The sequence below is a fragment of the Carex rostrata genome, chromosome 1 (genome assembly GCF_964058835.1).
Source record: "Carex rostrata chromosome 1, lpCarRost1.2, whole genome shotgun sequence".
In the NCBI taxonomy this organism is placed as follows: Eukaryota; Viridiplantae; Streptophyta; class Magnoliopsida; order Poales; family Cyperaceae; genus Carex; species Carex rostrata.
In genome coordinates, this window is record NC_135918.1 from 5,629,720 (window position 1) to 5,701,605 (window position 71,886).

At 32.9% G+C, this 71,886-nt stretch overlaps 6 protein-coding genes and 2 long non-coding RNA genes across 10 annotated transcripts in view; 3 read left to right on the forward strand and 5 right to left on the reverse strand.

Moving 5' to 3' along the window:
- Positions 1-2,058: 2,058 nt before the first annotated feature.
- Positions 2,059-10,623, forward strand: FXG1 (alpha-fucosidase 1). Its single transcript, XM_078314283.1, has 5 exons — positions 2,059-2,486; positions 8,594-8,803; positions 8,870-9,057; positions 9,421-9,691; positions 10,110-10,623. Exons 1-5 carry the CDS (start codon positions 2,258-2,260, stop codon positions 10,370-10,372), a joined length of 1,161 nt encoding a protein of 386 aa, XP_078170409.1. The 5' UTR covers positions 2,059-2,257; the 3' UTR covers positions 10,373-10,623.
- A 391-nt stretch (positions 10,624-11,014) lies between these two features.
- LOC144554046 (uncharacterized) lies at positions 11,015-15,883 on the reverse strand. The gene is made up of 15 exons (XM_078302262.1): positions 15,662-15,883; positions 14,870-14,973; positions 14,668-14,779; positions 14,416-14,559; positions 14,180-14,284; positions 14,009-14,092; positions 13,713-13,828; positions 13,515-13,616; positions 13,319-13,432; positions 12,602-12,658; positions 12,403-12,469; positions 12,227-12,280; positions 12,053-12,127; positions 11,473-11,508; positions 11,015-11,370 (listed from the first exon to the last, which is right to left on the reverse strand). Exons 2-15 carry the CDS (start codon positions 14,896-14,898, stop codon positions 11,263-11,265), a joined length of 1,203 nt encoding a protein of 400 aa, XP_078158388.1. The 5' UTR covers positions 14,899-14,973; positions 15,662-15,883; the 3' UTR covers positions 11,015-11,262.
- Positions 15,884-27,607: 11,724 nt separating this feature from the next.
- CSK (chloroplast sensor kinase) lies at positions 27,608-33,093 on the reverse strand. Of its 2 annotated transcripts, XM_078302197.1 has the most exons (9): positions 32,602-33,093; positions 31,976-32,146; positions 31,444-31,737; positions 31,174-31,239; positions 31,024-31,092; positions 30,011-30,103; positions 29,102-29,313; positions 28,605-28,878; positions 27,608-28,040 (listed from the first exon to the last, which is right to left on the reverse strand). In XM_078302197.1, the coding sequence occupies exons 1-9, from the start codon at positions 32,944-32,946 to the stop codon at positions 27,789-27,791; spliced, it is 1,776 nt and encodes a 591-aa protein (XP_078158323.1). In that variant the 5' UTR covers positions 32,947-33,093; the 3' UTR covers positions 27,608-27,788. The 2 variants fall into 2 exon arrangements, with proteins under 2 accessions (XP_078158323.1, XP_078158334.1); XM_078302208.1 differs by lacking the exon at positions 31,024-31,092.
- A 1,354-nt stretch (positions 33,094-34,447) lies between these two features.
- Positions 34,448-35,631, reverse strand: LOC144564689 (uncharacterized). Its single transcript, XM_078314290.1, has 4 exons — positions 35,595-35,631; positions 34,937-35,505; positions 34,644-34,864; positions 34,448-34,553 (listed from the first exon to the last, which is right to left on the reverse strand). Exons 1-4 carry the CDS (start codon positions 35,629-35,631, stop codon positions 34,448-34,450), a joined length of 933 nt encoding a protein of 310 aa, XP_078170416.1.
- Positions 35,632-38,324: 2,693 nt separating this feature from the next.
- Positions 38,325-41,839, reverse strand: LOC144554056 (chalcone isomerase-like protein 1). Its single transcript, XM_078302270.1, has 4 exons — positions 41,501-41,839; positions 39,159-39,402; positions 38,933-39,024; positions 38,325-38,690 (listed from the first exon to the last, which is right to left on the reverse strand). The coding sequence occupies exons 1-4, from the start codon at positions 41,784-41,786 to the stop codon at positions 38,557-38,559; spliced, it is 756 nt and encodes a 251-aa protein (XP_078158396.1). The 5' UTR covers positions 41,787-41,839; the 3' UTR covers positions 38,325-38,556.
- A 9,824-nt stretch (positions 41,840-51,663) lies between these two features.
- Positions 51,664-54,059, forward strand: LOC144565307 (uncharacterized). Of its 2 annotated transcripts, XR_013514869.1 has the most exons (5): positions 51,664-51,867; positions 51,964-52,033; positions 52,676-52,774; positions 53,649-53,754; positions 53,893-54,059. It is a non-coding gene; the product is annotated as an uncharacterized LOC144565307 (long non-coding RNA). The 2 variants fall into 2 exon arrangements; XR_013514870.1 differs by lacking the exon at positions 53,649-53,754.
- A 262-nt stretch (positions 54,060-54,321) lies between these two features.
- LOC144546787 (uncharacterized) lies at positions 54,322-54,564 on the forward strand. Its single transcript, XR_013508883.1, has 2 exons — positions 54,322-54,395; positions 54,516-54,564. It is a non-coding gene; the product is annotated as an uncharacterized LOC144546787 (long non-coding RNA).
- Positions 54,565-66,858: 12,294 nt separating this feature from the next.
- The window catches only part of LOC144554024 (nucleolar complex-associated protein 3-like), a 9,091-nt gene continuing 4,063 nt past the window's right edge, over positions 66,859-71,886 (reverse strand). The window contains exons 8-14 of the mRNA XM_078302220.1: positions 71,849-71,886; positions 71,512-71,688; positions 70,818-70,954; positions 69,832-70,164; positions 69,186-69,325; positions 68,177-68,274; positions 66,859-67,609 (exon numbers count right to left, since the gene is read on the reverse strand). The exon at positions 71,849-71,886 is cut by the window's right edge and continues 101 nt beyond it. Of these exons, the coding sequence (XP_078158346.1) occupies positions 67,055-67,609; positions 68,177-68,274; positions 69,186-69,325; positions 69,832-70,164; positions 70,818-70,954; positions 71,512-71,688; positions 71,849-71,886 (1,478 nt within the window). The 3' untranslated portion in view covers positions 66,859-67,054. The remainder of the gene's footprint in view (positions 67,610-68,176; positions 68,275-69,185; positions 69,326-69,831; positions 70,165-70,817; positions 70,955-71,511; positions 71,689-71,848) is intronic.

A 71,886-nucleotide genomic window follows, 5' to 3' on the forward strand; every position in this document is an offset into this window, starting at 1 on the left:
CCTTTTAATTTTCCATCTAAATTATTCGATTAAAATTCAGACCAATATTATTCACGTTTGTAATATGAGGAGGGATTCATTTATACCGTTGTTTGTGACACCCGATTACATTTTATATTTTTTAAGTTTTTAAAATTCAAATAATCGATTCGAATCGTTCAACATGATGAATATATTAATTTGTACTTATATATCAAAATTTATAATTTTTTTGAATTTTTTTACTATTTATTAAGTATTTTACAAAATCGTTGTCTTTATATTATTGAATTTTTGTATCCATCTTAATAAATAGTAAAAAAATTCAAAAAAATGTAAAATTTGATCTGCAAGCACATTTTAATATATCCATTATGTTGAATTGTTTGAATCGACTGTTTGGACTTTAAAAATATAGAATGTAATTCGGTGTCATAAATATATATATATAGAGAGAGAGAGAGAGATGGGCTATGGTGCATTGCAATGCATGGAGGGGTTTGTGCATTGGACCATAAATTTAAAATTCAAAATCCAAATGGCCGATCCAAACCGTTCATCTTGTTCTCCATATTAATATGTGCTTGGAGACCAAATTTTACGTTTTTCTGAATTTTTTTACTATTTATTAAGTATTTTACAAAATTGTTGATCCAACGGTGGCTGCACAAAACAGTAAAACCGTTGGATTAGCGATTTTCAAAGTGGCTTAATAAATAGTAAAAAAATTCAGAAAATTATAAAATTTGGTCTCCAAGCAGATATTAATATGGAGAATAAGATGAACGGTTCGGATCGACCGTTTGGATTTTGAAAACTCGAATATTGAGCCGTAGCATAGATGCCACTATGCTATCCATAGCACCCCAGCCTAACTCATATATATATATATATTTATGTTGTGGCTAATTTGCTGCCGGCGGTGCTGCCGCCCATTTTTATGTTTTGTGATGTCAAAACAACAAATCCAAATCGTTAGATGTTTAATCTATATTATAATCTACTTGGAGACCAAATTTTACATTTTTTGAAATTTTTTTACTATACATTAAGCTGGTTTGAAAACCGCTGATTTCAATTCTGCAGAAATTTACTGAAATCAGCGGTTTTCAAACCAGCTTAATATATAGTAAAAAAATTCCAAAAAATGTAAAATTTGGTCTCCAAGTAGATTATAATATAGATTAGACATCTAACGATTTGGATTTGTTGTTTGGACATCACACGGCTAAATATAACCCCGGCAGCACCTCTGCTGAAATGCTGCCAGCAGCAATTTAGACAGACCCACATATATATATATATATATATATATATATATAGGTTGGCTAAGATCAAAGTGGTAGTTCCTGAGTTTTGGTGCTACCAATTCGTTTTTTAATTTTTAAAGTTCAAAACGTCGATTCGAACCGTTCAAGTTGTTGTCCATATTAAATTGTACTTGGAGACCGAATTTTATTTTTTTTTGAATTTTTTTACTATTTATTAAGCAACTTTGAAAACAACTGATCCAACGATGGTTTCTGATTTTACTGTTTTGTTAAGTCACCGTTGGATCAGCGATTTTCAAAGTGGCTTAATAAATAGTAAAAAAATTCAGAAAAATGTAAAATTTGGTCTCCAAACACAATTTAATATGGATAACAACTTGAACGGTTCGGATCGACATTTTGAACTTTGAAAATTGAAAAACGAATTAGTAACACCAAAGCTCAGGAACTACCACTTTGATCTTAGCCAACCCCCCTCTCTCTCTCTATATATATATATAAGCGGATCCTCCTCTTGTAATATACGAATACGAAACCTCTTTATAATTCGTGCCGATATATATCGAATAGATCGGATTTGATTTTTTTTTTAAAACTGACAGTGGCTATCAGTATATACATCAGTTTTGCAAGCTAAAATAGAAAACAGCAAACAACACAGCAACCAACTCAGGGAAAAAATAAGAAAAATTCAGAACTCTGCAGTTTTGTAGCCATAACAACACAGCAAACAACACAGCATTTTTTTTTTTTTTTTGAACAGATCGGATTTGATTTCAGTTTTTTATTACCTATTAATTCCATGGGCTCATTTTTATAACGCCAAACCACCAACCAAATAAAAACTACATCTTTTCCGACTGGAACTGAAATGACACTCACGTCTCACCCAAAAAGGCACTAAAACCCAAATCCGGGTCTCTAGCTCTATAAAACCCTTAGCCTTCCCACAGCCACAGCCACATTTCCTTTTGTTTTAATTTCTCAAATCAACTCTGTTCTTCGCCATGGATTCCTATCAAGCTTTGCTCATCCTAAATATCTTCCTCCTACTTAAATTTACCCTTGCAACTCCTTCTTGCAACTTCCCTGCTATCTTTAATTTCGGCGATTCCAACTCTGACACCGGCGGCCTCTCCGCTGCTTTCGGTGCCGCGTCACCGCCTAATGGCGAGACCTTTTTCAAGAAGCCGGCTGGGAGATATTGCGATGGCCGCTTAGTCATCGATTTTATAGGTTAGTTTCTCAAACTCATTTGTTTTCTCCATACTCAGATGTTGAAACTTTTTTCATGTAATAAAATTTAACTAGATGCTAAGACGGCTATTAATCCAGTTAATATAGGTAGGATCTAAGTCTAAGTCTCTCTTTTTAACTTTATTTGGGTAATATTTATTGATTACAGCTATTTTATATATGAAATTTTGAATAGTTTTTCCTACTGTTCACCTACATTAGCCAGGTTATTAAATGTCATTGAACAGGTTTCTCATTTGTTTTGTAGGACTATCTGTTGTAGTGTTTATAGGATTGAAAACGGTATGGTCTGTATGGATAATATCTGATCCGTATTTGAAAACTTAGATGTGGATATCTGATCTCTTAATATCCGTGTAAATTAGAATACTGATATGATTTTACGTTTTAATTATCCATATCCGAATAGTAGATATATACCATATATTTTAATATATAATATGAAAAATTTATTTTATTTCACCATTATAATTAAATAAATATCACGAACTTTAATATTTTTTTATATTATTTTCATAAATATCCGATCTGATCTGAATCTATATTCATATCTGTCTGATATCCGCTCTGTTTTCACCCCTAAGTGTTTACTAAATTTAGAAATCTTCTTATTTTGTGCTCATCTTTTTAAGATTGTAAAGGAACTTTTAGGTCCGATGGTTAATTTCTTTTTCTCTGTATCCAATTTAGATTATGAAATATTTTAGTAATGCTGGGAAATCAAAAGAGAAGATTCTCTAAAAAAGCAGATTCTTACAAGACATTGTGAATAACCTCAAATGCAATCATTGCCTTGAATAAAGTCAGTAATTTGTGTATGAAGGCATGAAGCACAATAGAATGTGAAGCTTAAAATAGATTTGATTCCATTGGGTACCTTATGAAAATGTGATCTCACTATCTCAGTACTGATAATATGATCTATGGACCACCATTTGCTTATCCGCTCATTTATTGTTATTGCCCGGATGGTCCTGGGGTACGGATTCCTACAGTAATTCAAACTTTTTTAGTTTGAATTCGTACCATCTGATCAGAATTTAGACTAATCCGGTCTAAATAGAATGCACGAGACTAGACTCCTTTGATATTCGTGTTAAAACATATCGAACAATCAAGATCCAAACTTAAAATTTGAGTTGCTTTAGGCGATCCGAATTCTGATCTTGGCGAGTCTGAATTTTGTGCATATTTAAATTTCAATCAGAATTTGAACCAATTCAGCCCAATACACGGAACTCTTATAATTCTTGTTGATATATAACGAACAAACCAGATTCGAACTCAAATGGTGAGTTAACTTCCGTGGTCTCAACTTTCAAAAATATAGTTTTTTTCTAAGATAAAAATGAAATCAGATCAGTCAATTGCTCAATTTTATATATTTTTTGAACCTGCTCAATTGGTATACACTATCCACTACCAATCTTCTAAAAAAGTTGCTAGTCTTAAAAAAATAGTGAAGTTCTGATATTATAAATTGTTTTATTATAATTCGAAATCTAATAAAACATACTCTTCTTCCGAAAAATACTGATTTAGTATTAAAAAAAAATAAGCAAAAGAATGCTGATTCAAACCTTGTTTTTTTTTTTTTTATTCGAATTAAATAGCAATCCGCAAATATCATCACAATTAATACATGGTTGCAGAAAGGGACCCATATAACACTACGGGTGTGTTTGAATGAAAACTTGAGTTAGTGAGAATAGTGAGCTAACTCATAAAAGATAAACAAATAATAGTCTTTTTTTGCTAACCCAAACACATCTAAACGTAAAATAATAGTTCGGAATAGTAGCTAACCCGAGTTGGCACTATTCTTTACCTCATCCAAACGCACCCTACAAGTGCTGTAGGCTCTAGATTTACTTGATTACATCTGCTGTAAGTTGAAAAAAAAATATTGCTGTTTGTAGCATAACAAGATTAATCAGATTTTTTTGTTTTTAAAAAATATTTAAAAATAATAGAAAAATGAATGGTTTTCCTCAGTATTTTGATTTTATAAAAGAGATTGGATTATTGATTCGATTTCTTTAATTATCAATTTGATTCTTTCTATACAGATCGAATAATATCGAGTCTATATTATTTTATTGAAAATAAAAAATTCTGAGATTAATCCCCCCCTCCCTCACCGTGTTAGTTAAATAAGACTTCAGGGTGAATTGATTAAAATGTTGATATAGGGCAGCGTGTTTAGTGTAACAAATCGTGTTGCGGTTCAGGCAGCCAATAACGATTCGCTAAAGTTGTCGGAAATTGGAATAGCCAACAAGTTGTCGAATTAAACCTTTATAATAAAATGGAAAGTATGAGGATTAAATTGAGCATACTTTGATATACTTCAACTAAAATACAAGAATTTTCAAGAAATTATATAATCAATTAACTATTATTCCCTCTTAGAGCATGTTCAGATTTTACTGTTTACGTGAGAAAAAAAAATCACTTTAGACTGAAATTTTTTTTTTCCACGTGAAAAGTAAAAATCAGTTCAAATTTTTTTCAATCTCATTCCTATATCCATTCCTATACATCCATCGAACAGGACTTACTATTTCCATTACCGGTAATGTTAACTAGTTGTATAATAAAAAATGATCATAAATTTGAATGGTTTATATGAGAATTGTGACTTAGTGCAGGGGATTCAAATCTACTCCCTTTTTTAAGAAAAGAAACACACTCCAATTCTTTCATCCTAACCGTTCAAAATCGATCACAAGACTTTAATTACATCTGATTCGTTTTAATATATTATATTGATATAAAAGAAAAAAAAAAAGTAAATGGTACGGATAAAAGAATATAAGGGTGCTCGTTTTCTTAAGAAAATGAGCAGATTTAATTCCTAGTGCAGTGACACGAACCTTCGTCTCTTTTTTTAAAAGACACATATTAAATTTTTGAAAATAATACCTAAAAGATGCTAGAGTGTATCGAGACTTTTTAATAAATTTTTTTTCTGAATGGTTCATTAAAGTTTAAACAACTATCTAATGACATCCTCCATTAATAACACACAATACAAGAATATCTTGAATAATTAGAAGATGTAACTTCTAATTAGTATTATTTTTCGAATTTTACCTCAAAAATAAAATACGTATCGTTATGAGGACTTATTTTTAAATTGAGACATATAATATTAAAAAAAATGCAACGCCAAAATATACATGGACATTTCAATAAATAGTCACGAAGTAATTAATTGTGTAAATTTAGTTACGAATATTTATTAGTAAAAGTTAAATAATTTTGGAAAGTACGAAGTAATTAATTGCACGAGATAGGGTCTGTTCCAGACACGAAGAAATGGTAACAGAGAATCAGCAGAGAATGGGCGAGAAGAGTGATAGGAAAAGACGGTCTTATTTTTAGAGAGCGCATGTGATGATGCTCAGAGTCAGAGAGTGGGAAACAGAGTAGCTTCGATGGGCTTCGGACCTACTTTGACTTTAACGGGTTCAATCACCGTTGAATTAGCTTTAGGATTCGCGTCAGAACTTTCATATCTGCTTTAATATTCATGCGCACAAATTCTGAAGCAAATTAGATGATATATCTGTTCATCGGAACCAAATTAGGTCCGATGCACCTTTCTCGAGAGAGTGTGCTGGCCTTATGTCACGGGATGGGGCCCGCCTGACAATGTCTCATTTAATGCTGCACCACTACTCCAGAAGGTACAACAAAAGAATTATTACCACAGTAATAATTCAGCCTCAACAGCTGTCTGCAGCTGTCTGCAGCTGTCTGCTGTGTTTGGGGACTACGTCGTAAACGGCAATCGAAATAGAGAAAGGTGAAAGTAAAAAAAATAAAAAAATAATAATACAGAAAGGGATCCACTTACAGTATTTCTATCATATTTGATAGAGAGAGGGGGGCGTCCGACGCCCATCGGATCTGTTTTTAGGATTCGTGCTTGCAATTTTGTCTCTGCTTTAAAATCCGTACACACGAATTCTAAAGCCAATCTGACGGTGAGAGAACCCATCGAACACAAAAAGTGGTCCGATGGCCATCGGACACCCCCCTCTTCCTATTTTATAACAATTTAATTTTTCTAATTTTAAAAGTTCAAACAATCTATTCAATGTGATATCTATATTAAAATGTGTTTGTAGAACAAATTATATATTTTTTTTTTGAATTTTTTACTATTTATTAAATATTTTACAAAATTGTTGTTTTTAGATAATTTTGGACCACTAAAAAACAATAATTTTATAAAATACTTAATAAATAATAGCAAATTAAAAAAAAATGTAAAATTTGATCTCCAAGCATATTTTACATATATCATGTTGAACGGTTTGCATCGGTTATTTGGACTTTGAAAATCGCAAAATCGAGCTGTTGTAAAATATCATAACTTTCAAATGTTGTAAGTGAATCCCTTCTCTTAAATTAATTCAAGTCTGTCATGACCCATCTGATACTAATTACATCTCTAACGATGAGAAAGAATATCTTGCTCGCATGTTATTATGTTATTGGTTACAGAATCATAGGGTTAAATACACAATAAGAACTAAATGATATAAAATTTTCATACTAAAAATGAAGATCAATTTATAGCAGAGACAGAGTTAGACTTTCAAGTTATGGGGGTCAAACATGAATGAAAGTCAATCATATAAAATTTTCATGCTACGTATAGAGGTCAATTTTACAATTCCAACAACATTTTACTCTGAATTACGTAAAAAGCTATGTAAATTACAAAAAAGTTAAAAATGAATGGGGTCAATTGATCCCATTCACTTCACTACCCTATAAAACTTTCATAATTTAACTCGGTCGAAATTCCAAAACATAATCATTCAGTTTGCAAGAGATTATTTAATTACTACTAAAAATTTAATTTTCTTTTAATTATTTTTTATATAGTCTAATTACTCATAAAATGCTAAATGTGTATTTGTAATATAGTGATTAGAATTTCGCTACAAAGACTTAAGTTTAATCCTAATAGCCATACATTATGAATTTTAGAGCTCCAAATAACATGGAACGGATCTACTGTATTGGCAATGGTGCTTAGTTTACCTCTATAATTTTGAAATATTTTAATCATGAATATAAAATTTAATTATTTTTTTTGCAAGTTTTTATATGATTTGACCTTTCATAAAATGCTAATGTTGTGTTGTAGCTTAGTAGACAGAATTAAAGATGCTATCGGAGCAGGTTGGGTCCGGATACATATTACAATTATTTGAGAAATTCTTTATTCGTAAATATAATTATAATTTCTTTAACATCTCACATAATATATTATTATAACATAAATTAAAAATTGCTCTAAAATTATAAGTATATTCTTCTTCTTGTTCATAATAATATAGTTTTTGGAATTAGAAATTTAAGTTTTTTGTTTTTGTTAATAGATTTTTGAATTCAGGTGGAGAGATAATTTTCTAACGTAAAATATTGAAGATGTGTATTGATTTCCAAACCATGTTCTATTCACTATTCAAATTAATCGAATCCAAATAATTAGGTAAAAATAATAGTTCTAGATAGATTTTTTTTTTTTTTTTTTTTTTTTTTGTGATTGGTGAAGACTCTTATAAAATGCTAACAGTGTGCTGTAGCTTAATAGTTAAAATTCTATTTGTAATTGTGAAAAATTGATTTCAAATCCTATTTGAGTTCCAATTTAAGTTCTCTAGTTCGACCCAATAATAGAAGTGCGGCCAATGAGCTATCCATAAAGCAGTTCTATTTATGTCTTTGTCAATTGTCACATATCAGACAATGGACCTATATATTGTAGAGCCAGAAGAATAATAGCTTTGTTTTTCAGTTAAAGCACCATTCTCTGGTTTTGCACGCGCCAAACAAATGTGGGCCCATAGTCATCATCCGGTTAATAAACTTAGAAATGCTGTTTCCTTGATAAAACTTTACTTTTATGAACTTTTCTTTATTCAAAACTCAAGTATGCTAAAGACAACATTTTTTTGTTCTATAGAAATTATTAAATTTAGTGGATGTATGGCGTAATTATTTTGTAATGCTACATGGATGTACACAATCTAAGCAATTACATGTTTATCTTTTCTTTTTAGCTAATAGCTTGGGGCTTCCTTATCTGGATGCATACCTTGATTCGATTGGAACAAACTTTTCACATGGAGCAAATTTTGCAACTGCCGGTTCAACAATTAGACGGGAAAACCGGACTCTGTTCCAAAGTGGGTTTAGCCCCTTTTCCCTGGACGTTCAAACATGGCAATTCAACCAGTTCATAAACAGGTCTCAATTTGCTTATGAAAAAGGCAAGTAATTACTAATTTTGAGTTATAAATCATGTATGCTTATTTTGGTTTCTCAGTAAAATAACTTATTATGTTTTATCACAGGAGGGATATATAGGGAAATTCTACCAACACAAGATATATTCTCAAAGGCTCTCTATACCTTTGACATAGGTCAAAATGACCTCACCTCCGGTTATTTCGCTAACATGACAACGAACGAAGTAAAGGGCTATTTGCCTGATCTCATGCAAAGGTTCACAAATTTAGTAAATGTAAGAAAGCCTAATTAAACCAGCAATCTCAACACATTCAATGCTATATTTAGTACCAAATTGAGGTTTTAGCATTAATCAAGATTAATTGAATTATAGGAACTTGAACATTAATTCTAGCCAATCAGGCAATCAAATTGGAAATCGCTGTTACAATAGGTACTTTTCTGGCCCAGTGCTCATCTACGTTTACGTGTACAACTGTACAAGGCACTGTGGTATTTGGGTATACCAAATATTGTTATGTTTTTCTTTAGTGAAAGATGAGTAATTAGTACTAGCATTGTAAGGCAACTATTTAAATCAACGAGGCAACAGACAATCAGCTTACAACTCGTATGGTGCTCCACTTTTTGTGCCCAGGTTATACATTATCTTGGTGGAAGGTACTTTTGGATCCACAGCACGGGACCGATAGGATGCCTTCCCTATGTCTTGGTGCGGGTCCCAGACATAGCTGCTAAGAAGGATAAAGTCGGTTGTGGGGAGGTTTTCAATGAGGTGGCTCAGCTGTTTAATGCAAAGCTCAAGGAAACAGTTGCGCAGCTCAGAAAGGACTTGCCTTTGGCCACATTCACCTACGTCGATGTATACACTGCAAAGTATGAGATGTTTAAAAATCCCGCTAAACATGGTAAGCATGGAGAACAATTACTACAACAATAATAGTTGCTTTCATTAGGCGAGCATCTGAATATATAAACAAATAAATTGAGGGTTCATGGCTCGTTAATAAATTCATAAAAGCAGTTCTAAAACCTTCACCACTATCATATAATACAAGGAAAAAATGCATGTTATCTTGGATACCAGTGCATCCAGGATACGAAGGGAATATTACCACTAAAAATTAAAATATACATTAATAACTGTGGTGTGACTACATTTCGCATCACGTAATTTCTCAATAAAATGAATTGATCATGTTATCAGCTGGAGAGAACCTAACAAACACTAAAGATCTTTCTGTATGTACAACTGTACAAATAGTAAATGCATTAATTTTCTATTTGAGGAAAAAGAAATGCATATTATGACTGCTTGTTTTGAAGGATTCGAGGAACCACTGATATCTTGCTGTGGTCACGGTGGCAAGTACAACTATGACGTAAATGCTGGATGTGGAGCAACTATAAGAGTTAACAACACAGAAATTCTGATAGGAAAATCATGTCCCGAGCCCTTGAAGAAAGTTTGCTGGGACGGCATTCACTACACTGAAGCTGCAAATAGATTCATTTTTGAACAGATAGCTGACGGAAAGTTCTCAGATCCACCCGTCCCGTTAAAATTGGCGTGTCTACACAAAGTGTAATCAGTACAGGATGTTATGTTTTTAGCAGTGGTTTCTCAGTAAATGATCATCCGGTGCGCAAAACTGAGAACTGATCAATAAAAGTCAATGCACCTTGAGCAAGGTCAACTTCACTAGTGCTTTTAGCAGTGTTTTCTCAGTGAATGATCATCTGGTGCACAAAACTGAGAACTGATCTAAAAATTAAGTTCTCATTGAATGTATGTTCTTTAAACTCGTATTCTCAAAAGTTGAGAATGAATTTTTACAAAGTTTGCTCGCACTAAATGTCCGGTCTCTTGCTTTCTTACCCCTTCCATTTTTCATTTTTTTCACAAGCCTGACATATATCAAACCAAATCCATCTCCATGGCTTCTTACCTTGCTATTAACATTACTCACACTAACCAAAGCATCTTGCTGTAATAAATAATATAATGCCTTTTTTGCATGATAATTCTTCTGTTCAATTTTTATTAATTATTATTTTTTGTCCCAAAATATTTTTATTCGAATAAACAGCAAGTTAAATGTTTTCTTTGCCTTTTCAATGAATAAAAAAAGCTGCTTAGTAAAAGCAAAAATTTCTACTTGAAGCTTGATAGCCACTGTTACAACTCTATTCCTTTACAAGTTAATCAGTAATATAGTGCACTTTGATCATGATTGAAATTTGCTTTTCACAAAAAAAATTCAATCGATAATAGTAACCATATATAGTTATATACAAATAATTTAGGTCAAACATTCCTAACTCACTTCTCCTGTGATTGTTAAATTTCTTCCTATGCTGTGCTAATGTAATGGAATACAGTAAGCACGTAAAACAATAAGATCCCATTCAGAATGCCTATTCCTGTCTGATCTAATAGACTCTAATAGCAACCTACATCAGGAGATTAACCTAAACTCTATACTTTATTTGGCAGTGTAATTCCCTTTTCCTTATAGTATGTCTTCTCTGCTTCACTCATTCTAGTTTGAAAGATTCCCCACTCTCTCCTGCAACGCTCCCGTACCTGACAGGAGTTGAGATCAATACACAAATTCTGGAAAAGTGAAAGAAAAGAAACAGGGTTTTTCAAGGGACAGGGCATTCAAGATCATTATTATTGGCTTACCCCTTGCCAAGGAGGTCTTCCATTCTCTGCTTGACCCTGAAGGATTAACATTAAAGTAAAATGAAATCAGAGAGGATTATTTTAAACACAGGCAGATTAATTCTTCAAAGGATGTATTGCAGATGCAAATGTCAATTGCTTTGTATTTTATTTTCTAAATAACACCCAACAAATTCTGGAAATACTAGCAGATTAATTCTGGAAATGCTAGTGTGATAACTTTGTTGTAAACCAATTTTGTTGAGCACTAAGGGCATTTGTTGATGCTTTAATTGATAATACATTCGTGTCAACTACTGGTGATATTGGCAAAGAACCTCAAAGTTATGGTGTTAAAAGCAAAATTGAGAAATACAATTAAGAAATAATAAAATGTTTGGCAATAATCTTGTAATTAACAAATTGTCCAATTCATGTCAAAAGTTTCAACAATTGTCCTTTTTGTACATACATCTAATTAGATCTATATGCAACATTTTAATTTTTAAATTCATAGTTTATGTGTTGAGATTGCGATTGATTACCCAGTAAGTACATTTTCAATGTATCCCATCACTTGTACACATAATTTTCTGGGTACCTGGTTTCCGAGAGATGGCACAACTTGGTGAACAATCCACTGTGCATCCACGACTCCTATTTTCTCATGAGCAGGCTGTCCATTGGCAAAAAGAAGAAATATGTTATTTTTGACTGAAAGTTATTTTTACCTAACTTTGGTCAAGGATATAAAAAGGTGAACAAACTTCAATACCTCCACACATTTCCTAAGAGCAAAATCAAGGCCCCATCCATGAACCAGGTCATTCTGCAATAAATAAACAAAACAGTTTGCTTTCAATAATTGGGTTCTTTAGTGGGTGCATGTGCTAGTGTGCATAGGCATTGCAACTTAGTGGCATCTTAATAATTGAGAATTAATTAATGTACCTGAATCATATGCCACACACATCTCCATGCATCCCTTGAAAAGACAGTTGCCATAATCTCAACGAAACTGTTAAACCAAACAAAAAGTTGGACAAATAAAGTAAATATCATTCTCCTTGGACTTAAAATAAAAATAAAGAATTTATGACCACAAGATAACACGGAAATTTTTTATAAATCAAGTATAAAGAAGGCATACGCAGCACAAGGTGGGAGATGTGGATCTGAACACCATCCTGGCCTCTCTTCTGTAATTCTGTTGGAAGCAATTGACTCTTATCAGATTGAACAACCAAAGTAATAATAAACTAATACAAACACAATTATACTAAAGAAATAATTGCATGTTTATCCTGAAAAGGTTCTCTTCCTCAATAAATGTATAGTGGTAAACATAATTTGAGTGACCAGGGATGAGGAACAGTTCCAATCTTTTTAAGGGCATTCACGGTAGAGTTCCTGAATAAGTTCTCTTCCTCAAGTAACGAATCCGAACCGTTGAAAACCATCTACCTTATGAGTAATGCGTCTACGTGCGAAAATTTTAATTTGGAATTAATTTTGTATTGAGTCAAGTGGTCAAAAAATATTCAAAAAATGAATGCATTAAAATTAATTTATAAACTTTCTAATTTTGACCACTTGACTTTATACTAAATTAATTCAAAAGTTTATAATTTTCATATGTAGACACATCACTTGTAAGATAGATGAGTTTCAACAGTTCGGATTTGTCATTTGAAGCCAATTTGACAGGTTTTAGAGTTGAGTTCACGAAGAGGCTTGGTGAACTTAAGAACACCCTAGTTCTACTCTTCATGGTAATTCTTTTTTTAAAAATGAACAAATGACATTCTGACATTTTTGCGGGAGAATCATGAACTTTTGCCAAAGAAAAAACAGCATAAGATCTTACTTGTGAACTTCATGATCGCCTCTCCTTTTGGTCATTTGCCACGTTAAGCCTCTGTTTGGTTCTAAGCCTGGCTGGGATATCTGTAGCCCATGTTTCTTGACCAATTTTATGTACCTGTAAATTTACTTGTCAGCTAAAGCATAATATATCCACTTATGCAACTCAAACCCATTTTTTTTTGTTTAAAATAACGTACTCTTCTGCATTAAAATGCTCGACTCCAAGGTCCTCATCCCAAATAAATATGTACTCATAAGAAGCCACAATATCAGGGTGTAGGAATCTCTTTGCATACCACCTTATATCAAAGCAAGAGATTAACTGAGTGACAACAATTTTCCAAAATTTTGATAATAACAAAAGAATTGAAAATTAATTAATTATTTCTCAATACCATTTTGCTTGTTTTCTGACACTGACATGAATTGCACTTTTGGACCACTCAAATTCGTCCCATTCACTAACTCGGCCATCATAGTGAAACAGTAAGATCGTAAAATTTTCAGAAAACTGCAGAAATTCAGAAATATAACATGATAAATATGCTCCAATCTAAGATTAATCGAGCTAGTCTGCACAATCTTTGACTCAAAAATCAAAAATCAAAGGTTATTATAATTGCCAAGGCATGACGTGAAGGCCAACTGTAAATTTTCTCATTCAGTATTTTTTAAAATTATTTTGTTTTACCTTCTTAACAGCTGCATTGATATTTGCTTTCTGATCATATCCAACAGTGAAAGTGACAAGGTACTTTGGTTTAGAAGGTAGATCCTGCAACATTAATTGAACAATAGGTGCAACATTAGCTGCTTTTGTAAGAAATTAAAAAATATATATCTGATGAAAGAAATAGAATACCTCGCTTGGATCTCCCCATAACCGGCGGGGATAAAAATCTGACTCAGCAGCTATAATTCCGGGGGGTAGTCTTTCTGCACCCTTTGGGTTTGTTGGTACATAAATCTACATACAAGCATGCATTTACTGTAAATAATGCACTGGTAATTTGGCTTTATTTGGCCAAAATGGTCCAATACTAAAAAAATTATATTATAAAATTATACAAAAAAAACATTCTTATGATAGGTATGTACCTTCAGATCTTCGGCAGTAAGCACCTTAGAATGATTAACAATTTGATTTTTTTCAGAACCATATGCATGATTGAGCAAAGCCTCAGTCGCTTGGCCAGTGTTTCTGTCTTCAATAAATGAAAAAATTCCCGACGGCAAAAGAACCTGGCGACATTATTATAAAAGAAAAGAATGTATTCAGTAAAATCTTTTTTCATGGATTCTTGTTTGTGCTTATTATTTACAAGAGAATAAAGGCAATAGATTAAGAACCTTTGTTATGCTAACGGTGTGTAAAGAGTTTCCAATGAAGAAACCAGCTACTATTCCAATAACAATTGTTATAATAAGCCTCATGCTCTCATTTGGTTTTCGCATAAATGCACTAAAATTGTAAAACAGGGTCTCACAATAAAGCAAAGGAAAATTCCATATTTTGAAATGATTAGATTAGAAAAAAATATAAATAAATCACCTTGGGCTGTGAGGTCCATATTTCCCCATACTTTTGTATCTCTGAATAGTTTGCTCGTTTAATAACAATCTTCAACTAAGAAAAATTTAAATGAGGTCTTCGACCTGACAAATTAGGAAAACATAAATCAAAAGCAATGAACAAATTAAGTTAAAAACAAGGAAAATTGAATAGAACAAAAGGCTGCACCAGGAGGGTAAACCTCTGCTGATCCTTTTTGTTGTGTCAACTTAACAATAATGACCAGGTAACAGAAGATAAAAACATTGAAGTGGAACCAAAGCAATAATACCCAGACCCAAGTATTGAAGGCATGGTAAAAAAACAAAATATTACTTTTTAGTTTCACCTTTCTATGGTCCCTATTATCCAATCCCTTAAAATCAACTAACAACTCACATGTAATTTTTACAGAAAACTTCATTTATTTATTCATCAGAAAAAAAAAAGGGAAACTCAGGCACAATTTAGTAGATTGCCCTCTCAAAATTACCATAACAAACCTTAAATTCCCTAAATTTACAACCCAACATATAATCTCAATTGTATATTAAAATAAAAATTAAATAAATTGATAACTCAGGATCAATTGAATAAAAAACAATCAATAAATAAATCCCATTATAGGCATGCTCCACTAGCTGACGACTAGAAAAGACACAGACCGGAGTATAAGTTCATTTGAGGGTTTCCAAGTGGTTTTCGCTCAATAAATATCTAAAAAATCAAGTTCAAGCATACAAGAAATCACCAACACCCTATAATTCAGTAGGAAAACTAATATCTAAGTACCTTAACTGTGAATTCGCGAAACAGACCACCACTATTCTCGAATTAGAAACCCTAGAGGCTTCCCGGAGAAATCTCGCAAGAATAGAATAGAGAGGGGGAGGAAGTAACGCCTCTTCGAATCTCTTTCTATTTTTCGCTTTATGTTGCCACTAAAATAGAAAAGAACGAATAATGAATCCTCGTAAATTTCAAAACGGTAAGGCAGAGAATGATAACGGAACGACAAACAGACGCCGCAGAAATAGGAAGAAAGAATCCCCGCGCTGCAGTGAATTCACATCCAGTACGGTACCTTTCCATATAGAATGATATCTCTATCGTCCATTTTAACATTGCACGCATCTCAAAACGCACAACATAATTCAAATAGTCAACAAAATTATTTTGGTTCGGCTGAGAGTTATCTATACGGTAGGATACCGCAGGCGCTGCAGTTATAAATTCCTCCGTAATTAAATACAAGTGGGGTTTCAATTATTTTGTCCGACAACTAAAAAAAATATATATATATTTTGTCTTCGGCTTTAAAAGACTGGATAATCCTGTCTTTTGTTGTCCTGTGCTGGTGTTTCTGTACTGGAGGGATTAATCCTGGAGAGGATTATTAGAGAATTAATGCTTGTTTTTATGTTTGGAGAATTTAATGCGCTTTTAACATAGGAAGAGCTGAAAGGAATTAAGAACGGCCACATGACACCACAAGAGACCGGAGACCGGAGACCCCAATTCAGTTTCTCGCCAGTTTCTACAAAAATGAATCATCTCCAGTGGGAGAAATTTAGGTGTCCCCTTACTTGACTCATTTATTCAATTGTTTTGTTTAAAATAATATTGACTTTAATGAATAAACTAAACCTAGATACGCAAATTGAATATGAAAAATTATTTCATTGTTTAAATAAATTAAATCTTTAATATTCAACTTAGATATGAAATATCAATTCATTGCTTAAGAAACTTTAATAATTTGTCAAATGATGAATATTTAATAATGGATTCATTTTATAACCAAGAATTCAAAATCTAGAAATTTATGCAATCCATATTATGAAACTATATATTAGAACTTCCATACATATGCTATGAGATATATCATAATATTTTTGTAAAGGGCGATAATTTATAATTGTTTTATTTTTTAAAGAACTTTTAAAATAGTAATGACTTCTATCTTCTAATACAAAGAAGTTCAAATTTAACAAATTATTCTATTTAATAATATATATAGAGGAGTGATCCACTTACACCCTTTTTTTGATGACTTCTGATTGTACTATACATTTTCAAAGTTTTAAGTCCAAACAGTTGATCCAAATCGTTCAACATGATGGATATATTAAAATGCACTTGCAAATCAAATTTTACATTTTTGTGATTTTTTTACTATTTATTAAGTATTTTACAAAATCGTTGTTTTCAGAACATTGAATTTTTGTACTAATAATATAAAAAATTTATCAGCAAACACATTTTAATATATCCATCATGTTAAACAGTTTGGATCGACTATTTAAACTTTAATAATATAAAATGTAATCCGGTGTCATAAAAAAAAAATGCAAGTGGATCCCTTCACACACACAAACTTCTATACATACTTTGTAAATATGAAACTACGAATCAATGCCAAAAAAGAGTTATATAACGGTTACATTTATAATGGTTTGACACTTTTTAAAAACTATTTCGACTCATGTGAATTCGTCTTCCTTGAACTTATCCATCACATTGAGGAAGCTAATGTTTTCTTGTACGAAACCTTGTATCTTAATTTTATTTAAAATTGACACGACAGACGGCTCCAATTTTCTTACCCACTATGAGAAACTATGCATACACGAAATCCTGACGCGCAAAGCCGCAAATCAGGCGTTGACACTTCAACACTGGCGTCTGGCGTGATGGTTCGCCTACGGGCTTTGCCCTGAACAAAAAGAAAAAAAAGGTTGGCCCATTGTTTGCAACCCACGTGTCTTACCAAGTCTGAATCCTCAAGAGGCAGTCTGAAACCTTAAACTGTGTGTCAAGTTACTGAGTTCGCACACGGCACACCCACATTTCTCTATCTCAATCTATGGGAGGGTCCGTTGTCAGTAGCAGGAACCATGTCATGTATTTATTAGTTGCTGAGAATTGTTTCTTTACAGGAAAGGCTGGTAGTTTTTTTTTTGAGTGAGAAAGGCTGGTAGTTGGCTTGGCTTGGCTCCCAGATGCCACATGTCAATTTTTCTGTTGTCCCACCCGACATTGATTTTTATATTTATTGTTAATAATAATTGGGGGAATTTCACGTATACCCCTCAACAACTTCAAAATTACGTATTTGACCCTCTAAAGTTTGAAATTACATATTTCCCCTCTAAACTTCAAATACTCACAAATTTACCCATTTTATTGTCTTTTATATTAAAACTCATTCTAAATTTATAAAATATCTATTTTATCCTTTATTAAAAACATATAAACCCCATCAAACTCAAATTTGAATCTGAACAATTCCTCTACCATCCAAAATGTTTTTAGATATACGCACGCAAGATCAGCATGAATCTTGATGCGAACATGCATGCATATTGAAGCGACGTGCACAGATCTTAATGCGATGAATGCATATCGGGATTGATTTAAGATCCGTGCAAGCTAGATCAACACGAATATTGAAGCGCTACGCACAGATTTTAATGCGACGCATGCATATCGAATGGTAGGGAACCCTTTAGATTTAAATTTGAGTTTGATGGGCTTTATATGCTTTTAATAAAGGGTAAAATGTGTATTTTAAAATTTTAGAATGAATTATAATATAAAAGACAATAAAATGGATAAATTTGTGAGTTTTTGAAGTTTAGAGGGGGAAATATGTAATTTCAAACTTTAAGGGTGAAATACATAATTTTGAAGTTGTTGAGGGGTATACGTGAAATTCCCCCAATTATTATTAACAATACGTATTTTTAAAATTTAGAGGGACAAATGCATAATTTTAAAGTTTTTGAAGGGTATACGTGAAATTCCCCCATAATAATTAATGAGTGAGGATATGGGCATATGTATCTTTATTTTTAATCCGAAACATTTAACATAATTTTTATATAAAAATATATTTCGGATCAAATTTTATATTTTTCAGATAGATAGAATTTACCCCGAGATTTTTATTTTTATCCAAAAAATAAATAATTTTATTATAAATAATCACGTTTTTCGAAAAAATTTATTTCTACCCAAACCGCATATATTATGTGCGGCCCGAATTAAAAATTCGGCCCGTATAGAATATATGCGGCCCGAAGGTAATTTTTGAGTGATGATATCTCACGATCTGTTTAGAAATTTTGTATGAAACTTCACAGTCTTGTTCTACGATGACAAGACTACATGTCGGTCAATTTTCATGAATTTTGAAGATGTTTTTCTATGTTAACCAGAGATGCAAAGTTGGACTCAGAAGCACTTCTTCAGCATTTCGGGCAATTTTTGAGTGATGATATCTCACGATCTGTTTGGAGATTTTAAATAAAACTTGACAATATTGTTCTACGATGTCAAGACTACATGTCGGTCAATTTTCATGAATTTTGAAGATGTTTTTCTATGTTAACCAAAGATGCAAAGTTGGACTCAGAAACACTTCTTCAGCAGTTTGAGCAATTTTTGAGTGATGATATCTCACGATCTGTTAGGAGATTTTAAATAAAACTTGACAGTATTGTTCTACGATGTCAAGACTACATGTCGGTCAATTTTTATGAATTTTGAAGATGTTTTCCTATGTTAACTAGAGATGCAAAGTTGGATTCAGAAACACTCCTTCAACAATTCGGGCAATTTTTTAGTGATGATATCTCATGATCTGTTTAGAGATTTTGTATGAAACAAGACTGTGAAGTTTTATTTAAAATCTCCAGAAATCATCACTAAAAAATTGCCCGAACTGCTAAAGAAGTGCTTCTGAGTCCAACTTTGTATCTCTAATTAAAATAGAAAAAAATCTTCAAAATTCATGAAAATTGACCAACATGTAGTCTTGACATCGTAGAACAAGACTGTGAAGTTTCATACAAAATCTCTAAACAGATCGTGAGATATCGTCACTCAAAAATTGCATCGGCCATTTGAAAAAAGCAAAAAAAAAAAAATTCGGACCGCAAATATTCTATGCGGTCCGAATTTTTAAATCCAAAAAAAAAAATCGGGCCGCATATATTCTATACGGTCCGAATTTTTAATTCGGGCCGCACAAAATATATGCGGTTTGGGTAGAAATAAATTTTTTCGAAAAACGTGGTTATTTATAATAAAATTATTTATTTTTTGGGTAAAAATAAAAATCTCGGGAATTTACCTGACACTCTTGACCTAAAGTATATATAAGTACTTCAATAAATACTTGCAATAATTGAGATTAATACTTTTAGACGTCTGACTTTGGCAATCTCTCATCTCTAATAAAAATAGTTGACCTCATAGTTATAAATACTTAAAAAATAAGATACAAATATTTAAAAAATAAGATATTAATATTTTGATGTGTAACTTGATATGATCAAATGTATGAAAATTAAACTTTGTACAGTGTGTGTGTGTGTCTACACACACTTCAGTGCATAAGTATAAGTACTTGCAATACTTATTATTAATACTTTTAAACATCATCCAACGTCATATGTAAAAAAATATCAAGTTTTGTGGTCCCCAGATAGTTATGACAATATTAATACTTTTAGAAACATAACCCCCCGATATAGTTTGAGTGCCCCCCCCAAGGTATTTATGGTGCGGGGACGTTTAAGGGATTTGATTGAAGGACGATAATTATTTACTAATTATTTACGTAATAATTGTTCACATCCATTGCATAGAGTTAAATAGTTGAGAATGACAATATTAATATTTGTAGAAAAAAAAATCCATTGCTGAAGTTTTGCGCCCCCCCCCCCCCCCCCCCCCCCCCCCCGGTAATTATGACCCTCCCAAAAATTATGGTGCGAGAATTTTAGTGCGGATATCATTATCAGTTTTCTAATAAAACTTCGTATAGGTCTATTAAATAGTATACAATAAAATCATTATGAAAAGTTAAAAAAAAAAATACAGAACTCATATATTCATGTATGGCATAAACATACATTAAATTTAATTAATGAGATATCGACACACGCGTGAATTAAACAATTAATTGCAAATTGCCGATTAATTGTCAATTTCTATCATCAATACTGATCCTCTGTCTTGTGAAGAACTCGTCGGCTTTAAAACCTATTTTGACCTATTCATCTAACACGAAAGTCGTTTGAAGTAAATCCGCTTTTCATTAGACATGTCGCCATTTTGACCAATAACACTTGAATATTGACTTATTTAATTAATAGGCTATTTTTTTTCTTTCTAAAATTAGAATTTTAGTCAATCTTGACACTCATGGTTTTTTTTAATAAATTATTTTAACAATTAGAAACAATTAATGTTGACATATTTATATTATCTTTTATCTTCCATTTGAACCACAAATTTAAAGTACAAATTGACCAATCCAACCCCTCAGGCCACAGCTCTCTCTGTCTCTATTCAATTTACTCGGCAAATTTGCTTCGTGGATATTTCCTATATTTCCCTTTTCTCGTGATGGTTTCCTAAACCTTTTTGTTGCTTTGTAATTTTGCCTTGTGGCTTCATTTAAGTAACGATGGCGCCAACGTCTGTATGGTAGGCCCAATATTACTAAGATGTAATTGAAGTCTAATCAATTCAACAACATATCCGATTAAAAAAAATCGCTACTTTGAACCTTATTAGGTATATATTTATATTTTAATTAACTAAATAAATAATTAGCCTACCTTGTATGTCTAGCACATATTGTGATAGATTTTATATTTCAACGGGGAAATATTCTTTTTGGTTATAAATCAAATTAAATAGGATTTATGTGGATGTTTATTTTGTAACTCTCAATATTAATCCTCAATTCGTTATCACACTACTCCACTATTATTGTCATTTATTATCTTATTTATTATTGTAATAGTTTTTTATGTATAATTTCTATCCTATAAATATATTATGTAATTGTTTTTTCTATATCTCTTGTTATTTACTTTACTTTTGTTGTAACTTTAATTAAATTTACAATAATTTTAAATTTACGTAAGAGATATCTATCAAGTTGATGTTGAAATTCAGAAAAGCTCTTATTAAGAAGTCTAAAAATGGTTAAAAGGAAATTTTTTTTTTTTTATATTTTTGCTACAAAATCTAAAAAAAAGTTGTTTAGTTGCGCTTTTAATAAGCTTCTGTAAATTTCATACTGGCTATTTCGCTCAACCTTGTCTCTGCCGAATTCGTATCCTCTGCGTTAACTCAAAAGAAATTCTTCTGAGTAAATTAATCTTAACCATCTGATCTGTTTTAAAATTGTGCAGACTAAATCTGTACTAATATTGAAAGACAACGATATGTTATAGGTAAGTGCCGAATTAGCTCCGTTTAAAACCAAACGGTTTATATTTATTAACCCAAAAGATTATCTTTTGAGTTAATGCAGAGGATACGCATTTGTCTCTGTCGAGTTCAAATCCTACAGGCATCATAAATTTCTAGTTTGAATTCAGACAGTCTCATCAGAATCTGAACCAATTTGACAGAGTTCAAATCCTACCTCTATGTAGTATTTGTGCGGATTTCAATCGGATGGTCCGGATTCATACTCAAAGTGCGTTACTGCCTCTCCCATTTTCTTATCTGTAAAAAAGACTCCTATCATGCAAGTCCCTTCCATTCTTGCTTTTAAATTAGAAAAAAAAATGTTTTGATAAGTTCATGTATGATAATTCGTTTCCCCAAGCAAATTGAACTGCCTAAATTTACTATGATTTGGTTATTTTATATACGTTTCATTAAATTTAAAGGGGTTGTGGTTATGATGAAATATCAAAACACATGTACTTTCTCAAATGAAAAAAAAATATCAAACACCGGTATATGGCTCTTCTGATGCTAACTAATTTTGTTTTTGTATCAAAATTTTAGAATAAAACTAGTGTATGCTATGTTTACTAAGAAGATTTGGTTAGCATAATTTTAAAATTTATTAGATTGATTTTGGACGACAAATTCAAATTGCTGAAACCGATCTACTTTACGATTGATTAATGTACATGCAAACTTTTGAAATTTTCGAACTTATTTTGTATAAAGTCAAGCGGTAAAATAAATAAATAAAATTTATAAGTTATTTTAATGCATTCATTTTCATCATTTTGTTATCACTTTACTTTATATAAAATACATCAAAAACTTTAAAATATTGCATGTGCACACATCACTCGTGAAGTATATCAGTTTTAACAGTTTTAATTCGTTATTTTGAAACCGATCTGATAAATTTTGAAGTTATGCTCACCAAACTCACTCAATGAGCATAATATACTTGCTAATTTTGCTCCAAAATTTAGCTACTTGCTTACTGAAGATATAGGTATATAATATATATTGATTAGTATAAATAATATTGAATATTTACTGATAAAAAGGATGAGAACAAATTAGAAAAGATATCTAATGAAAAATAATTCTCTGTGAAATTAAAAATTATAGAGATTTGACGAGAATGAGAACTAGCAGATTGAAAGTACGATGATAAACAAACTACACAGCACATTCATTTTCTTGTTTCATATCACCTGCTCTTTTACTTCTTTGTGATTTCTTTTGTCTAAAGCTGTCCTTATTTTTACTCTAGTCAAATGTGAAACTAATAAATTTAAATTAGAGAGACTGGAATATAAAATGCATAAAGTATAATCACTGAAATTTAAATTCAAATTTTCACAATTCTAAAGTTGAACTTTAACCACCAAACTACAATTACACATTTGACATTTGACGAATAACTGAACTAGACTCAATTAATTTTCAATATATATGAGATGGCTAAGCACTTTCTGGCATGGCCATAGATCCGTCCTAGACCAGCCATGATGGTTGCGGTTAATTTATTGTTAATGGATTTCCGGTCTGTTCTTTTATCGGTGAGTCATTAGTATATCAAAAGAAATATAGACGGTTATTATTGATTTTTTTTATTAAAAATATTACTGTAATTATACTTCTACAACAATATCTGGCTAGAACTAAGGATATCTAAACATGATGCGTTCTCTTTTCTTATTATATTTAAATGTTGAAATAAGATTTTCAATAATCTTTTAATTATTACAATCTAAATTATAAGATTTATTATAAAAAAATGTTATTGATTATATTTACTTTTCAAGACTTAAACCGTTTATAATAATCATATTTTGAGGAACTAAATTTTTTCATTAGCTGATTTACAAGACCATTTAAATTTGTTGAACTTCCAAGTTCTTTTTTCTTTCGAATTTCTTATGAAGGTAATTAAGAAAGATAACATCAATAATAATTGGATTAAATGCATGAAATTGACATGGAGGGATGATTAATTCCATACAAGAAAAAATATATTATTAATGAGATTAAGAAAACATTGAATCTTTTGGAAACAAACTTTATTGCTCATAAGTCATAACTCATAAGTTGACGCTTCTGCCATTATGTAACGAAATCTGATTATTTAATAAATTAGATATTTATATTAAGATGATATAATATTTATGAATTATGATAGATGAACAAGGACAGAATTAAGCCTAGATAATTGAAATCTGCATTTGATCTGATCTGCATAAAAGCGTGATTTTAGAAACCAGAAAGAAATCCTGATGCAGATGGTCAAAGAGCAGCCATCACTTAATAGCAAGTAGCAGCTCTCTTGAATGAATATAAAGAAAGCCACGAAAGAAGTTGATTCTAACATTAATTGTCCACGCGGATATTTTCAAGCTGATATATTATACGCGGATATTATCAAGTTCAAATGCCTTTTGTCTTAAATTTCAAAGTCCAAACAGTTGGTTCGTCGATTCGCTCAATATGATCTTCAAATTAAGATACGAGACCAAATTTTATATTTTTTTAATCTTTATATATTTTCCATATAGGTACGAAATCATGCTTCTAGACCATCCAAAATAGTGTTTTGTATCTATCTAAAATATATATAAAATTTGATCTATAAGCATATTTTAATATGAATATTATGTAGAGCGTTTAAATCGACTGTTTGGACTTTGAAAACAGAGATAAAAAATATAAAGCACAACGAGACTAGAAAGACACGAGGCACTTGAACCCTCCTCATTATGTATGTGGTGCATAAAATTTTGATAAAAATATATTTATGGTATGAGTGTATGTTCATGTTTTAAATTAATTGGATTCATATATGCCGACATTTTTATTGATAACCAACTTTAAATATATTTTACCACAAATAACCAAAAAAAATTTAACTTTTATTAAAAATACCCAAAACTACAATAAAAATATTGTGGTTTGGAATTTTTTTATTTTTCATTTTTTGCACTATAAAAACTCCGTCTCTCTCTCCTCCCTCTCAAAATCACCAGAACCCCACAATATCATTTTTTTTTTGGCTTTTTATAAACTCTATATCATGTTTTTCAAAACCCCACAATATCATGTATTTTAGAACCATAGGTAATAATCAGTTTGAGTTTTCTGATTGTCTGGGAGGAAAGGAAGGAGATGATTGTGATAAGCAACACGTTGAGGAGGTTAGAGATGCGATCGATTGGGTCAAAATCTGTTGGCGAGTTTTGAAAAAAAATAATAATAAATGATTTTGAACTTCAATATGTAATTCTTGATATCTCTCTTTGAATTTTGAAAAAAAAAAATTATTATCGTGTAAATGACATATATTAAACAATCATAGATAATTTTAATGATCTTTGAATAATAAATTAAACATATGAAACATGAAACAATAACCCATTAAAAAAATAAGCAAACACACACAATAAATAGTAAATGTATTTTAAAATAATTATATGAGTAATTCTTGAATAATCTCTTAGACTTTAAAAAAAATTAATACAGGTAATTGTATGTCTACCGTTGATGAATAACTTAAACTAAATTTTTGAGGCACTAAAAGATATTTTTTTGCAATTCTGTTTCTGTCAGGTGCCCGGGGAAGATCGAAAGATCCCCGGACAAGGTCCCGACCGTCTCGTCCCCCCTTTCCAAATTGGGGTTATACACGCAAATCCGACTTTCCTAGCCAAAATTATGGATGTTTAAAGTTTTTTTTTTTTTTTTTAAAACGATACTTCCATGCAAAAACACCGATAACGCAGCGATGCTTTATGCCCGCTTAACGACGATAGAAGTGCATCGATGTTTTATTGCCAAAACATCAGTGACACACTCATGCTCTCTAAACAGCCATAACTTTATTATGACCAAAATATTGATGATGCACCTATGCAGATTGACTATAACTCTAATTTTTTGCATAAATATTTTTTTTGTCGCCTCCAAAATCGCCTTCTCTTCCCCTCTTTGATATCTGGTGATTTTGAGAGAGAGGAGAGAGAAACATATTTTTTTATAGTGCAAAAACCAATAAATAAATCCCAAACCGCAATAAAATATTGTTGTTTGAGTATTTTTAATAAAATTCAAAACTTGATTATTTGTGGTAAAATATATTTTTTTTTTGAAAATGTGGTAAAATATATTTAAAGTTGGTTATTAATAAAAATGTCGGTCATATATGATAATAATATCTGGGTAAGGCTAAGGTGCTATGGGTTGCATAGAGACCTACGGTGCTACGGCTCAATATTCGAGTTTTCAAAATCCAAACGGTCGATCCGAACCGTTCATTTTGTTCTCCATATTAATATGTGTCTGGAGACCAAATTTTACTATTTTTTTAAATAGGTAAAAAATTAGTTGATCTAAAAAATTATGCCTCATTCAGATATTTGATTTTCTACCTATCTAAAAAAATAGTAAAAAAATTCCAAAAAATGTAAAATTTGGTCTCCAAACACATATTAATATGGAGAACAAGATGAACGGTTCGGATCGACCGTTTAGATTTTGAAAACTCGAATATTGAACCGTAGCACCGTAGGTCGCTATGCAACCCATAGCACCTTAGCCTTACCCATAATATCTTTGGAAAAAGATTGGACTAATGCTATATAGATAATTTAATATCTTATAAAAAACACAGCAAATCAGTATTTTTTTTTCAGACTATTATTATTGAATGGAAACACAATCGTATAATTGTAAATAACAAAAAATTAACGTTTTCAAACTATTAAAATTAGTACTCTTTCATACTATTGCAATCAGTACTGTTTCTATATTAATTTGGATTGTTTGACTATATATGTGATTCAATAATGCAATCCTGAATCAGATGGTTAATCGAAATTCTTATCTTCTTCTGCACAAGTTTTTTTCTTCACCGGCCAATGACCTGGGTACAGATTAATAGAGTATAAAAAAATAAAAAAATAAAAAACTTATGGGCTGCACGAAACCAAAACAACATTGTCAATATCTCTACCCAATAACCCATGGCTACTGTTTTGTTGAGAAGAAGTTGTGTTAATGAAGATCGTGGAATTTTGTGGTGACATGGAATTCGTTTTTTTTTAACTAAATAGTTATATTTTTAGGATTTAATGATAAAAAAAATTAAAGACAGCTAACAGAGGAAGGCACGAAGCTGAGCACCAAAGAAAAACGGAGGAATTGACGTACAACAATTTAGAGATACTGACGCGTACAAAGGGAAATTAATTCTTATTGCAGCACATTTTTCGTATATGACTGTACAATGTACATTAATGTAATGCTAATACTTACTAATATGCATATGCACGGCTTCCTTTTTATTTGGTGGGGTGGGGAAGGGGGCTCTATTTAACTCTGTCTCTAATACAGTGTCCGTAGTTGTCCCGTTCGCACTGAGATGATTTGAAAACCTTTCAAGTTTCAACTATTATATCATGCTAAGAAAAATAACTTGTCGAGAAAGAGTCAGGTGAATTCCGGTGACCATTATCCCATTGGCTCAACCATAAGATCAGTACAGCTGACAGTATATACCTAAGTTCTACTCTATATACAGCAATTTTCCAAGATGGTGAACTACTAAAACATTAAATAGCCAGTAATAAACTCACAAGTCAGAACAGCATTTGCTTTATGTGAAGAGTTATGCATCTTGAGCTTCCTCGGCTAAAGAACTTGACTGCAGAGAAGGCAACCACAGCTCTATTCGGGTCCCACCTGTACCAAAAGCTGCATCAACCTTTCGCGGTGATATTACATGCACAACACAGCCAAAACTCTCTAAGATTTCTCGAGCAACAGTTAGGCCAGCTCTGAAATTCAATGCCATGTTGTCTTCTAGCATGCCTTCTGCTAATAGATCCGTGCCGAATGGTGTGAGGGAGTACATCTGGGTCTGCCATGGGCAAAATAATAAAAACAAAATAAGGCTGCTGTATGCACCAAAATTTATTAATTGGGCTTCTCTTTTGGTAACCAAAAAAGTCTGCCATGCCATTTGCAAAAAAATTGCGTATAAATTAATCAAAGATCATTTAATAAAACAGAATTTTTGTCCATGATCAAAACAATGCAAAAGATCCTCCAGCTTATTAAATATATAAGTAAATAAACAAATTACTTAGTTGAATTTCACAGACATCACGTAAGAAGCATTCTCTTCCGTTAATGATAAAAACAAGCAAAAATAAACCCTCTTGTAGTATTCATATTTGCATTTTCTTTTAAAATATCAGCATAGTAAAACTTCAGAATTTACTATGCAATTAGCCATTTTGTTTGACCAAGTTCTTGCACTAGTGTACAATCCTAATGCTTTAAGCACCAAATAATCATCAGATTATTTTTGGTTTTGCTCAACAAAGCAACCTCGGAAGGCAGCTGCCATTTTCCAATTTCTCAACACAGGAGTGGTTTTGTCAATTTGCTAAAGATAGTAATTTGTGAAGTTGGACATTACCAAGTATGGCACATCTGGCCCATCATCATCTATTACAACAAGAGCGCCACCTGCAGGAGCTCCACCTGCGAAAATCTTAACTTGACCCCCAATCTGTGTGCGCAAAAGCGCTCCTTCAATGAGGTTGCTGAGTGCTTGCCTCAGAGCTGATTCTTCAACAGCAACTAGTAGAGAAGTAGAGGTCCCACTGAGTTCCACCTTTCGATTTTGCTTGTAAGCCAGTGCAACTGCAGCTCCGACCAGATCTTTTAAAACTTCAGAGACATCACATGGTCTACCTAACATGAACAAACCCTCAGGAAGTCATGTCTGTGGTACAAACTGAAATCTCTACATATAATAGATAATTTTTTCATATATTGATGCTTATACCCAACCTAGAGAAGGTTCAAGTTGCAAATCTCAATTACTCAGTTAGCACAAAATGTGGAAAACAACAAGTGAAAATCATAGGTATATAGGAACCACTACCCTAACAGTCGGAGTAACAATAATACCTCGTGTTATTTTGTTGGAGAGGTACGAGCCAAAGAGGTGGCATGGGAATTTCTATATCGTGCTTCAGTGAATCAAATTTGATTATGCTTTCTGTTTTGGCATCCCCAGAACTGTTATCTGGTAGAAAAGATGTCTCAGGATTTGATGGTACATTTGTTTTTTGCCCATTCATTTGCTTCAATGTATCTTCATTGTGCCGAAATATGTTACGCTATAAATGCAAAATAACAAAAATGATGAATCAAAGTTAAGTACATTAAGAGTTAGGTTATCGTAAAAACATTTATTTTTTGGTTGAAATACAAATGGTCCAAACTTGCTTTTTCGTCTTTGACGATTAATTCAAACCATCCAATGAGATATAATAAAACCTTGTCAGAAACGAAGTTCTATTATTCTAGAATTGGTTTATAAATTTTTCAGATTTTTTAAGATGCTTCATTTCTTTAATATTTTAGAGCCATTTTGAAAATCTGAAAAAAAATAGTAAATCTTGACTTCCTACAAGATTTTGATAGGTAAACCACATTTTATACCTTGGATAGACCACTTACATGTGAAAAATAAAGAATTGGACAATTTATATTATATCCAAAATACAAACATTATTAAAATAGCCCAACTCAGTAAAACAAATAAGCATATATAAAATTGAAGCTATCATCAATAACCTTGGAAAACAAGAAATATCTCACATGCCACTAGGAGCTATTTGTTTTTATTCATCTTTAAAGATAAACAGTGATAATGGAGAGGAAATTTTGGTTATCTCCGACATAGGAGGAAGGAAAGAATATTTTCATATATAGTAGGGATAATGCACTTATCTCCTATTGTTTGCAGGTGTATATTTAAGAGAATAGTGGAAAAAGAACCACCAAACTAAATTCTATCAGGAAAAGTTCTACCTTGGTGAGGTAAACAACTTCTTGCATTTGTTGTAATGCATCTCTCATATGATCACCTTGAATGAGTATATCTTCAGCTATATCATGAGGAATCTACATTAAATTGCCAAAAGAAGCACAAAATATTAGCAAATGACATATGTCTCATGTAAATTTGAGTTCCCCGCCATCTACTAATTTTAATTTTGCAAACTACAACCAGTGTCATGTTATATTTTCAAATAACACCCATAATGTTGCATATGAGCAATTACCATGCAACATTTGCAAGATAATAACAATCGGCACCCAGACCTTCAAAAGAAAAAAAAGGTTAAGACACTCAAACATTTTTCCGGAGAGCTGGAAAGATCATCCATTAAATTTGACATATATATCCACTGGTCTGGTGAATTTCTTTTTTCCATATGCCCAAGTTGAACTATAGAAACTAGGGTGGTTCTAGCATACTGAAAGTACACATTCATTTCTTGAATAGTATTGCTCAAATTAGATAATTAGAATTGTAGATGTGTTTTGAATTTAGATTGAATTAAAAGACATTTAACATTCCATCAAACGATTATAATATTTAACAGTAGAATTTTAATGACTTTATGATGAATGACCAATCAAATTTCAAATTGCCTCAAATTTGATACATGTCCTTATCTAAACAGTTGTTGAACATATCTACAATTTTAATTTTTCAATATAAAGAATATCTTATAAGATATCAAATCAATGTAGCATAAGAGCTGGAAGTACACTAGAATTATCCATAAATCTAAATCAAGCCGACAAATGTGACCTTCAATGAACTATTAATAAAGTAAATTGTTACTTTAAAATAAAAACATCAGTGATAACTAATTCAGTTGCTTGATTTGCCGTGTTGCAAACTAAGGTTTACTTATACAAACCAAACAATGTTGCGTGTCCAATGCAAAAGTGCCAAATGCGGGTGTTATTTGCACATAAGGAATGAAAGTCTGCTTTTAAATTGAACAACAGAACTGGTCCAGTTTTCTTACTTGGCTTCTCTCGACATAAGTAGTCAGCATATTTGCCAGAGCTCTGATACTAGAAAGTGGTCCATGTATCTGCACAAATTTCGTAGATTTTAGAAAGCGACACAGGAAAAAGTAGACCAAAATACAAAACAGACAAGAAAAGGAAATGACCTGCTCAACCAATTGGCTCATTCTCACATTATTTTGCCATGATGTTTGTTGAAGTAACATCGCTTTCTGAAATAAAGAAAAGAAAAAGAAGAAGTTAGAATCGCAGATAAGGTCAAATAAAAATATTAGCAGTACAAGCAAAAAATGAATCGGAAAAGCAGAGGTCCAATAAAAAAACTAACGAAAATGAAAAGAAATAAGTAAATTAATCAAATAAAGTCCCGAGTATAAGAAGAAAGAACTGTAAAAGGGAAAAGTGATTAATCTTACCTGATCCATGACATATGCAGTAGCCAAAGATTGAGAAATCCTTACAGCCCGAGATCTCTCCTCAAGAGTAATCTGACATGTTTTCACTAAATCTTCTTGATATGGTTGAATCTCCAATGAATTCCCATACGAGTAGTTACTTTGTGGTAAATTAGGTACCTCCCCTTGTGTGCTTTCTGAGTTCATGCATGTCTCAGATTTAACATTTGGAAGCTCTGCAACTAGAAAGCCCACAATGAATGGATGCTTCACCAAAGGAAGAACCATGGCCCCATATTCAGGTACAAAGTCAAGCTGCACATCATAAAATTCACATGCATGTAACTCAGCTAACAGAAATATGTTTAAGTACCAAATGTGATAGAACATTGTTGGGATTATCAATTAGAGCAAAGAGGCGATTATACAGTAATTTATTCACAACAGTTCACCAGCCAAAAGGAAAAACAATGCAGTGAAAGAGATTCAAACTTGATGAACCAGTGACTGGTACACATGGTAAATGGAAAATCATATTTTCTTAGGAACTTACTTCTTGTTTACATAAAGATGCTTCTACGCCTCTTAAACCCGCAACAACTGAAAAATTACAGATTAATATCACACAGTCTGAGCTGTCAGAGACATCGATCCCAGGAAAGAAAACAACTCTTCGTAATTCTAGCTGATCCATGATGTAACTACCGGCTGGCCTCACATAAACCTATAAAAGAGTACATGAACTAAGATATAATCCTAGCAACTATTACAACAAAATCAACAATAATATTTGATACTATCTTAAAAATATACAAACCATTATATTTTTTCAGGCTTAACTATTTGCCCATAAAATAGTTTGATGATCACTGCACACAGTTTCTAATTTGGAACCAATTAATCAACTAATATGCCATTTGCTCAGTTACATTGTTAATGTTGTATCAATTAAAACAAGTATCCTCCAGCTCCATTATTTTACTGTTTTTCCTTTGTATTGAAAAAGTACAGCAACATTTTAATCACATCCTTTTTCTATTCTTTTATTGACCTGTGCCTTTAGTTCTCCCCTTCTCTTCCTCTCAAACATTCTTGTGGAGCACAACCTAACTCTGATAGCACTGTCAATCCTTTGACAATCCAAACGCACCAAAAGAGTATAAGAAATAAGTAACTAACCGACAGGATAGCGTCCGCTGAGACGACCATACGAAATAGCTGGAGCTGTTCAATGCACAGACGCTGGAAATCAGAGCTGGGCATGAGAGGGCCACCCTTCCCAGCCTCCTCATCGAACCGACGGCGCGAGAACTCCACCGGCGAGGTTGACGACGCCCGGCGGATGGCCGCCGCAACGGCCGCGGCTGATACTGGGCTCAGCTCCTCTTCCTCCTTCGTGTTAGCCACAGGAAGTGCAACTGCGTGGTTCCGTAAAAGGGGACGAATCTGCGTACGGTGCTTGGCAAAAGCGGGAAGGAGGAGGCGCAAGGAAAGGCGAGGATGGTAGTAACTGGAGGGGAGCATGGTGTAGAGAGGAGGGAAATCGAACTGGAGAGAAGCGTGTAGCCAGTGATGGGCTGATGGCTAGCTCGATGTTTGGCGCTGGCGCTATAGCACCATGGGTGCACGCCTCGTGGCAAGAGAACTAGAGCGGGTTTATCTTCCACGGTCTGATCGAGTTCGGATATCCTAAAGTAACCCAATTTATGAGTTTAGATCAGGACCGTCCGATTCGAGTCGGGCCGTCAGATTAAAGAGTCCCCGTGCGCTCCATCTCATACTCGATTTGTCCAGATTTCAATTGAACGGTCCATATAAAAACTAAAAATTTGGATTACTTTAGGGTATCCCACCCCGGTCGGATCTTATCTCCACCGCAAAACTGGACGGCTCTGGTCGATACAGTAAATATATTGACGAAGATATTTCGACTTCATACAGCGTAGAAACAATAACGTTAAAATAAAAAAAATATATGACTTGTGTGCTGCTTGAAGTCAAAAGAGTTCTGTTGATATATTTACCCACTGAACATTTTTTTTTTTTACACCATGTTTGGATGGAGAGTAGAGGAGGGGAGGGAATGGAATAGATAGAAAACTCTCTCGAATCGTGTTTGGTTGACAAAATTATAGAGGAGGTGAAGAGTATAGGAGGGGAAATGATTAACCTTATATAACTGTAATCAATAGAATTGATTTTTCTCTCGATTTGAGGTATAACAGATGGAAAGAAATTGTGTTACAAATATTTTCAGAAAAAAATGATACAAATACCCTGTCCTATATATCTTATTCCTATATAATTATCATTCAACTTTTTTTTACCAGAGACCTAGCAGCCACCGTAGTCACCATAGTCCGTTTTTTTTTTTTGTACCACCGTGATAAATCAGAATTAAATCAATACCACCCGTTAATTCCGAATTCAGATTCCGCCACGTTCGCACAGTAGATCTGCGAACGGGTCGCTACCCGTTCGCGTAATGGATAAGCGGACTAACCCGTTCCCGACTGACCCGTTCCCGACGACCCGTGCGCGTAACTGATCTGCGGACGGATGACCCGTGCGCGATTTGACCCGTTCCCGACGACCCGTTAGCGATCTGACCCGTTAGCGATCTGACCCGTTCCCGACGACCCGTTCGCACTATAGATATGCATACGTGGCAAATCCGGATAAAAACCCCTCCGCAGTGGTTTTTTTACGCTGTCCCTGTCTCCGCAGCAGCGTCCAGCACAGTAAAAAGGTAAAAAAAAATTTATTAATTTAATTTTGTTAAATAATTTAATTTAATTTAGTTATTAAGTAGTTTAGTTTTATTAGATAGTTTATTTTAGTTAGGTACCAAAATAGTTGTATATAAATTAGATTAATTTTTTTTCTAGTTTTAGGTAGTTTATTTTTGTTAGGTACCAGAATAATTGTATATTGTAAATTAGATCAAAATTAGGTACCAAAATAGTTGTATATTGTAAATTAGATCAAAATTAGGTACCAAAATAGTTGTATATTGTAAATTATATCAAACCAGCTGACACACTTGTAATTGCACAGCCGTCTCACTTCTTTGCTCAAACCAGCTGACACACTTGTAGAATGTCTCCTCAATGATTGCAGCAACTGGTAATCTATGAGAAAACAATAATAAAACAATAATAAAAATTACAACTAAGTGCAGAAAACAATAATAAAAAATAGGAGGATTACAAAATACAAACCTGCTAGAAGTTTTGAAGACATGGTTGAGCGATTCGGAACAGTTGCTAGTCATTATTTCCCAGCGAGATCCATCATCCATAGCTTGATACACCTTCCATGGCTTAGGCAGTTCTTCCTCATCATTTTCATTATATTTGCCACATGTATCCAAATAAGCCAACCAAGCAGGATTTCGCCTCCCGATTGCATCAAGTCCTTCTTGCAATCTTCTTCTCTTCTTCTTTTTAACCATAACCTTGAAAAAAGTGGAAGCTACCTTATCCTTAGTGTGCTTTCCAAAATTCTCAAACACATGTTGAGAGCAGTAGCGGTGAGCACACTCTCCTTTCTCCTCACACCAACCCAAATCATCTTGAATAAACACATTTTTTATGCCCTTGTGTCGGTCAGATACCACACACATGTATCTATTTCGCCCAATTACAAACTCCCGCACCCACTTCATGAACCATCCCCAATTCTCAAAATCCTCGTTCTCTACCAGTCCAAATGCTAACGGGATTAACTGATTCTCTGCATCATATCCGGTTACAATTAACAGCTTACCCTTGTATCTGCCAGACAAGAAACAAGCATCGATACTGATGACGGGTCTGAGGTGACCGACTACGGCAATACATGGTCCCCATGCCCATGCTGCTCTCATGAAAAAACGATACCCTGGCTTAGTGGTTGGCTTTGAAACAATTTTATATTGGGTTCCCGGATTTGACCTTTTTATTGCCTCCAACAAAGGGACAATCAGCCCGTAAGACCCTTCCCAACTACCAAAGGCCCGAGCAATTGCTAACTCTTTACCACGCCATAATTTGTTGTACTTTGGAACAATACCCTCGTACCTTTCAGCGCATAAGTCAGCGACTGCCCGGATAGAAATATCAGCATTTTTTTCCAATGACAATTTTATACAGTTGGCGACCATAGCGGACGTCAACTGTGCATGATCTAACCTGGATGCCGATGCGTGACATGTGTGCTTAGCCACATTCTTCGTGATGGCCCAAGTATTACCAAAGCCTGTAGCCCTCACAACCAACGCCCACCTGCACCGGGCGCTAACACACTTGTACCTCAACCTGGTGGTATCTCTGTGTGTATTTTTAATCTCCCTATTTTGTTTGATGTGCCAGTGGTTAATTGTATCTTTCATCTTATCCTTGTTGTCATATGTCATCCCCTCAGACAATTCATGTCTTTCTCCCTTTTATTGTACAAACGAAACAACAAAAAATAAACAACATCAATTTAATAACAACATTTTAATAATTAAATTAAAATTAAATATAATTTAACAAATATACCTCACAAGTCGCAAAAAAAGAGCTATCGGCCTCTCCAAACCCTGATGTGTCATGAAATTGCTCAAACGGATGTCTTTCCCCACGATCCACTATAGGCCACTTCCGTCTACCAAGCACAGGAATACCAATATCCTCATCACTGTGATCTGATACCCCACCGTCCCCATTATCATCCCAATTAGCCTCTGCCTCCATTTCTTCAGGATCATCGTCCGTATTGTCAGCATAATAAAGCCGTTCAGGGGTTTCAGATCGCTCCCTTTCAGATTGGACTCGGCTAGAGGATGAGGATGGAATCTGAGATCGACCCCTGTCAGATTGGACCCTACTAGGGCCCGCTACACATGGGGCCCGACTAGAACCCGCTACAGATGGGGCCCGGCTAGGACCCGTTACAGATTGCTCGAGCCCCAAACCCTGAGTCAACTACAACAATTGCCTAGTATTCTGTCTGGAGTTATGTCTAGAGTTTTGTCTGGGGTTGGCTACAACATATAACTCCAGGAACTTGAAAGTCATATTCATTGTCATTTGGACATATAACTGCCAACTGCTATCGTCTTGTACCGGTAGCTGTTGGAACCAGGTTTGATTGCCTTGGCCAATATTAATTCTTGCGGTAATTATCAGTTCATAATTACGGTGGTCAATACCGAGTTGTTGGTACACTTCCCTATTTAAACCTCTAAAATCCAAATCAGGTCGAATATTAAACATTTTCGGCACTTGGTGGCTATAATAAGCGCCATTTGGTCCTTGTAATACTTCACCATCAAAATAACAAGCAATTCCAATCATAATTTGTTGAATAAACCTAATAATAAAAAATAACTAAATTAAAACAACTACAAAAAATAAATTAAAAAAAAAAGGATGAAAAGGAAAAAAAACCTACCTATGCAGCAGCTTCGGTGAAAATGAGGGTGTAGAATGCTCTGCAGAACTGATCTTCTATATAGGGAGAATCTGCCACGTGCGCAGATCAATAATGCGAACGGGTCAGTCCGCCGATCTGTTACGCGCACGGGTCATCCGTCCGCAGATCTGTTGCGCGCACGGGTCGTCGGGAACGGGTCAGTCCGCTTATCTATTATGCGAACGGGTAGCGACCCGTTCGCAGATCTACTGTGCGAGCGTGGCGGAATCTTAATTCGGAATTAACGGATGGTATTGATTTAATTCTTATTTATTAGGGTGGTACATAAAAAAAAAACGGCACCATAGTTGATTGAACATATTAGTTTTTTTTTCTTATATATCGAACTTCAATATGATCCAAAATGTTATTTAGTGGTGTGTTGGCAACCGAAAGTCAAAATCTAATAAATACGTAATACTATACTATTGCTTATATGAGAATTGTTTGGTCTTCTGTGAAATATAATTTGCAGAAATTGTCCTTATTATTTTTTTTATCTGGCCTTCTTTTATAATTTTTTTTGTTTCATTACTTTAATAAAACAGATTTGAAGTTACTTTTTTTTTTCTTTTGCAATTTGAAGCATGTACTTAACACCAGTTATTATGTCATTTTTTTCATAGATCTTGTAAAATAGCTGCTACTAGAAATTTAGAAAAGAAAAATATATGTGTCAACAACAATATTGTATATTTTTTGGCACACCAGGCCATGCGGTACACATTATTGTAAAGGGCATAATAGTCAAATGTACTAAAAACATTTAATTAATCAAACAAGAAACAAGATGAAAAAAAAAGTTAAATTTATTTTCCCTCATTAATCAAACATGAAAAAGTTAAATATATTAATCTCTTCTATTATTCACCTCCCCTCCCTTTCTCTGAAATAGTATCCTCTTCAGAGTCGTTCCGTGCAGAGCTTTTAATCTGGTCCATTCATTTCGGATCGGACGGAACAGATCAGATCTTGCCCGAATTGAAAAAAAAAAATTTCTCAAAATTTGCGGAACTTTTAATCTCGTCCGTCCGATCCAAAACAAACAGACCAAATTAAAAGCTCCGCACGGAACGACTCCGCAGCCCTTTCTCTACTCTCCATCCAAACAAGGTGTTAGGGAAAGCCAGTAGGCATCTAAACAATGTATTTAATCATCTGTGATCTGGTATGACATGTCAGTACCCTATAAGCTAGAACCTCGGAACACACGTCAATTGACTTTTGATCTCATCCGTTTGTCTTGATCCAATATAGGATCAAACGGACATTACTGGATATATAATCCATCGTCATTAAAACAGGACAACAGCGGATTCTCAAGTGTGCAGACTTGAACAAATTGTAAGAAGCTGGCCCATGGGCCAAGCAATTATATATAAAATTTAGAGGTGATCCGTTTGAAGTTTTGAAAAAAAAAATTCAAATGATATTCAAAATCATTACAGCACAAAATCAAAATATTCATTCTTATAATATCAGATTTTGCACCAAAGTGTAAGATAGGAAAGGATAAACTCAGATCCTGAAAAGGCATCATCTTCTCTATTAAACATAGACAAGTCGTCAATACAAACTTTATTAGTGAAAAAGCCTACTAAAGAAATTTATTTAGGCTAATCTCCCCACTGTCGACACAAAACAGAATTTCAGATATCCTGAAAAGCCATCAATCCAGTTTGTTCGATCTGGATCCTAAAAAAGAGAGAGCATTGCTGCCCCAAATTTCTCCTTGGCATTCTTGTCAAATGGATCTTCCCCCAAGTACAGGTGGAAGTAAGCCCGGCATAGTAATTCGCTTTCTACCGTGCTAATTATCTCATCCTTAACTGCATTGGTTAAATTTGTTTATCAGAATTACAAACAAGAAGATAAAGATAATAAATTTATTTTTCTTAGCATAAGGAAAAAAAAGTAAAGGGGCTAAATATATCTTCCCCTGTCATCCAGTTTCAGAAATTTCTTTTCTTATCTCAGTTTCCATTTTTTTTTTTAAATAATTAATATGGAAGCCTCTTTACGCTAAAGAAAATGATGTCAATAAGACAAAATAAAACTGAAAAATAAGTACCTTTTGTTTGGAGAGTATATCCAGGGAGCCGTGTTATCTCAATCACTGAACCAGATGACAATTTGATGCTATCTTTAGCGTCTCCCATTAGTCTGTCGACATATAAATTAAAACCATAAGCACAAACTTATTGGAAATGAGAAAATATGCTATAACATATCATTTAATACACTTCAATACAAGTTATAGAGAATTATTATCCAGTAAGCAAAAAAGAAAGATATACCTCTTGGCGAGTTCATCGTCCTTCTGACCGCCATTGAGTTTTTTTATCATGGGGCCGAGCACTTCATCGAAGTTCTTCTTGGCCATATTCATTGTCAGACCAGGAAAGACTATAACTAGCTTTGCCATCAATCCTACATCGCCATCAATCACCACTTCATACAGCTCCTTGGTCGGGTTTTCAGGAGCTTTCTCGAATTTGGATTTTAGAAGCTCCTTCAGTTTATCATTATCCCCGTAAATGCCTGATTTGTACATTATTAGTTAGAAAATTTAACTGTTTATATGGCCTATCTGTTCAGTTCATGTTTAGAATTTGTATGATGCTTAAGATAGTTTTTCAAGTATTCAACAGGAAAGGTCATATGAGTTTGCTTCATAGGATTAGTTCTTTGTTTAGAGGTTATTAAAAAGAATAATTATATCATCCCCTCACTCCTGTCCCCCCATTTATCCCCCACTCTCTCTCTTCAAATTAACTTTCTTAACTGTCTTTTACCCCCCATTAATTCCGCTAAGAATTTTCATTTATTCCCGCATTAATTACAGTCCTTTAATAACAATCCCCGCATTAATTATACTGTCATTTTAATAACAATCATCGCATTAATTATACTGTCATCTAATAACAATCCCCGCATTAATTATACTGTCATTTAATAACAATCTCCACTAATAATTATTTATTTGTTTATTGATGTTCAAGAAAGTATTTACTATTGTTCTGACAAATATTTATCATTATGTCTTAGAAGTATTTATCATTGTCCATGACATGATAATACTTTGATTTGATTAAACATTACTTATTGACAAGTTCAAGAACAAAGTTTAAGAAAATATTTATCATTGTTCTGACAAGTATTTATCATTATATCTGAGAAGTATTTATCATTATCTTTGACGTACATATGTTTTACTGAAAATTACAATTATGTTTGAGAAGTATTTATCTATGTAACATAAAGTATTTATCATTGCTTCTGAGAAGTATTTATCGTTGTCTTTGACAGACATATATTTTGCTGAAAATTGCAATTTAAAGTTGATAAAAATTGATAACAACCAATTATTAAAAAAAAATAACGTTATATGGTTTAAATTATTTATATAAAAAATATACATTAAACTTCCGTTGGGCCAATTATTATATATGAATTCATATAAAACCATAACATATTTCAATTCATGTAACATATATACATATTGCCTTTTGTACACATGCAATCCCATGTGATCCACATAATATATACTCCTCAAGATCCAATACAATGTTCGTATAGAAGTTATGTCCTTACCATTTAGTAACCATGTGATCAAGTTTTGGCCCAATTTTCGTTAAGTTTGGCTCATGCTGCCAAAACGCTTGGTTATGATATAGTTTGGACCGAAATTTCATACATACTTAGTTTTATTAAATCCAAAATATCAAAAAAAGAGTATGCATGTGATTAATGACATGATGCCTCTTGGTTAAATGTCTCTAACAAAATTGCATCTCCAATGAAAAAAATACAAGGATCAACATATATGTGCATACATACATAAGAAAATTATAATGTGCATGTAGAGAATAAAAATTCTTAGTTAAAATTTTCGTCCAAATTATAATAAAATATTTATATATAAGAAAATTACAATTATGTCTAAGAAGTATTTATCCATGTAACATAAAATATTTATTATTATCCTTGAGAAATATTTATCATTAATGTTTTACTAAAAGTTGCAGTTATGTCTTAAAAGTATTTATCCATGTAATATTAAATATTTATCATTATATTTGAGAAATATTTATTATTGATGTTTTACTGAAAGTTGCAATTATGTTTGAGAAGTATTTATCCATGTAGCATAAAATATTTATCTATATAACATAAAGTATTTATCATTATGTTTGAGAAGTATTTATTATTGGGTGAGGAGATTGTTTATTTAATGGTCCCCAATTGTGCAGGGACAATCCAAAAAAAAATGAAATTTTGTACGGGAATAACTGACAAGTATTTATGAGGGATTGTTTATTTAATGGTCCCCAGTTGTGCGGGGACGATTCAAAAAAAAAAAAAATTGTGCGGGGACAATTGATGGATTGATTTATTCTTTAATAAATAGATATCATTGCGTATGGATTAATACTTTGCAAATTCAAGATAAATATTTTGATGCTTCAAGTTAAATACTAACAATTTACGAAACACTTATTAATGACTGAGCGGGCCCCCTATGACTTTTTTGACAGTTTGTGCGGAGTTTTTTGCATGAATAAAGCTGCGAGGATTGTTATGAGGATCCTATTAAAAATATGTGATTGGCTGATCGAATAAAAGAAAAAAAAGTTACCGAATCCGTAAATTGAAACATTGAGAGCAATTACTCTCTTCTTTCTCACTCCCATGGTATCTAGTTGCTTCCCATCAGAAGTCTGCACTGGAAAATTCACCCCTGTATTTGGTTCCACCTCCATTTTCACCTCTCCTTCTTTCTCTTCCTTCACTGTCTCCTCCTCCTCTTTCTTTTTCTCCTGATTTGTCACAACATCTTCTTTCACCTCCGCCTCCAATTGATCTTCTTTCACCTCCTCAACCGTTTTATCTTGCTTTATCTCAGCCTCTGTTGTTGTTGCCATGGTTTTTTCTCTGGGGTTTTCATTGGCTGGTGGTTGGTACGGAGAGAAGAGGAGAGGATCTGATGGTATTAATAGAAACGGTGGTTGCACTCGGATCAGTGAAGAGTAATGGCGCTATCATCAATTAATCATCATGATCAATGCTCTTTCGCCTCTCAACAAACAATTCAGTCGGTCCAAATAAGATAGCAACAATAAAACAATAAATAAATAAATAAAATATGTATTTAATTATGTAATTATTTAAAAGAGTAATGTTATTTTGTAATAATGAACTAAATACTTGTGTAAATATAATTTAAGATTTAATGGATATCTAATTATCTATTCATAAGTTTGATACAAGTACAATTCATTTTGTTTTAGTAATTTCAAATCAAGAAAATAACCTTCTTCCGTAATTTCCCCACCAAATTAATTAATGCTAGTTATTTATACTTGCGTAGGATGTGGATATAACTAACAAGGGTGCATCCCAAACCCCAAGAACAAAGATCATAGCAGTTCGGGTCAGGTTTCACATGAACCCGATCCGACTGAATTTTTGTTTCCTTTTCCTTTTACAAATAATCTGACTGGATTATTATTAGGGGAAGCAAACGTCCGAATCCAGATCTGTATTAAAAAATTAAATATGAATATCTAATATCTGAATATCCGTACACACATATATACATATATTGTTTTGAATTTTAATTATTTGTATTTGAATAATAGATATATACCATATAGTTTAATATATATTATGGAAAAAAATTATGTTAGTCATCATTATAATTAGATAAATATTATGAACTTTGATATTTTTTAATAATATTTATATTTTTTTTAAAATAAATAATAGTGTTGAAAAATGAATATCCAATATGTATCTTTTTAATATATTATATGTATCTCTGTCCATTTAATATCCGATCGGTATTTGAAAAATAAAAGTGAATATGGATATGATTTTACGTTAAAATTTGATCCGTTTGCACCCCTAATTATTATCCTTCATCTCACAAGTAAAGATCGATTTTCCTCCTAATTGAATATAAAATATTTAAGCAAAAAAAGTACCTGGCCTATTATTTATTTTTTCAACTTAGAAGGCACCTTACAAAAACTTATTTTTCACTTCAAATTATCAAGACGTCTCGTTCGTTATTTAAATTGCATTAAATTTAATTATTAGTCATCACGCATCCTATCATATTGGGGTCAGGAGACTTGAGGAATGAGGAATGAGTATCCTATTCTTAAGCAAACCCTCGAATAATTTGAGACACATTAGAGTGTGCAGATTAAATCTGTGTATTCTTTTTTATCATGTATGGTTGTGGACTAAAGTTAATGAGACCTAATTTGGTTATTTCAACTTGGGTCAATTTAAATTATTCATATTTGGTTGATATCTAAAGTTATACGTTAACTTAAATTATTTTTTGTTTGGTAATAATTTGATGGCTTAAGGCATGAAGCATGATTTGATATTACAAATTACGTCGTTGTACAAAATTTGTAATAACAATAATAAAACTATTCTTCGTATTTTTTTTTTCTTTTCATTTTGATTGAAAGAAATTGTACAAGAGAATGAGTTATATTTGGTGAGCATAAGCCTGCTTAATTGAAATTCCCATCTGCAAAATTCCTTTATTTGAAAAAAATTCTTATTTTAAAACTTTTAGTTAATTCACATATATACAATTTATCGTATATGAATTTCACTTGGGCGCCGAACATTTATTTATCCGATTTTGTTTTCTACGATTTTTCACTTTTAGATTATTTTTGGTAGTCAGTACTATGCAATTAACGGTGTGGCGACTTAAATATGCATCATTTTTTCTATGGAAATGTATATTCTATTTTTCAGATGTAACCTATTAATTTAATCTTTTAATTAATGAGTTATATATATAACATAGCACCCTCTATATTGTCCGTACTATGAATCATTATATTTTTACTTTTTAAGTGCTTTAAAGGAATCTAGATAATAAAAAAAAAATTGCATATTTTTTCGGAGCTTACTAAAACTTTACTTCTCATCGTGAATTGATTATGGAAGTAGTTTGTTTCTTTCAATTAATATATTTTTTTTTTTTGTTTCGTCCAATGATCAAGTGTTGACATGAACGCTGTTGTACTCTCTTTTTTTAAAATACCTGACAGAGGCTGCCGGTTGATTTTATAATAAAAACCGCATTCATACAAGGATTAATTTTATGGGCCTTAGCCCAGTACTGTGTGGCACAGTGCCATGCAATGCATGCACCTCCATACAGCCCCGCCTATCCATTGCTCTCTACATGCACTATCCTTGTCTTCAAAGTAATTTACAAAAAACAAAAGGGCAAAAGTAAATATCAAGGAGTCTTTCTTCTTTCAATTTTTTCCCACAGCGTTGCTTCTCTGATTACCCACTGCGCAACCACATCTGGAGGAGTATGCTTGCCTTCAAAGATAACAGTATTCCTTTGACGCCATATTGCCCAACATGTTGCAGGAAACAACTGCTTCCAACGTGAATGTAGGCGTGGCCTGCTCTTGTGTAGATCCAAGGATCGTCTCCAAGTATCACAGACCGTATCACCGGAATTGAGAATTCTGAAACCCACCAGTCCTTCAACCTTGTCCCAAATGGCCATTGCATAGGAACACTGGAAAAGCAAGTGTTGCAAGGACTCTAGATGGCTGGAAGGACATAGTGAGCAGAAGGCATCCTGACAGTTAAAATGCCTGTGCAACATGACCTCTTTAGTTAGGAGTTTGTTCTGAAGTAGGAGGTAAACAAAGATCCTTACTGATGGAGGAATGTTAAATTGCCACAGCGATCTAAACTCAAATCTTGTCAGACCGGATCCACAAATGGAGTAAATTGTATTTATATTTACGATTAGATAATATAAATCATTCTAAAATGGAGTTGTTTTATAAATTCTCTCAAAAAAATTTGGTTGTGACAAGTTAGTGTTCGAACTTCTAATTTTGACAATAATCCCTCCTCAATAATAAGTACATATTTACTTGTAGTCTAGTAGTTAGAACTTTATTTTATAATTGAGAGATATTAGATTCAAATTCCACTTACCACACTATGTATTTTAATTTTCAACATCCTTTATAAAAAGTTTCTACTTGTGCCTTTGATTATATCATGGTCATTGTATTCTTAAAATTGAGCATTAAATAGTAAATAAACTGCATAGGGTCTTTGTAACTGAAGTGATCGTCAAAACTAAAAATTGGTTAATCTAATGGACCCAAAAACAATCAAACATGTTTTAAAATTTCATCCATACCAGAACCGACATTAATTAATTTGTGTGTCATCTGCACTAGTGATGTCGAGCAAAAGGATTTAATTTATTTATGACATAAAAGGACAGTAAACAAGCATGCATAACAAGTAATTAACAACATGTACACATCAATCCACATTCCACAGTAATTTGGTTGCTCGCCAGGATAGGATTTTAATTTATAACACCCCGGGTCCCGGGCCAAGGCGATATCCTAGTCACTTTCACTTCGTTGGCATTTCGTTAGATCCACGTTTGCATTGTGCTCTTCTAAAATTGGTTGCTTGCAATGACTGAGCGGTCTGTTGGTGAACATGTCTACAGGACTCAATCAATTTGTAAAGTTTAGATAGCGTTGATGATCAAGTTATTATTATTAAACAAGATTTTAAATAGCATTGACAGCTATCGCTATAGTTTTTAACGTCCGGAAAAACTAAAGATAAGCTATATACTGCGCACTTAAAGCTAGCTATTTAGAACTCTGATAAAAAAAAGCGGTTAATAGCACTATAGCTTTTAAGATCCAAAAAAGCTATAGCACAGTTATTGCATAGCTATAACTAGCTATTTAAAACCAATTATTAAATATTAATAGATCTTTTACCTGAGTTTTGAATTTGTAATCTTCACACAAATATCATTATATTATTAATTATTTTAGTTTGAGAAATTTGTCTTAACATGTATACTCCAATCTATTTTATTTTTAGAAAAGATTACTTAAAATTAATTATCATTTTAACAACATTAAGAATAAAATTTTAAAATATTTAAATAAATTAAAAGTTAATTTATAAGTATGTTATTGGAGATATAGATAGTCTAATAATTAAATTTCATGTAATTTATATAAATAATATTTGGTAATGTATCAAAGGTCGTTAATTCTAATTTTAGCCTGTTCAAATTTCTAGCCAAACAATAAGTAAAAAAAGAGGAGTAAGGTGAAATAAGAGGTGAGTTAATATGGATTAAGTTACTCCACCTTTTCAGATGGATTAATTAACTTACTTCACACTTAACCACTGTTACTTTTAGAACCACTGTCACTTTTAGAACCATCTGTGCTGAATTTGAAATTTTAGTGCGGAAGCGTACCTAAACTCAATCACCCTTAAGCGCTCATGCTCGCGGCCCCGTACCTGCACACTGCAGCACCGTTTGCTTGCTACTTTTTACAGCCTCCATTGCCATTTTTCTTTCAATATCTTGCTTCTAGTGTTCTTTTCTCTTTCCTTTTCACAGCCGCCATCGCCATCACCGTTTCCTTTTCTTTTTTTGGGCTAACCCTAGGTAAAACGCGGGATACAGAGAGAGAGACTCGCGCTGGATTTTTGAGGGGGACCCTTCTGGGACCGGGCCAAATCGGTCCCAGAAGGTGTGGGCGCCGGTCCCAGACGGCTGGAGTGCCAAATCTGTCCCCGTTACTTTTTTTGTTTTTGTTTTTTTGTTTTTTCTGCGTCCGGCGAATAGATTGGTCCCAAATATCGGTCACAGGTGGACTGTTTTGCTGTAGTGAGCATGACAGTTGGCAACTTTCGAGCCTTTGTTGATTATGTGCTATCCAAAGTCTGTCCGTACTTGTCTAACGAGATAATCATAGCTTCATGCCTCTGTTAATTATAGCCAATTAGCCATCCTATTAGGTTGTCTAGTTATTTGTAATATTCAGCTAAGCCCATCATTAATATACAAATTACATCTTAAGTTCTTGTATACTCTGTATAACACATCAATACTATATATATTCTAAACTGCAATGATCTTTTTTAATTGAACATAAAATTGACAATATACAATATATAATTATTTTTCATATAAGTTCAATATTAAATTAATGATCCAACACATCAAAGTAGCAATTTTAAATCATTTTTTAGATAAAGATGGTGATCAATTTTTAAATGGATAACATATCTTAATTATTATATGAAATGTTGGTCCTCGCAATTTTCAATCTTGTAATCTTACAAAGAAAATGTCATAAAATGTCAGAACATAAACACTTATCAAATTGATTGAAGTAAACGGATCATGCAATATCGAGAAGATATTAAATATTATTTGTTTTCATTTCATGCATGGCACATAAAATAGAGTTAAAATTAATAGATGTTATGACTCATATGCTACGTGAAGTCAAAATAGTGCTGTTAATATTTTCAATCAAATTTAATAAGTTCATATTTATTGTATTGTGTAAAATATGTATACACATATTGTCGTCCTCGTGCAACGACTAATAATTTTTCTGGTTTTCAAAAAATTGTAATTTCTTAAAATGATCATGCTTTGCTGTTTCAAATTATATAAGAAAAATGCATATATGATTTCTTTTTTTCAAGGTTCAAGAAAAATACATGGTTTTATCGAAAGAAATTTTAATTTGGCTAACAGCTTAAAAAGAGTAGGACATAATTTTTATGGAGATCAGAGAAAGAAAAGAAAAGGTAGGGAAGTACAGCTCAATAACCAATTTTGTGCAAAAATTGCCACTGTGTTCAACTGTAATGCTGTGGTGATATCAAATAATATAGCTGTAATGCTGTAGATAAATAGTAAATTGCATGTGGCGGTCCTGGTACCAATTTATTTAGTAGTATTTATAATTGGTACCAGTGATTATGGTTGCTGAGTAATGGTGGATCCACACTTCCACAGTATCCAGGAGAGGTACTTGCAACCTTCATCTAAAAATTGTAAAACTATATTTATGTTTACTATTTTTTATTGACAAAATTGTAAATGTATGTTTATGATTCAAAAAAATTGCAAGTATAATTATGACCCTCATTAAATTTTGTCTTGTCGATTATTATTCTGATATTATTTGTGTTGGTGAGGTAGGTTAGATATTTAGATTATAAATTAGTTTGAAACCACATAATTAGTTTGGCTCATATAGTCGGTACATTGGTGCCTATGGTAATCTATTTTTCTTTTTATAAAAGTGAGGGAATTTCACTGGTGATCAAGAATGATATATACTCAAATTACAAAATAAACCTACATAATTTTTGTCTTGTTACAGTACCAAAAGACATAACAACTGCCTAACAATCAAAACATCTCCAAACTAATACAAACAAACATAGCCCAGTCACATAAAATCTGAATATCCTTAAAAAACATACTTCTAGATATCAGGGGAAAGAAGTCCCCGAAATTTTTATTAATGGGAAAATTAAAAAAAATATATCGACAATAAGGAAGCAGTTTTCAGAAATTTGATATCCAAGAAAGATATGATGGTCTATAACATTCAGGAGATGTTATAGACCACAACATCTAGTTAATCGAAATCACTCCTTACCCTAATTAGCAAAACAACGTAAAAAAATAATGGATATTATTGTTGAGAACGTCCATAGAGCAAAAAAATTCTGGTCACTCACTCTGATTAGCGAAACAACATTAAAAAAAACGGTGGACATTATTGTTGAGAACGTCCAGGGAGCAAAAAAAATGTTTTCGTCATTCCTCACTCCCACTCTGGACGTTACTACCTATAACGTCACAGTTTTCATTTTTTTTCCTCCCCTTGTTTTGTTAATTATTGGCAATCTGATTTCACTAATCAGGATGTTATGGCCTCCATCAAGTTTTTCTTATATATTGAATTTCGGAAAACTGCTTCTCCATTGTCGATATATTTTTTAAAATTTTTCTATTAATAAAAATTTCGAAAGAAGTCCAACTAAACTTTAGAATACAAAGCTTGTTCTAAATTAGGAATCTCTAAACCATATCCAAGCATGTGATCTAGATCTCTTAGTAGAACCAGCTCCTCTGCCTCTAAAGCAAAAAAGAAGTGATAATTAAAAATAGAAACTAATACTCGGTGTTTTGCACCAAAAAGTTGTAACAACAATAAGTTTAGCTCTTATAGTCTTAAAAGAAAGCATTGAACTACTTCGAAAGCATAATTTATCTCTTTCAAACTAGACAACACATAAGACAGCTTCTCTTATCATTTCCACCATTATCATGTCTTTGAGAGAAATACATTGCATCTAATTGCCACATATATCATCTAAAGAATCAGCAACAAAATTAAAATTATTAAGGGTACGTTTGGATGACACATGAATAGTGCTAATCCAGGAATAACTGCTATTCTCACTATTTCACGTTTGGGTGAAAAAAATGATATTCTCAACACAAGAAATAGCTTGGATTAGCTGCTATTCCACTATTCCTATGAAATGTTGGGTTAGAGGCTATTCCGTATTTGGAGTTAGCGAGCTATTCTGAGCTATTCTTTGTTTCATCCAAAAGTACCCTAAAAGAAACAATCTAGGATCATATTTTAAAAGTGAAGGGACAATAATCAAATGGGTGAGAGGCAGTACTTTTAAATTGCCCACAGAAAGAATAATCAGCATTGCTCTGCCAACCTTTCTTTAACAAGTTATCCTCCTGAGAAGTCTAAGAAAAAAATTATTTTTGGAGGAACTTTACACTTCCAAATAGAATCATATTCATGATTAATTATCCCCCCTAAACTTCAACCATTTGTAATAAGAATTAACTGAAAATTTTCCTGTAGTACTCCATTCTCCATCTATAGACTAAGGAATCATTTTGCATAGGATCAGGAGATCATTCCATTCTACCAAGTAAATTCTTGTCAACAGTTTATTAGAGGAGATTGTAAACATTTTGAAGATAAAACTTCAATAACTAAATATTTGGATCTACCACAATCTAAAACAGAGAAGAAAACAAACTAGATAAGGCCGATTCAGTGATATGTCTATTATTCCACAAATAAAGCTAGCGTGTGCTATGCTCACCAAGAAGTTTGGTGAGCATAAGCTTCAAAATCTATCGGAATGGCTGCTTAAAAAAACACATCAGAACTTTGTTTTATTTTTAATTTAAAACAATATTTCCCAGAAAATATTAATCAAGTAGTGGAAAAAAAGAAAAAGAGAGAAAGAAGAAAAAATAAAACCTCAAAAGGGTACTATTCAAAAGCATTGGAAGAAAATTAAATCACAAAATGAGTTTTTGGAAAAACAAGTTTAAAGAAATTTACATAAAGGATCCAAATTTTCCTTCCGCCCCGGGCCTTAAAATCTTCAGGACCAGTCCTGAATTGTTTAGTTTAGGCCAATTTAGTCTGGCCTAAAGATCGGCTTATTCTGTCTTAGTCTGACTCAATTAAATCACATTTGATGGAATAAGTGAGACCTAAAGCTCTTATTCTACTATTTAGTCCACAACCAAACATGACTTTTATTTATTTTGGTAAAATCTGCTTGAAAGACACGCATATCCACAGACCACAGGTGCTTTGGATATAGATAAAACATTCAAAGCCAAAGGTATGCATATTCAAAGGCACACATATCACAACAATTTAAAACAACAAATCTACATTTTATAATAATCAAGTATGCATTATGTAATTTCTAAATATATTTTATGTAATAATTAAGTGTGTATTTTAAGGATTCGGATGATGAGTCTGAAAGTTTAAAATAACAGTTGACATTTGTCGAAATAATTGTGTCTAAATTATAAACTATTGGTATAAAAAAAATGCATTTTGAGTTTCACGAAGAGTATTTAGGAATTTGAGTTCAGAAACTGATGATCTTGCCTGTTATTCCCCTTTTCTCTATTTTTTTTTTCTGAAGATAATAATCGGGTAATAGTTAAAAGGGTAAATTTTGCTGGAGGTCACTAAACTGTGTAACGAATTGGTCACTCAAGTTTGATTTGTTCCTCTATAGTCACCGAACTTTTAATTTGGACCCAAATTGATCTGGTAGACCACTACATATGAGAATTGAGCATGAAGTTATGCTACAGGGTCTTCATGCAAAGATCCATACTTTGGCTTTTAAAAATTAAAATTTTGAATTGAAACTGCTATTTGAACTGTTTGAATTGTCGTTAATGTTCTACACCACAAGCCACACATTCATGTTGGTAATTGTAGAATTTCAAGTCTCTTTGGCACAAGATCAAAAGGCCAAAGATCAACAGTTTGATTTTCTGGCCCCTTGATCTTCACTCAGCAAGATATGGTCCAAATTTTATGATTTTTGGCATCTACGCATTGATTGTAGAATAAGATCAGCAGTTTAGAATTTTAGATTTGTTCTTTGAGATTCAGATTTTGAAATATTTCCAAGCACAATTTAGTTCATGGAATCCCTGTGAAGTTTAGTGTTCAAACTGGTTCAACTCAAATGTCAGATAAGAGCTAGATGGTAGTTGAAGCTAGTAAAAGGTTGCTTTATTAGTTACTACTGTGGTTTTATTGTACCAACAACAACAACAACAAAATCTTTAGCCCAAACAAGTTGGGGGTAGGTTAGAAATGAAACTCAACATGTGAGAGTTTCATTTCCAAAAAAAAGTTGTATTTTACATTGGCTCGCCACACCTATCGCAACCCTCCTCTTTTTTCTTGGTTTGGGACAGACTGTGGAGAAATTACACAGGCGGAGTTATATTTTACCGTAGTTCTATTGTACCAATGATACAAAAATTAAAACTGAGATGCTTGATGTGAACAAAACTACTGTTCAGTTGAGTTATCATTTACTAATCTTTTTTTTTTTTTTTTTGTTGTTAATTTTGTAGATGACCTAGAAGGAATACCAGCTCTTATCTCAAGTTTAACTCCTTACAAAAAGGAGAGCTTGATAAAAACTGTCAATGCAAATTCAGGCGATCTCATCTTGTTTGCAATTGGAAATACTGCAAGCGTGAATAAGACTCTTGACCGACTTAGATTGTTTATTGCCAACGATTTGGGCTTAATAAACCATGTAGGTACAGAAGGTTTTCCTCTCATGTTCTACTTGACTTATGTTTTTTAAATCTAATATATTTGACTTTTATTTTTCCGGGAACTTTGTAGCTAGGAAGTGCATTTAATACTGTGGGTTACAGATTTTCCAATTCGAATGGAATGATTCTGAGAAAAGATATGAGGTTAAATTTGTTCTTTTTTTTAACCTTTTCTAATTGCTTCTACTATATAGAATTAGCACACAACCTGACCAAGCTATCTAAACATCAAGCTGACGCAATGTGAATTTTCAGAATCCAAACACCCTAATCCTGATCGGATCCCAAAATCTGATCGGCAACCAGACTGACTTCAGCCTGACCTGTTTGACATGATATCCCATCCTGCTTAACCCGACTTGTGACCTCGTTTGACTCGGAAACACTAATTACTGTGTGAATCAATAGTGTTGGGGCAAAAAACTGAAAGAACCTACCTATCCAACCCAGCTGACTTGCACCTTGAGTCTGCTTGACTCAAAATGGAATAACCTGAGACCCAAAACAACTCTTACTCCGAAATGACCCAAGCCGGTCTGACTTTCTGCTACCAAAACTTGGCCTAACCGGGTCAAACTTGTACAAATTGTGGAGACCGATTTCTTATAGTACATTTACTTCTTAAGAGGGTTATTACCAGCAAGTACTTGCGACATTTCTAAAGTAGCAGTCAAAATTAAAATTCATGCTTAAATTTTGTGATTGGAGTTTTACCTGGTAGATAACTAAGTGCTAACTGTTTTGTTTTTTTTCCTTTGCTATATTTTTTAACTGTTTACATGTCAGGCCTTGCACCATCCATTTACAACACCAAATCCAGAAGACATGAATGACCTTGCCTCTGCCCGCGCTTTGGCCTATGATATGATCTATAATGGAGTTGAGGTATTATTACTTTTATTATGAATTAATGGATTTATTAGTTTTCATTTTTCCTTAGATTTTTCTTCAAATACTAGTTAAGGTGGGTTGGCTTGAATTATAAATTGACAATGGTTTAAGTTATTGAACAATGGCCCATCTTGTGATGTCTATCCAGCCAATGGCCCATCTTAGCAGCCGAAGTACTAGAAATTGGGATGGCAACAAGCAGGGGTCTTGGATTATTATAAACCCCAATTGGCACTATTATGGATATGGGATTGTTGCTTCTTCATGTCTTTGATCCTTCTATAGTTCATGCAAAATGGATAAATTCAATATGTATAAACATTTGATTTCTGCTATTCAATTGTAATTGGATGGCTGATTTCCAAATAATTGCATGTTCAGACGTTCATGTCATCATAATTACGCAAGTGGTAACAATTAGGATCCGTGCCATATAAATGTTAATTCATGGGGGGAGTAAGGCTACGGTGCTATGGGTTGCATAGAGGGCTACAATGTTACGGCTCAATATTCGAGTTTTCAAAATTCTAACGGTCGATCCGAACCATTCATCTTGTTCTTCATATTAATATCTATTTGGAGGCCAAATTTTATATTTTTTGAAATTTTTTTATTATTTTTTTAGATAGGTAGAAAATCAAATATATTAATGGTGCAGAATTTTTTAGATCAAGTGATTTTCTATCCATCTAAAAAAATATAAAATTTGGTCTCCAAACACATATTAATATGGAGAACAAGATGAACAGTTCGGATTGACCGTTAGAATTTTGAAAACTCGAATATTGAACCATAGCACCGTAGTCTTACTCTTCATAGGGGCATATTGTTGATTCATCTGTACAGTGCGCTATATTATAAATTTTAGATTGGGGGAGGGAACTTGCGAATATACAAGAGAGAAGTTCAAGAAAAGATTTTGGAAATTATCGGCATCTCTCGAGAACAGATTCCTCTCTCTCACTTGCGCATAGGTTCCCACACTACTTAAATGTCTTTACAAAAACTTTGAATGTAGAAACTGAGAGTACTGGCACAGTTATTAAGTACCAATTCTGTAGGCTTTTGTTTCAATTTTCAAGATGATTACTTGAATTTATTTGTTCAATTAGGCCGAAGAGAAGTTCGGATATCTTTTGGAATGTCTTGATATGGGTGCCCCTCCACATAGTACTGTATTAGCTTTTGCTATTTTTAGCGCTTTGAATATGAATTATTGAAAAGCACTGTAAATTTTTGAGTAAAAGTTTTGTACAATTGTAAACCCCAAATTGCTATAATAAGAAAAGTCCAACTTGTCCCAGTTCATTATTAACTATCATAAGAATTGCTTATGGTTTGGATCGACTAATAATGCTTTTGGCTGGTGCAAGTTCAATTAGAGATGTAATTGCATTTCCAAAAACCACACTGCACAATGTGGACTTACAAAAGCACCATCAGACTATCAGATGTTGATCCAAACCATAAGCAATTCTTATGATAGTTAATAATGAACTGGGACAAGTTGGACTTTTCTTATTATAGCCACAAGACCACAACAATAGAAGGAGCTCTCTTTTTCTAGTAAACCCGAGGTTAATTAATCGATTAATTTCTCTCGAATTGCTTAAATGTAAGATTTATAATTATAGAGTTAAACACCTTTTTGAGAACCTAATTATCATTCAAAGAATAACATATTATATTTATTTTATTTTATTTTATTTTTTGCTTATACTCTTTGTATTGTCAGATTGTTAAGAACCAATGTTCTGGGGAATACAAATATTTTCCATTGGTTCCACTTCCAAGAACGCTTTCTTCAATACAATTTTCGTTTCTGCTTGAATCCGAATCTTCTTTTGATACAATTTTTTTAATATAAGGCCTAAAATAGTTTTTCATTTTTCAGTTTGTTTTGGGTTACTTTTTCTTCGTTCCGAGTATGAAAGAGCCTCGTCGTTGATAGAGCACAATATTTCTGAAAAATCTGATTGCTTCTCTCTCCCAATCTAATTCTCTCTTCAAAGAAGAGAAGAGAGAGAAAGAAAATTAAGTGGGAGAGAGTAAGAGGAGAGAGATAGAGAGAAGAGCATGAAAAGAGTATGGGAAGAATAACACCGGATCAATTTTCTTTGTTCTTTTAGCTCTTTTTCATTTTCATGAAATGTTTGGCATGTGAAAGATACTCCAAAATAAAGGCTTTAGTCCAGGGACGGATCCAGTATAGAATCAGGGGGGTAGCCGCTTCTCAGATTTTGAGTTTTAGTAGTAATTTATTAGTATCGATTGATTTTGTTTCTCTTTGAAAAAAATTTTGCCCCTCTCTGAATGTTTGATTTGTAATTTATGTTAAATTTAGTGTTAAAATTAAAATGAATTTTTTGAATTATAATTGGTAATTATAATTATAAGTTAAAGTATCAGAAATTATAAATCAAAGTATTGAAAAATACAAATTAAAGTATTATTTTATTATTGAGTATCCAATTAGTTAATAAATTTAAATTCAATTTGATTTTTTTTTTATGTCTATCCCACAAAAATTCTGAATTTGCACCTGCTTTAGACTATCAATGGAAGCATAGGAAATTTCATTCAGTACTTATCTAATTAATAGGCGGTCAGCCTCGCAACATGTCTCCATGACATATCTGACAAACCAGCACTAACCCAGTGCGATTTTGTCAATTCAATATTATTTTTATTCTTTTCTTTTTCTGGGTATATGATGGGACCATCTAATATTAGCACACCACTGCAATTGAGAGGCAATATACGTATTGAGCAGCTGATTTGTTCCTCTTTTATGTATGGGAAAAATATTTGCAATTGGGCAATATACATACTTATTTGCAAATTTGCAAATCGGTCTGAAAATGACAATTTTGTCAAGAGAGCAGTGTGATTATATACCTTCAAAAAAATGCTTATGTTAATTCTACCCTCTTAAGGCTCTAACATGTCGACATAGGCTATGGTGTGTATTTTATTTTCATATGATTTGCATATCAAACATGTAGCTCAAGCTGTTCCCTTTCAAACACTATTATTTTACATTATTTTGTTTTCTTTTTATCATTTAATAGAAAAAAAAATCATTGCCTTCAAATATTATATAACGCCGAATAGCAAAGTAGTATAAACTATAATATTATAAAGTTTGGATCTTATAAGATTGCAATATAGTATATCATATTGAATGGTTCAAGTTGATCATTTTAATCTAAAAAATGAATTTATAAAACTAAAGTACAAGAGAATTAACAATTTACAAATACATTATAGCTTACCTTTTCGTTCCAAAAATCGTTTCTGGTACAATTTGGAACTTTTTTAGGGTAGGCACATGTCTAGATTTTTCCGTGGCATCCTCTAACATATACTCCATAAATAAAATTAGATTTTAAGGTTTCTCATAAAATACGATTTTTTTTTTAAAAAACCATAAATAAAAAATTATATTTTACCAAACCAACTTGATTGCTTAATTTTTAAATAAATCATAAGAACTAAAATGTCATTTCGGTCCGAAATTTATTTATTTTTTGGAATCGAAATGACATTTCGGTCCTAGCCATTTTCACAGATTTCGATAAAAAAAATATTGATAAAACTTGTGAAAACAACTTATGGTTTTTAAAAAAAATTCATAAAATACCTTCATCCATCCGAAGTACCTCCCTCTTCATTTATCCTAATCGGAGAATTCCTATTTTATCATATTTCTCTTCTCATTTAAAAAAATAATATATATGTAGTTTATGTACCTGAGATATATTAGAACTCTTAAAGGTATACTATGCTCTGTGTTTCCATGTATGATTTATGTACGGCTAATCGTGTAATTGTTCATTGTATGAGGTATTTAAATATTTCAAAAGATGTATATTTGTATCCAGAATTTGCTTAATTGACTCTTTTGCTAAGAAATTATTTTATTTTTAAAATTATGTTTTCTTCAAATAATTTTCTTTTAAGCGAAGTCCTAAAAAAATCTATATTTCTTGCAAGTCAGTTCCCAAAAATGATTTTAGAATCTGTTAATAAGTAATGCACTAAATATACAATTGGAGCATGTCAAGAAAAATCTTATTAACATTTTGATTGTTTGTACAGCCAAAAAGACGAAATAAAACCTGCATTAGTATGCAACAAAGTTAACAATGCATTAGTTGCCGAAATTTTTTTGTTACCACCCTAATAAATCAAAATTAAATGATTACCACTCCATTGGCCATTTCTCGTTTTCTATGAAAAAAAAAAAAAAAGACGACGACTTGAAAAAAACTCAAAAGTATTTATTCATGGATCCCATTTGAAAGAGAAAATTGAGTAAAAAATATTTATCTTTTTACCTTCACAAAATTTATCACAAATTATTGGAAAAATGGACGATAATGATCAAAGAAAAAAAAATGTGGGTGAAAGAAATCTTTCCTTTTTTGGCTTGAATACAAAAGTAGTTAGAAGTTATAACTACACAGATTTAGAATTTAGTTGCTTGCAAATAGAGGTTTAAATGCTTGTGAGTAGCATTTTAAAATGTTAGAAACAAAACTTTAAAAAATCCAATATGGACGCTGGAAAAGGGAAGTTATACATTAAATACTTGGGGGACGCGCTGGAGGATTTATTTGAGTTACAATCATCATGCTTCTATAAATATATCTTAATTACTTAGATGTGTTGGATATCAAAGTTAACACAATTTGAAAAATAATTATTTAGTGATTTGATATTGAATAGTTTAATTATATAAAAAAAAATTATCAACCACTAAACAATTTTACATTAAATTTAATGCGCAACCATCTATACAAAAAAAAAACCATTTATTTCTTAAACTACTTTATATATTTTGATAAAATTTAACGTCAATTGTTAATATTAACAAATAAACATTTAAATACGGGTTTTGGATTTAAATTTGTACAAGTCCATAATATTTGAAGTACTCCAGTGTAGAAATTCAGGGCCGACCCTGGTGCTGGACAGCCAGGATGATTTATGAAACTTATTATCGGGCATGGCTAAATTGCTGCCGAGGCAATATCGTAATTTCTAATGTCCAAACAACAAATCCAAACCGTTAGATGTTTAATCTATATTATAATACTAGTAATCGTGCCCGTGCACAGCAACGGGAGCAAATTATGTAGTAGAAAACATTAAGCTCCTTAATAAGGAGGAGAGATAATTTAAATCAAATTTGTAGAGAAAAATAGTTAAGTACTATATTTATCTACAAGATAACACATGTGAACTCTAGTGTAGTGATAAGAATTTTGGCACCAACAGAACTCAACTGGGTTCGAATTCCGCCTTCAGCAGAAAAAAAGAAAAAGAGTGCGCGGTGCACAGGCTCAGTCCGCAGGTGCCGTGCGTGGTTTAGAGGCGCGGTCCACGAGTGCGGTGCGCAGTCTACGGGCACTGGGATCATATGTAGCGCGACCAATGCATACTTAAGTGTTGAAGCTCATAATTTAGAAAATTCATCTATATGCGATCTGAAAATTCAACGGTCAGAGCATCATTCTGAAAAAAAAACAGTAAATCAGAACCGTTGCAGGATCTAGAAATTAAGCTCCTTAATAAGAAGGAGAGATACTTGGAGACCAAATTTTACATTTTTTGGAATTTTTTTACTATTTATTAAGCTGGTTTGAAAACCGCTGATTTCAGTAAATTTCTGCAGCATTGAAATCAGCGGTTTTCAAACCAGCTTAATAAATAGTAAAAAAATTCCAAAAAATGTAAATTTTGGTCTCCAAGTAGATTATAATATAGATTAAACATCTAACGGTTTGGATTTGTTGTTTGGACATCAGAAAATAAAAAAAGCCCCGGCAGCACCTCCAGCTAAAATGCTGTCGGCAGCAATTTAGCCGTGCCCACTTATTATCACAGAGTTACAGAAGAAGAAGAAAAAACAATGTAAAAAAATAATCACTGGAATAAACGAAAATAAATGGAAATAAACGGACGATCCAATGAGAATAAACAGAATTGGGAATAATCGAGAATAATCGATTGATTAATCGAAAAATTCACTAATAGATCTCTGATAAGTGTATTCATAACGGTTTAACCGCCGTCAACAATTAAATAGGCATATAATCGGCTGTGAAGACCCTTTGTTACAACATTGGTATATAAAGAGTCCAAAATTTTCTTCCGCTCCGGACTTCAAAATCTTCAGTACCGGCCCTATGTAGAATACTCAGATGGAAGTTACAAAACAAATAAATGTTCTAAAGATAAATGTTTTAAATTCACAATTAATGATTCAGATAATGTTTCTCTCAAAAAAAAAATGATAAGGATAATGTTTAATACTTTAATAGAGTACTACTATACACGAGATTTAAGTCAACATGTAAACATGTACCCTTCACAACGATGATTTATTCATCTTCAAGTCATAACCATAAATAAATAAATAAAAAAACGGAGCCCTTTTCTTCGCCTAAATTAAAGTTCATTTTATTAAGGCCTAATCAAATGACTAGCTAGCATGTTAGAATAAATAAAGGACCTTAATGGCAGCAGTGACACTACTATCCTTAGATATTAATCTTAACTCTGGATTGAAGTTAAAAATTTATAAAAGCAAAGGGCACCTTATGAGTGACGCCTCTATTTCTATCTTGGGTCAACTCAGCTCAATAATGCATAAAAAAAAAATTACTTCCAAAGTTCCAAATATAGTCAAACACTCAAACCCCTTTGGAATCCAAGTTCCAACAAAAGAACATTTACATGTGTACCCCTACAACATTTCAAATTTGTGAAGTTTATATATTTACGGTCAGCGATTGTCAGTTTTCTTTTTTCTGAATAAAAATGCAAATATATATAACACCTTTTACCTGGTTACACACGACAAAGCTACATAGACACGGTAACATTAAAATATGGCAATTTTGAAGGGTAGATCTACAAAAGAAAAGTAAGAAAATTCAACCAATCTCCCTTTAAGAAAATGACATTGTTCGCCTAATTGAACTTGTAATAAATTTTCCACCCACCGTATCACCACAATCCACTCACCGCATACCATACCACCTGGCCTGGCGTCATCATTTCATTTTTACCATCAAATGCAAATACTTTTACCAAGTATTATTCATTTCAGACCTTACATTTACTGTGTATCCGGAAAACATCCGTCTTTGAAAATTACACAAGGACCTAATGGAGATAAATCTAACAATATTAATGAGTATGGCTAATATAACATCAGTGTCATTTCAGTCAATATAACACCAACTCCAAAACTTATCAAATCGAGTTCAAATGGTGAATCCAAAGCGTTCAAACCGATCTACTTCATTAGTTGTGCGTTTACGTGTAAAATTTACAAGTTTTTGAGTTTATTTGATATAAAGTCAAGCGATCAAATGTGTGAATTTTTAAGTTAATTTTAATACATTCATTTTTCAATTTTTTTGCCGCTTGATTTGATACTGAAATAACTCGGAAATATAAAAAGTTTGCATGTAAACGCATCACTCATAAAGTAAATTAGTTTGAACGGTTTGGATTCACCATTTGAACTCGATTTGATAGGTTTTAGAGTTGGTGTTATATAAACTGAAATGACACTGATGTTATATTAGCCATACTCAATATTAATTTATCGAACAATGACTTATACATGAAGAAGAATATATTTTTTGACACATTATACTTCTTCAATATATTGAAAAGAAGTGCACTTAAAATAAAAAAGTACGGTTCTGTTCAATATGATGAAATATAAGGTGCAAACTGACAAATAACGCAATTTGCTCTTTTTTAGACAACAACTAAGCAAAGAGAGAATAGCTTGTTATATAAAATTGCATACCGTCCTTTATCAATAAATTATAGCTAATAATGCTCTTTTAAATAACTTAAGGTCTTCTTTCAAGTATCTTCACATAAATACCAAACGCTTTATTTTAAAGGAAGTATATTCAGTTGTTCTCTAAACAAATGCAAGTTTCATTATCTAAACAAAGCTATCCATTAACCAAGTGATCTCTATATAAGGAGTTCTTAGCAAAAAAAATTGTAAGCAAGTCCTTGCTCATTTTTTTTACTAGCTCTGAAGAACTGGTGCACGGATTTAGCCATGTTAAAAATGGGGAAGGTGCCCAGAGGCTATGTACCGATACTTGTAGGAAAAGATAAAGAGAAGGAGAAGGTTCTGGTACACACAGGGTTACTGAAGCATCCATGTTTTCTGGTACTACTTGAGATGGCTGTGCAAGAATTTGGGTATGAACAAAAAGGAATACTTCAGATTCCATGCGAAGTCGAGCAATTCATGCTGGTCAGAGCTGCACTAAACAAAGGAAACCCATGACATTTGTTTTACTTCGTATATTTTCTTTTATTTTCTTTACTTTGTTCATGAACTTACAGTTGTAACATAGGAATACCGGAGACAATTAAATGGTTTTGTGTGGGAATTCCTTCTCTTGGAATTTAGTGTGCTATGAAGGAAGATCTTGTTAATAGCAAAATCATCATATTTTTTTTTTATTTATGCTCCACAAACCTTCTTTTTCTTTCTTTCTTGGGCTTGATTTCCCTAACTAGAATCGATTGTTTTACAAGTGTTGAACTTGAAATCTATCCAACAAACAGAGTTTTGTAATTGTTATTTGGAAACACACTTTGATCATTTCAACATAAGGCGAGGTTATCGAATTCGTGCTATTTCATAGCTGGCATGATTTCTCGAGGTCTTGTCACGGATTCTGCAAATTAAGATGGATTCATTCTATACTAGATGTTTATCTGTTCTACCAATTGTAAAAGAGTTTTTACCTATTACAAATTGAGATGATTGCAGAATTTTTAATGTCAAATTCGACCTCCGCCCTCGAGACCTCTTGTAAAATAATTTCGTCTTCATCCCGTGAACTAAACTAAGTTGTGCATAATGTGTTTGTAAACTGCCATCATACATGTCGGGTTGTGTGTGTGTTGTGTTTCAATTTTTGGGTTTTAAATCGGGACCGTCCGATTCGAATCCGCGATAATCTATCTGAAGTAGGGCGCACTCATTCCGAGAGATGAAGTCGAATCGCGAAGCAATCTCGAGCGAACGGATTCGAATCGGACGCTCCCGATCCAAAACCCAAAGATTGGGTTACTTTAGGGGATTTTTTTTTTTTTTTTTGTGGGCCGGGGGGGGGGGGGGGGGGTTATAATATAAAAACGTCAAGAACAGAAATTTGAATCGGGTTTTTATGAAAATACTTTCAAAACCAAGAAATTAGGTTTAATTGATGCAAAATTCAAATTAGTTACTACATGGTAAAATATACACAAAATGCCATGATTTCTATCTAGTTCATGTTGTCTCGAATGTATTTTATAATTTGTTGTCAATTGTCAAGTTAGTTTGATTGTCAACAGATTTTCAACTAAAAATAATTATTGTCGTGCATTTTGGAAATAAAGAGAAAGAAACAAAAGAAATTGGAATTCAAGCTATGTAGTTACACCTCATTATGATTCAAGTTGAAGGTGAATCAAACTTGCAAAAATGAATAAAAAAAGTTTTTTTTAAGCATTTTTACAAGCAAAACTAGTGCGTGCTATGCTCACCAAGAGTGTTTCGGTGAGCGTAACTCTAAAATCTATCAGATTGGCTTCAAACGATGAATCAAAACTATTGAAACCGATTTATTTCATGAGTTGCGTGTACATGTAAAATTTTAAAATTTTCGAATTCATTTGATACAAAGTGAAGCGGTAAAAAAATGATGAAAAATGATTGCATTGAAATAACTTTTATAACTTCATTTTTTTATTCATAAATTGTACAATTACACACATCACTTATAAAGTTGGTCGATTTCAACGGTTTAGATTTGTTGTTTGAAACCAATCTAATAGAATTTGAAATTATGCTCGCCAAAAACCTTTTTGATAACCATTGCACACACTAATTGATAAGTAAGAGCAAGGTTAAATATAATAAATTAATAATAGAGTTTGACCAAGGTCTTAGCTGGGGGATTGTTAATATACATCAACAAAAATCTTTTTAAGGTAAGTAAATTGTCACATATAGTAGTTACATAAATACTTGCATTATTTTGTAACGAATTATACAACGTTAGAAACTTAAAAAGGGTTTGTTATCCTCGTTTCTTTTTAAGGTTCACTATGAATAGGGGTGCGTAAATTGTTCATAACTCGTGACTTACTTATAACTTATTCGTTAAAAGTTCATTAACAATTCATTCATTATCAATTTGCTTAAACTCACTCGTTAACTTAATAAGCTGAGCATGAGCATACTCCAACTCGCTCATAATTTGCTCATTAAGAACTGAGTTACATGAATCCTACCACATTCAATCCCAAACTGTATCAAACCTAAATAAATAAGGTTTCTGCCACATTCAATCTCATGAAAGCTCAATGTGTTGTTCGCCAAGAATTGGAGTTGAAGTGTTTGCATTCTGACTTTGTGGTGCCAGTATCAAATCTCAAGTGTGTTGTTCACAGAGAATTGGAATAAAAGTGTTTGCAATGGATCATAGGACCTACTCTCATTGTTATTCGGGCCATCATTTGCCGGTATACTTTCGTAGCATGTTTTATGTTCATTGCAGCCTTGTAACAACACTAAACATTGATAACCTACGGATTTTTACTATAAAAAAACAAAAAAATGCTAAATGGATTATGACAATTTGTTAAATTCTATAACTCATAACTCGTGACTTGCTCATAACTCACTCGCTAAAAGTTCATTAACAACTCGTTCATTGTCAACTCACTCATTATCAACTTGCTTAAACTCGCTTAAACTCGTTCATTATCAACTCGCTCGTTAACTTAATGAGCCGAGAATGAGCATACCTCAACTCGCTCATGCTCGCTCATGGTCCATGATTATATAAAATATATCTCTCCATTTTGTTTTAATTTCCTTCTTTAAACTTTTATTGGAGTACACCCTAAGGACTTAGATGATACTCAATTTAATTGTAGTTGTCATATTATAATAGCATTTTTTTTAATTGTATTATAAGAGTAAGGGGTTGATTGGACCAATAAAATTTTATTAACACGATTCAATAATTGAGATCCAAATTCACATTGCCTCAGGTTTCCTCAAAGGATATGAGTGCATTGTTAATTACAATATTTTTTTATGTTTATAAAGCAGGTGAGGTGGCAACAGAACAAAGTTACGACCATTAAATGAGAGAGATTTAAAAATTAAACACTAATGCTATTGGTTAACTAGTATATGTTTATAGAAGTCAAAGCAAGTCGTGGTGGTTGAACTATGAAGTATATTTCAAGAAAAATAAATAGAAATGAAAAGATAAAGAAGTCAACGGGAACCTCTCGAGAAAAGAAACGGGTAAAGATATTGACAAATGACAATACTGATTTGATTTTATGTAACACACGACTCATATGTTGTTTTATTTTGACAGTATTATTAGTGCATTGCGTGAAATCAAAATAGTTTTGTTAATATCTTTACGCAACAAAGAAATGAGAGACAATGTGCGAGCACCGAAATAAAACATAACATAACCTCTAGGGTTTTGACAGAGAAAAATATATAAAAGTTTTCGAATTAAATTTGTTAATCGCAATAATATTATCAAGATTTCTATGACCTGAAGTCCTAAATTATGTTACCACGGTCCCAACTTGTACTGTTGTATGATTTCATCAATGAAATACCCAACCATATAAAAAAAAATACCCAAAATTATTGTTCATTATCGTTTAATTATTTTAAATAGTGTATTTAAAGCAATTAATTTATATCCTGCACTAACATACAAAAATATGCTCGCCGGACAATAGATTTGAATATTAATTTACGAGATATATTATTTCTCGCTAGAATTTGATCGCTCCGATTTCATCACAGCATAAATTTCATACATGCATGGTAAATCAGAAATCAACTACTTCTACATCTATGGTATTATAAGAGTTTTTAATTTGATGTAGCAATTTTTAATCCAGTTTCAGAGATGTGAGAGAGTTTCTTATTTAGAAACTATGTAAGAAAGTTTCTTATTAAGAAATTATTGATAAACTTCATGTTGGCGAAATAATTTGCTCAAATTATTTCTCATTTTTAATTTATTGTCAACGTGGGAAGTTAAAAATTTAGAGCTTAATTTTTAAAATGTGGTTAATAGTTATTTAGAAACTCATTTGAGTTGCTGAGATATAGATGCTCAAATTACTAACAAAAGCTTGCAGGTACCAGCAAACATCACAATGAGACCATATTCAGGGACGAGATTGCCACCACAAATGCATGCTGGTAGATCGGATCTGGCAAGAGGTTCACATGTAGCGAAAAATACTGCTAGGAGAATTACTGATCTTCAGTGAGTTTTCAGATGTTGAAGCAGTGGACTCATTTTTCTTTTTTAAGAATTTACTAAAGAGATAGATGGATAGACAGATGTAATTTATGTTATTTGATGTTAACTTTCGCGGCCTCCGTCAAATTATCAAAAGAAAACAAGTACTAACGAAAGCTAAGGGACTAGAGGTAGAATATTGGAGAAATTAGATTCATGTTACCCTAAAATGGAGAATTTAGAAAAATACCACCTCAAAGTTTTGATTTTGTTAAATGTCACTTCAAATCTCACTTATTAAGATTCATGCCACCAATACAATATGAATGTATAATTTTAATTTAACAATTTACATAATAATTGAAGTTACCAAACTAACCTTGATTCAAAACCCTCCTCTCCACTCCGCTATGAAACAGATGACTCTGCTATGAAACTGTGAGCCCTCCCCTCCTCTCTGCTAATGGAGGATCTTTGCTTTTGCCAATTGATTAAACAAACCTTTGCACTTTGCTTCTGTCAACACTCTGCACTTTGCACGCCTTCATTCAAAACTCTTTATTTATGTTTTGACCAGTAGTAAAATAGTTTCCTTGACCAATAGTCAAATAAATGCTATAAAATAGAGGAGATGGCACTTTTCGACTGCGACTGCGACTGGGGTGGCTGCACTTGGGTGGCTCGACGGAAGAGAGGAGATGTATTTGCTCGACGGAAGAGAAGGGAGGCAACACTGAACTTAGTAGGGAATGTATTTGCTCAACGGTGAGGGTTCTATGAGTACTGTTTAAAGAAAATGGATCAGATCAGAATCATTAAAATGAAAGGGTGAGGGTATTTTTGGAATATACGAAAATACTATTCAAAATACAACCTATTCTATTTATTTTTAAATACAAATGTATAATAATTTGTCTACGGTGACATGGATCTTAATAAGTGAGATTTGGAGTGACATTTAACAAAATCAAAACTTTGGAGTGGCATTTTTCTAAATTCCCCATTTTGGAGTGGCATGAATCTAATTTCCCCTAGAATATATGTTCAGTACCGAACGCGCTTGATTGACCCACTTGTGTCATCTAAAATTGAATTTTTATAGACATCAATAAATTGATTTAGTGCGTTCAGTTTAACAGACAGTACTAGATCACAAAAACAAAAATCATGCTATCCGAGGTTGCCAGTCGTAGCAGCACAAAAAGCGATTCCCATGCAATCATAGATAAAATCCATACTGAGCGGTGTTAGAACATGCCAACGAACAAGAATCAAGGGCTTTTCGATTGTCATCGGATCAAATTCAGTCCGATCCCTGGTCAAAACTGTTCAAGGTTATCTAGTTAATTTGTTTGGGTTGATGTTTTAAATTGTTAAGCTATTTAAAATATATTGAATTATTAAACTATCCATTTAATTTGTTGAGATATTTAAAATATATTTAGATTGCTGAGCTCACTTCACCAGGACAATATTATTTTTCATGATAAGGCAAAGGTCCAAAACCCAATTCAGGTAAACTAATTTTAGATTTTTAAAGTAGGGCAAGAATTTGGTGAATCACAAGCTGATGAATTTGATGAACTACCCTACCCTGTAATAAGCTGCATCCGCCCCTGGTACTCATTGGGAAGGATTTTAATCTCGAAGGGAAAAAGCTGTGAGCAAGAGGAGGCTACAGCCCTCTATAGAATGTCATAATGGAACCAAATATGATCAATTGATCTCAGCTTACTATTAAGAGAAAAACACTAATCGTACAACATCAAGTAATGAATGTAATCTAACAAAATTTAGCAAAACTTGAACAATGGTACAGCATCCTATCATTAAAACACAGCATTCACAAATTCCGTGTCAACCAAAAACCTCCCTCAATTCTGAGAACAATTCTACACTTATGCTTAAAAAAAAAATTAAGACAACATAATTTCTATCAAGAACTAGAACATTTTACCAAAACTTTAGCCTTCTTTTTTCCGCTTTTCAACACCACACTCTCCTCTTTCTCCCTCACTCTCTTAAACTCATCAAATAAATTAATAGATGCCAGGGTCCGATTCAATTCCCCTTTCAACCTCTCATTCTCTGAAATGTCCCTAAGGACCTTAAAGTGCTCTTCGAACTTCACATTTACTTCTTCCTCTCCAATAACTTCATTCTCAACATTTCTCATTTTTTCAGGGTCCAAAACAAAATATTCCCTGTCTTCCCTTTTCCTTTTACGTTTTAAAGAAGGGGGAACTTTTGTGTTCATTGGTTTAGATAATTCCTTATCAATTGTGGACTCCCAAAATGCTTGAATTGGATTCAATGCGACCAAAGAGGGGTTGACAATATTTTGTGTTGGTTTTAAATTTGCCATGCTTAAAATATTTGAGGCCATCTGTGAAACACCAGGATCATAGTGCTTTGATAGAAGACTAAGCTCCCATAAAACTGAAGCAAGTGCCCCACTGAGGTAGGGATCCGTGACCTCTGGCTGGTATTTCTAGAAAGCAAAAGAATAAAAAAATAAAAAAAAGAGAAATTTGATAGACTACACACTTAAGTGTACTTTAATTGGATTTGTGTCAGATCCTGCCAATATAATATGTGAATTCAATGAGGTGGTACTCCAAAGGGCCGACCTTTCTATATACCCAACTAATGAGGAATCCGCATCCCTTGAGATAACTCAACATTTGAGTTAAAACGTGTAAAAATATGAACCATTCAGCACAAACCTTGAAGCAACCCATTTCCTATTAATACTTCCTCCGTGCATCTAAATAGGCAGCGTTTAAGATCTGGCCCACAAATCCATCAACTCAAATGTGGAGTTATCTCAGAGGATACGCTTCCACTAATGAGATGCATATCATTTAGCAAATACACATGCAAGAATTCCACAAGACTCCATGGAACCAGGCTTGAACATTTTGAACAAATAGAAAGTAGTTCCTAGTTAGAGGTGGCACTGGCCACAAACCCTCACAGCATGTGTCGTAACTGAACAAAGTTGGTAGCGGGCCAAAATTTAACCTTCCAATCTCTTTCTGAGAAAAGGTTGGCTTACCACAATGAAACCAGAAATGGAACCACCACCAGCATCATTCTCTAACAAACTTCGGCATTTAGTATTCTTGTGTAGAAGTTGCTTTAGTGTGGCCAGGGCTAAAAATATATGAAAACAAAAGGATAATCATCATAGATATTTATTAATATCAAACTTAATTAACAAATGTGAACCAACTAAACAGTTATTACAAACTAAATGTTCTCTATAATTTCGGTAGGCTGTGCATCAAACTTCGTGATCTGTAAATCGATTAGTCATCCATCAAGCAATTTGATAAAAAAAAAAAATGAGTTCTATCAGCACTTAGTAAGTAACAAACTATTCCCAACTTACATCAAATTTAATACACAACATATCTAAACTATCGAGAACATATCACAATTTCACTTTTCTGATTTTGATAACCATTTTGTTGGTTGTCATGCTGTGAAATGAATGCATTGTACATTTTTCACTTCATTAATTTACATATAAAGTTGGCCTTATGGTAAAACATCGCTGCATGATAGAAAATAGGGTACTAGTTCCAGCAATTAACCCAAGCCCAATAGGTTTGAAGAGCTAAACTAGGATTAGATTGACTAAACAGGAAAAACACGTGGGAAATTCTCAACAGTACTTAAACAATTCCAGTAGGTGCCAAGACCATTGGGTCTTCTAGGTTGATGGGGTTTAGCTTGACCTGTCCGATCCGTGCTAAATGACCTACTAGTGGGTTTGGCCAGCAGGTCGTGCATGACCTGCTGATCCATTTAGACATTTAAGTCAGAATGTTTATCAGTATAGAAGGCCATGCTACAATTGCCCACTAGTTTTAAATTTAATATATTATTAACATTTTGACAATTCAATAGGTTAACCAGCCAGTTCAACATAATCCAAGCAAATCCAAAACAGGCTGGCTGGAGTTTCTGTTTCAGCTAGGCTTTACTAGATCCACTAGTGATATCCCAATTTTAACTCCTAATAAAAACTGCTAACCAAGCTGACATCCTGATTAGGGTACCTGACATAGCTTCGGCTGTACCAAAGGAGAGAGAAAAGGTAGCTAGACGTTTTATAAAAGCAGCTGCACGTTGCATGTCATGTTGCCTACCATCCCATAGCATTGTCTTTAGTGCCTCTGCTAGAACCTCTCCTTTATCCCTATTTTTTTTTCCCATTTCAATAGTTAAGTCAATCTCACTATAATCATGATAATTTTCTTGAAAACAAAAGTGAAATTTTAAATTTAACCTATAGTTTTTGTCCAACATCATATGAGAACATTTTACATGTCAACACTGAATAATGCTTTTGTAACTCTAATAATGTTAACAAAGGAAACATAGGATGCGCCACCGTAAGTTCCACAACAGAACTGGCCTAGATATAATGAATAACCAAAACCTTGTTAGCTTTGACTGCTCCTTTGCATTATTGCATATACATTCTTTGGTCTAGTATGGGCTGGGTGATACAATTTTGCTGCATCAAGACTTTTTGAAAACCGACTTCAAGCCTAAAATCCAATTACTTAGGGGACTTGGTATAACACAAAATAAAAGGTCAACAATAATACATTTAGAGGCCTGAGTTCCCTACCAGAGCAACAATTTGAACACAGACACACATAGTGGAGGAAAAGAGTGGGAGTGGAGAGAGAGAGGAACCTGTGGGGCCGATACTCAAGTAGGAGGTTGTACAATTGCACAAAAAAATCTTGCAAATCAACATTTAATGCATCCAAATTGCTCTTCATAATCTTAAATGCAACTATACAGCATTGCAACCTCTCAGACACAGTCAATCCATTGTTACTTCTACTACTATCAGAAGTATTTGTCTGAAGGTGTGTCCCGCTACTAAAGCCAGAGAGCTGCTTAAGGCATGACATGAGGTCAGCCATGAAGTCGAGGTCAATTAAATGAGAGAATTTCCCAAGACCATCTAAACACGGTGCAAGGAGCGGATGTGCATGGGACCTACTAGTCTCTGTATCAGACCTGGAATTTTGTAATTAAAAAAATTACCAATTAGGAAACCGACATTTGGATGGTCCGGTACAGCACGACCATTATACAAATTTTGTATCTTTTACTATCTAATAGACTAATACTATCATCATAATTTTTCAAGTAATTTCAATTGTACCACTACAAAGTGTCACAATCAAGGATACACCTAAAACTACAAAATTTAACCATGTCGTAAAAAACATTGGATATACCAAGCAGTCCCCTGCAAACTATTGAAGAAAACATCAATGAAAACCTCTCTTCCCCATTTACTTTAAAAGATGCCTAACACCTGCTTATTGCTCTACAAGTACAGTAGGAAAAGAGTAGGTTTAAGACAGTAAGGAATGAGTGATATTTACATGCACTGATTGGTGGGGTGTATAAGATACTTCTTTTGCAAGGTATACATAGATACTTGATCTCTTAAGAGGCACACACCATACTGTTTGGATGCAATAACAAAATATTTCATGTTTTCCAGGCACAACTATTAGTTTTTCTATTGGGCTGTCATTAAATTTGTTGTTACTTTTATTGTTAATTTGTACTCAATTTGGAAAAAATTACCCAAGAAGGATGGTATTATGCAAAAAAAAGAAAAAAAATATATATATATACATAAAGTAAAGAATGAAAACCTAGGATCAGAAGAATCGACAGCATGCTTTAATATACGGAAATAAGTTTCAAAAACAGCTGAAAGTGTGTCAGATTGCATCCTCTGTCTCTCCTTTGAGTCAGGAGCAAAAGAAACTGCTCTGTAATCTGCATAAACCTAACCAAAAAGAAAAACATAGTCATCAATTTTACTGGGCTCAACATTATCATCGCATGCTATCATGGCCTGCAATCATTAAGTATAAAACCGTAAAAGAAATGAAACACAAGCTGGCAAAGTGTTATCCACTAATTCAACAGTCAAGGAAAACCTCATTGGCCTGGAGCAGTACATATATATGGAATTACCAATACAAGACCAACAAGATTAGCCCCACAAGGGCATTCCCTTATAAAAAGGGGCGGGTTACCCAGAGTTTCCCATTGCAGTAGCTGGAGTCCGAATGAGGCTACTGGTGTGACCATGAGTGCATCAATACTTGTATTCATATCGGCTTGAAAATAAATATTAAAAAATTATAAGTATTGAACATGCATTCGCTTGCATATCGTATTAGATATTGATCTGACAGAGGTTTGGCAGTATAACCATCGTATCTCGGTAACATAGTCAATAAATGTATCAACCAGTGGTTTTTCACAGTAATATAACAGTGCCAGGTCTGACCAGTGAAGTATCAGCATCTAGTACAAGGATTCTGGAGAGAAAATTACCTCTTCTCTTGTCTTAGCAATTAACTCCTGTCTGCTCTTCTTCCTCTCACTAGGTTGCAACTGTTTCGTTGGATCCTCCTGTTTATTTCCTTTTTTATTTTTCTTAAATTTGTTCTTTTCTTCAGTTTTGTTTTCAGGCTTGCCCAGATCTTCATCAAATCTCAGAGACAGAAAAACCTATACAATATGTAACAACAAAAAGGCTGGTTACAACTTACAAGGAAAATTCAATGAATCCATGTTGATACATTTTACTTCAACTTTGTTGAACATGACCCTCCTCCCCCAAAATAATCAAAAATTGAACCAAAATCATAAAAAGCTTGTTATTACACACATATATGCTATCAGGATGTAAATGGCAATCACGTGACT

Excerpts from the sequence above, each read along its gene's own strand:
- LOC144564689 (XM_078314290.1), bottom strand. The coding sequence starts at position 35,631 with ATGTGGCTAAGCACACATGTCACGCATCGGCATCCAG. Across the intron at positions 35,506-35,594 it reads TGTCACGCATCGGCATCCAG|TCGCTGACTTATGCGCTGAA; the intron begins GTTAGATCATGC and ends CTATCCGGGCAG. Across the intron at positions 34,554-34,643 it reads GTCTTCAAAACTTCTAGCAG|ATTACCAGTTGCTGCAATCA; the intron begins GTTTGTATTTTG and ends GTTTTCTCATAG.
- LOC144554056 (XM_078302270.1), bottom strand. The coding sequence starts at position 41,786 with ATGGCAACAACAACAGAGGCTGAGATAAAGCAAGATAAAACGGTTGAG. Across the intron at positions 39,403-41,500 it reads TGTTTCAATTTACGGATTCG|GCATTTACGGGGATAATGAT; the intron begins GTAACTTTTTTT and ends TGTACAAATCAG. Across the intron at positions 39,025-39,158 it reads GACGATGAACTCGCCAAGAG|ACTAATGGGAGACGCTAAAG; the intron begins GTATATCTTTCT and ends ATATGTCGACAG.
- CSK (XM_078302197.1), bottom strand. The coding sequence starts at position 32,946 with ATGCTCCCCTCCAGTTACTACCATCCTCGCCTTTCCTTGCGCCTCCTC. Across the intron at positions 32,147-32,601 it reads CAGCGGACGCTATCCTGTCG|GTTTATGTGAGGCCAGCCGG; the intron begins GTTAGTTACTTA and ends ACTCTTTTATAG. Across the intron at positions 28,041-28,604 it reads GGCCAGATGTGCCATACTTG|ACCCAGATGTACTCCCTCAC; the intron begins GTAATGTCCAAC and ends TGCCCATGGCAG.
- LOC144554046 (XM_078302262.1), bottom strand. The coding sequence starts at position 14,898 with ATGGGGAAATATGGACCTCACAGCCCAAG. Across the intron at positions 12,281-12,402 it reads GTGTGTGGCATATGATTCAG|AATGACCTGGTTCATGGATG; the intron begins GTACATTAATTA and ends TATTTATTGCAG. Across the intron at positions 12,128-12,226 it reads CTCTTAGGAAATGTGTGGAG|CCTGCTCATGAGAAAATAGG; the intron begins GTATTGAAGTTT and ends GCCAATGGACAG.
- FXG1 (XM_078314283.1), top strand. The coding sequence starts at position 2,258 with ATGGATTCCTATCAAGCTTTGCTCATCCTAAATATCTTCCTCCTACTT. Across the intron at positions 9,058-9,420 it reads GGTTCACAAATTTAGTAAAT|GTTATACATTATCTTGGTGG; the intron begins GTAAGAAAGCCT and ends TTTTGTGCCCAG. Across the intron at positions 9,692-10,109 it reads TAAAAATCCCGCTAAACATG|GATTCGAGGAACCACTGATA; the intron begins GTAAGCATGGAG and ends CTTGTTTTGAAG.